This window comes from Trichogramma pretiosum, unplaced genomic scaffold (genome assembly GCF_000599845.2).
Source record: "Trichogramma pretiosum strain Unisexual culture from Peru unplaced genomic scaffold, Tpre_2.0 scaffold31, whole genome shotgun sequence".
Lineage (NCBI taxonomy): Eukaryota > Metazoa > Arthropoda > Insecta > Hymenoptera > Trichogrammatidae > Trichogramma > Trichogramma pretiosum.
The window spans coordinates 1,744,088-1,816,176 of record NW_019641631.1 but is presented as its reverse complement, the minus strand read 5'-3'; the positions used below and the strand labels follow the sequence as shown (position 1 = coordinate 1,816,176).

The window sequence follows — 72,089 nt, the reverse complement described above, 5'->3', positions numbered from 1 at the left end:
AACTTTTTAGAAATTCAATCTAGTTATAAATATTTAAATAAAATTATTCTGACACCTGGTTCAGAAACTGGTTTACGAACCTATCACAGAGCTTCCTCGAGAAAGAAGCGATAGAACCTATCTATATAGTCTGTACCCATTAAAACGCATATTTAAAAACTCGTGCTAGTGCGCAAAGATGCTGAAAGGAGTGTATAGCTACGAGGAACATTGTCATTGCGAGCAAAGTGCTCGTGTTGCGATAAGTTGACAGCGGCTAACTCAAGTCCACCTTAGATCGCAAAGCGGCGCTGCAATTTTTCAATTCACCCGCCTGCACGTAACATATACTCGATAGATAAGGCACTAGCGAGTATTCGCGCTTAGTCTCGGCAGAATTCTCGATGATTTTTAAAAGCGGCCCTCGAGTTTCGCGCATTGCCATAGAGTCTCTAATGAGCATAGCCGAGACGTGCGTTGTGTAAGCTATATCTTGGCAAAATAAAATGCATGGATATAATTTTTTGTTGTTCGTGGACCGCATGACAACGTATAATCTTTCGCGTGGTCGCGAACCTCGAGCTGCAAATGTTTTGCCGTTAAGGAATGATACTTAGTTAGGTTTCTTTATCGCCTATTACTAAGCTTTTCTCCCGAGGTGAAATAATGTACTTCCAGGGCTAAATAGTCCTATCCGGTGCGTATTATGACTGTTTTGTGTGTGGGTGCTGGTAGTCGTTTTCCTATATGATATCCACATGACTTGCGACGACACCACCGCGTGGGTTCGAGTTTAGCTTGTCAGCTATCTTGTTAATTAATGTGGACTATTTCATCTAGATTTACAAAAACTGTTCAGCTAAACATTGCAACTCTCAAAACTTTTTAGAGCACCCGAACTTTTCAGAATGAAAATTTAATTTATTCGCAGATGTTTTAGCTTCCCCTCCCTCTTCCTCTGTATATTAACGTAATAGTCATCGCTCAAGGAAGAAAGTCCACCGTACAAGAGATGGATGGAAGAAAATCACATTCGCTCTGTCTCTCTCTTTCTATCTCTTCTACTGTCGCTTCCTACGCGCATACATTTCTCACGTCGGGATTGGAAGACCAACTGCGGCGTGGTGCGTATCAATGACGCGCCAACCCATCCGTTATTCCAAAAGCTGAAGCCAACGCGTAAACAGGCGCGAGGACACGGACGTTTTTTAGGAGCTCGCAATAGGACACAGCTGTTTATGCATGCGTTGAGTCGTGATTTAAATAGCCCGTCAACGCTCCCCATCTGATTCTCGTGCTTGCGCGTAATAAATGCACAATATTCGTATGACTGTGTCACGAGCTTTTCCAACGTTTCACGAACCCAATAGTTTATCATTTGTTCGTGTCCTTTTGAAAGTAGAGATACTCAATATAAAGTTCTACTAATGAATTTCCTAGATTACTCGATAGGCTATTTCTAACACCGATTAGCCAACGACAAATGCTCGAATCGCTCTATATTCGCATTGGTTGCGTGTGAGTGTGTCTTTAAGCGCAGTTATAAATTATGAATTGTCATTTGTCAAATGACTATAGGTCTCCGTATCCGGGCGGCAAAAATTGTCTCTTTTTTGATTTCCGCTCTATTCCGCTGTCGCGTGTGCGTGTGCGCGTGCTCGCAGCACTTTCAATGAGACTAATCGCCAAGGTGCGCTCGTGACAGTTGCTAACTATCTAACGAGTATTAATCAGAGTGTAGCTGAGCGCTCGGCTTAATGCGCCTTTTCTCCAGAATTCCATGCTTTGGCGCACGCGCGTTTATGAAATTTCCGTCACCGATATACTTACATGTGCGTGCGCGAGTATGTACCCGACCAGCATTTACGCGACGGCATAAAAAACGCCGCGTGACACCTGTTTTACGCTTTGATTAATAAAATAGCGGTGTTGGCGAAATATTCCTGCACGTATGCGTTTATCTTTTTGCGTAGCCTATGCGTGCCAAGATCTGCGAGAAAATGCTCGCGAGGGTGATGATTATCTTTACTTTTGGAGGCATTTATTATTCCGTCTGTACTCTACTTGAAAAACAATCCTGGAAATGCATAAGCACGTATCCAAATGAGGACTCGTTGATATGACACTGCGCACTATGAATTATCTTGACGTCGACACTGTCGACATTTCTCTGCCACATTATAAGATAAGATTTCCACATTTAAACTCAAACGCTATTCATTTTAAACCAAGGAATAATTCAATTAATTAATCATCAATGATGGTATTAATTTGAATCAATGAATAATCTATAACATTTATTTTTATTTATTAAAAAAATTTTTTTTTATAAAAAATTAAACAAATCTTCAACTTAATATAAGTATATAATATAATATAATATACATTATTAAAATTTGACAATTTCTCGAAAATTGTATCAATATTACTGAGCTACAATGATTTGAACTACAATTCTCCAGTCCTTGTACTTGATCGATGGTATGACGTGGTAATAAAGATAAATATTTAATAATTTTCATACCACTGCTTGTTCAACATGAAAAATTTGCATTATTCAGAGACATTTGTTGTTCTTTGCTTTGTCAATGAAGCTATTACAAAATCAGCTTTAGCAGAATAAATGCACGTGCATGACTCAATGCAAGGCACACAATGACGTTTAATGAAATGTTATTTTTAAATTAAGGCAATATTTATATTTATTAAATTCGCTAATGTAATTATACATCTATAAATAAACTTTTAAACAATTGAAAAAAGAATTTATTCAAGTGATAGATTATGAACAAATGTTTGTAAAGTATAGAAAACTATTTCGAAAATATCAATCTTGGAATATTGGATAAAACAGTAGAATAAAGCATAATTTAAAATAGTATTAATCAAATTCCGAAATAATTCAACCTTCGCATGTTGTTCATTGTCAAACAGATATGTTGCCGAATTTTTGCGATATCGCTTGCAATATTAACAAACAAATTAACGCATGTTTAATAAAAGTCATTTGAATCAAATTTATTATATAATCTGATAAATGCGTGTCAGTGGCAAGTAAACTTTTCAAGAGTATAAATATCGTTACATTTACTAGGGTCTTCAGTACAGCAAGCTGTTCTGAAACAATCAACATGATTGGAAAATTTGTTGTTCTGTTGCTATTGAGCGCAACAATCGTTGCAGTAAGTAAAAAAAACTTGAAAAAAAAAAAAAATTAATCTATTTTTCAGAATAATCAACTTGAAATTATAATATTTGATAGGCCGGCGTTCCTCATAATCTGAGAGCCGACAGTGAGAATCAATATGGTATTTTCGAGAGTATCGGCGGACTTTTAGCCGATCTTCAAGGAAAAATCAATCATAGTTTGGATACAGGAAAAGAGGCTTTTTCAAAGTTCTTGGACAATTTCAAAGACAAAAGGGAGCAGTTAGCCGAAGCAGCCAAAAAGACGTTGTCTGATCTACTTGAAAAATATGAACAAGTGAAAGAGCAGGTGAAACAATTTGATAAACGCAAAGATGCCATAGTAGCTTTGATCGAAGAATGGAAAGCAAAAGGAGAACAACTTGTTCAAATGAGCAAGGAACAGATTGCTGAGCTAAGAGAAAAAGTCAAATTTATCCTCGAAAAGCAGCCGGGATCTGCGTCGGTCCAACAGATCTCCGCAGAACTGGATAAACTCGAGTTGGTAGATAGTCTTGAAGATTTACAGGAATTAGTGGAAGAGTCCGTGCAAGGAAATACTGATGTATGACTTAATTTTTTCATATCCTTTACCGCAAAAGTTATAGAATATAAATCTCACGAGTGTACTTTTTTTACAGAATGTACAGTTGAGATCTGCTTTTACCGACAAAGTATCAAGCACAGCTAAAAGTTTGTACGAAAAAGTACTCGACATCATAAAGAACGGTTCGAGTGTAGTGTCCGATTTAATCGCTAAAATCAGAGTACAGAGAGTAAAGGTGGTCGAACTCGCCAAGGAAAAATTAGCTGTGCTGAAGGAACAGTATGAGCTCATTCAAGAGAAATTGGAAAAATTCGTTAGCGGCAATGATGGTATTTTACCATTGGTAACTAAATTCATTGAAAATACTACAGCTTTTGTTAAAGAAAGCCGACACTTGGTCGAAAATCTAAAGGAGAAAGTGCAAGAAGCTCTGAATGATCCTCAACACGCTGAACACGTCGAAGAAGTCAAGGAAGTAGTAGAAGATGTCAAAGATCTTGAAGATATGGGTAACCAACTGGAAGATGTCGTAGAACAATACAAAAGTCAATTTTTAACTCCTAAGGTGCGTATATCTTGTCTGAATACCAAATCATCTAGTATTGACAACAATTTTATAATGTCTATATAATTCTAGGTTGTGAACTACAGAAGACGTTTCTTCTTGGACGTCGGCAGTTTGCTCCAGAATTTCCAAGATAGATTTGCGCAATTACACCAAAAATTGCACAATGGACATAGCTTAGATTCCATCTTTGACGATTTCGATGAACAACAAGAGAAATGGATCGCAGAAACTGACAAACGCTTTGAAGAAGCCATTAAGAAATTGATCGAAGCTTTGAAGAACAAAAGGCAACCTAAAGAAAAACCTCAAGTAGTGGAAGAAGTTAAAGAGCCCGAAGAAGTCAAGGTAGTGGAACAACCAGAAGTAGTAGAAGAAGTCAAGGAACCTGAGGTAGTACAGGAAGTCAAGGAACCCGAAGTAGTAGAAGAAGTCAAGGAACCGGAAGTAGTAGAGGAAGTCAAGGAACCAGAGCCAGTCGAAGAAGTTCAAGAACCTCAATTAGTTGAAGAAGTTCAACCCGAGTCAGTTGAAGAAGTCAAAGAGAGACCAGAAGAGGAGGCTATCAAAGTTAACGAATTACCTGAGGAAGTCAAGGAAGTGCTTCAAATAGAAGAAGAAAGTCAGCAGAAAGAGTCTCGCGAACAGGATCTTGAATGAAGTGCTCGTAGCTAAGCTTTAATTATACTCAATTTTTTACCCGCATTTTTTACGACTGTTTGTAAATTTTTTTATAAAATGTCAAAACATACTTAACTTTCATAGACAGAATTTTTTGCTAATAAAAAAAATTATTAATAAAAATATTCTTGTAAAATATTTATTACCAGTATTGAAAGAAAATCGATAAGTACGAAAATCTCAAAAACTCAACATAATAAGTGAAATTTAGACTTACTCTTGTAATAGCTTTTTCGACAACTATTATTTGATTTCTCGTCTCTATAAATGATTCATCAAGACATGTACGAACAATCAATTAAAAAGTCACGCGCTCGTTAAGATGCACTATACATTGCACGGTATAGGTACTTACACATCTGAAAGTCAAAACTAATGAAGTGCAGCTCTCGAGCTCCAAGAGACCCGATAAAAATCGAACTTTGCGACACATTAACACACGTGCATGTTTCCCTGTTACAAGGACCAGACAGGCACAAGTAACGACGACAACAAACGAGAAGCAATCATAGCGACATCAAAATCGTGCACTGTGCCACGTTTACACAACACATGAGTACTCGCGAGATCGATCTTTTTTTTTTATCATTTTCATGAAACCGATTGACTGCCGCACATGCCGCGACACGAGTTAATTATGCACGTACAATTAAGCTGTACACACATGCACTCACGGTCAGAGCAAGAGAGAAGGCGAAGGGAAAGCATCGATGTCTCAAGGAGGAACACCTACATGCACGCGGAGCTCTATCGTCGATCTCGTATCGCTTAAATCTTTTTTGCTCGTGCATATATTTATTTTTTATAAATATACAGCGTACCCTTTGGCGTATTAAACGCTTCAGACGCTTTTTGCGACATTTTTATACATTCATAACTTTTCTCTGTACATATATGGTTGGCATTTCCGCAATCTTTAGAACTTGATATGTATTATTTATATTTAAACATAAACGGTTTGTATTATCTCAAAAAAGTAATGGCATTTGATTTTGGTTTATCTCAATATGTCGATTAATAAGTACTTAATTAATCGATTATGATGGTACTTAATTGATTGTTGTGCAATTTTATGATGGATTATAATTCCAATAAAGAAAGTAAAAAAAAGTTTGGTACAAACGTACGAACAAGGTGTACCACACGCGATGTCGAGACTAAAATTTGCTGAATCAGTTTACGCATAATTTTTATAGTTTTTGTTGCCGACCGTATTTTCTTGGTCGCTTTAATGAGGACCGCGCGCCGCCACCGGTGCTGTTGCCGCACTCTAAAGCCCATATTACAGCAAACTTCGTGAATCCATAAAGTATATGAGTAACTGTTATATTTATTATATACTTTACCAAAAGTCTACTAATTAAGCTAATTGCAGTTAAAAGCCAAAAAACAATTGCTTACGTAAAAGGAGGAAATGCTTCACGAAAGCCGATTTCCTCGATTTAATGTACCGCAAATTTGTGCGTTGAGACTAAAAATCGATCATTGCCTAATCAAAGAGCACATAAGCAAAGTCGTCGTCAATTATACAATTAAGACAACTTCTGACACATTTTGTTGGGATGATAAGTTTGTATCAGCGACGAAAAGCATTAACAAGATTGGAGTCGAAACGCACGACACTACTGCACGTGTAAAAAATGTATTTTCCCTTTCGAGCGTTACGATATACGTACACATCTGCACATGCATACATATCTGTACATTCTCTGTATCTTGTCAATGGGTACACGCGAGTGTAGCGGGTATATAGATATTCCGCTGGTCTTCTTCTTGAATTACCGTACGGCCGCACAGGATTATCTTCTCGCGGATTCGCGTAAAAACATCTCCATCGGCAAGGCCAGAAGCACGCGCATTATACAGCGACAAACCAAAAGGACCATAGGTATTATACGCGGGGTAATCCGATAAGCGAATTAAGATTAGAGCTCGGGGGCTTTTTGACGAGCCGCTAAGTATGCGGTGTACGAGTGCGGCGCGCGCAGTACCGATTGCGCGATTTGCATATCGCGCACCGACTGGCCCATTGGGAATCTCTCGACTCGTCGGTGACATGCTCCGCATCACTCTTGGAGCTGTGCCTCGCCACTTATAAACAATCTATCGTTCGATCGATTCTCTGCCCCGTGTATAAGCAAGCGTGCGTACCTATACGGGTAAAAATCCGAGTACACCCAATGCGGCAGGTAAGTGCTTTTTTGGCGAGAACAGCAGAGCGATGCTTATCGATAATTAGCCGATCGTTTATATCTTTTTGCAATTGAGTGTATGAGGAAATTCTCTTTTTTAGTTTTTTTTTTTTTTTTTTTTAACAAGCGTGCCCGCAGAATTTAATTTAATACAGTAAAATTTTTGATAAAATATTCATGAGTCTGAAAAAAGATTTTTCCCGAAGCCTGGTTTTACTGCATATTTGCGATTACTGCTTGCTATTTCACGATGACTGTAAACGTAACGAAGGCTGGATATTTAAAGTCGCGACGTATATTTGGGAATGACAAAATAAACAAAAGTATCGTGGCACATGCATTGTGCAATCGAGTGCCAATTAATCGCGAATTAATTGTCACGCTTACTCCGGTAGTAATAAATCCGTATCAGCTCAAACAGCGATTTCCGCGTTGTGCGTTCATGCCAAGCACGCGGCAACGATAAGACTTTCAAGCTCCACGCAGTACCACGAGCTTGACAGATATTGACACCCGAACGAGTAGCGCGTAAAAAAAACACAAAAACGTCAATGGCGTTCAAATAAAAATAACATCAACATAGAAGCCGTTTATCAGTAAGAGCAATTTGCTATGGCGAATCTGCTGGAATACGCTATCGAGCTGCAATTTGGCTGCATATAGCTGGCACGGAGACGTATTAAAGGCCCAACACCGCCGCCGCTGCTGCTGCTGCTGCTGCTGCTTGGGTACATAATAAATCGATTAAAGGCCGTAGTTGCGCGTACAGACTTTGTGTGTGCAATTATGATAGGCCGCCACCGTCGCATGCGTCGCGCGCGTATACGTATACGCAAAAATCTCCTCTCTCCCTCCCTCCCTCCCTCCCTCGCTCTCTTTGAGCAAAGTGCGACCTTCGAATAAATTAGATAAGCCACGCGTATATATCGCCACGGCAGCCGTATAGCAACAGCAGCAGCAGCAGCATTGAGTTCGGGCGCGAAAGTGTCACGTTCCCACGGATAGACTTACTGCGCGAGCTCTCCGCGAGCATAGACACTTTATATATAGGTGCCTGTCTGTGTGTGTATAAGTGCGCCCCGGTGGAGCTTACGTATGCATTGCGGACTTTGGATGTCGTACGTATACGTTTGTAGTTGGTACATGTACGTTACGCGCGAAAGGTGCGCGCGCGGAGTCTCCGCCCGCGTGTCACCCGGTCACCCGCGTGTACTATAACGTGTATAATGCCATAAAACTGTCTCCTCGCATGAGTGTCTCTCTCGTTTCTATCTTTCGACACTGCGCGTCTCGTATATACGTTCGGCGACGTGCATCTATACACCCAATACAACACAACACACATACATACATAGGTACGGCAGATAGACACGTACATACTTTATACATCTGCATGTTAAGCGCTTCGGGTAATATGTTCCCCGAGCGCCAGCAACTTCGACTGTTGTTTACCGATAACCCGAGTTAAATGATCGTAAATTCGTGAGCGGTGACATTGGCTCGAGTCGAGAAGTGTGTATACGATCGTGTTATAGACTTTGGAGATCGCCTCGAGGCACGACTCTTTATATTTTACCAAATGCCATTTGGTGCTTGTTCGATAGTCGAATGGCTCGTACGTAAACGTGCCGTATGTATATAACTTGCATGTACATTATACCAGTGCGCGCATTGGTATTTTTAATAAAGTAATTGTAAGACTATACTTTCCATTCTTATAGGACTCGCCACCGACTATCAAAAATCAACACTATAACGTATAATGGAAAAAATTTTAACTCTCGAACGTAATTTCGTCGGCTGCAACAGCTCAAAATATTTTCACACTATCTTTAGGTATCTAGACACCAAATTTACATGAAATCAAATTTTACTCGCATAAAATACAGCTAAATTATAGAGTCACTATTTCCCTACTTGTAAAGATTAAGACCTTGATATTTGAAAATTAGTTTTGTTTCTATTAATAAACAATGTGCACAAATGTTTTAAGCTAAACAAAAGTGTATTTGGGATAGAGTTTATTGAAATAATCATTAACAAACTCATTTTTCGTTTTCTATTTTGATAAAATAATATAGAAAATACAAACGATTATAAACACATGGTTAAAATACAAAATTCAGTTGAGCAAATTAAAAAAAATGTTCTAAACTTACATTTTTTTAAATCTATTTGTTTTGCTTCCAGACCATTTTCGCCGAGTCAATGAAACATACGAGACGACAATAAAGGACACAAAATAATGTGAACGAAGGGAAAAGGAGATGACTCGTTCGCTTCGAGATCTGACAACGTTAAGGCCAAGGCCGAGTTGACAAGTAATGTCACGCGACAGTCGACACGCGCAGGACGATCGTGGTGCTCCACAGACAAAGAAGAAATAAAGCTTTGACGAGTTTATAAAGGACTTAATACAGTTGATTATTGATCGTCAGCTGCATGCAGTCTATAAAGGCTCCGACTGCAGCATCGGGTCGTCACGCGCGAGACAATTCTTACGTTCGATACGTAGGATGGGGCTGCGCTCCAATGCATTTCGGTCGAATGCACGGCTATTGTCGAGCGTGTCAAGTGTCAGGCACTGTGCACGGAAGCAAACCGATTACCATATAATATATACAAACACACATAGTACACACACAGCAGCCTCGACAACTTCGGTCCAATAATAATAGACTAGCCAGAACAGTAAACCTTTCTCGATTAAACTGCAAAGAAAACGCGAGCTAACTTCTTTCTTCCCTTTTCTTTGCTACCACAGCTAAACACCGTTTTTATGGATAAGTTTACGTCTGTAGAATTTTTCAACAAACTTTGGTTACTATTTAATACTTTATAAACGTAAGAAAGAATCAAAAGCGGCTAACACTTTCACTTTTAAATTACTTTTTATTGTTTGATTATAAGCTGATAATTTGAAAATAAGTGAATGTAGTTTTAGTTTTTTCCATGTTTTTTTACAGATACATGAATAAAATAAATACTTTTAATCGTACACAAGATGTATTACATTAATTAAACATTCATTAGTACAGATTTTTTTTATCGCACATTAATAATTTCATAGCACACTATTTCTTTATTAGTAACAAAAAGAAGTATTACATGATTTCGTTAACCTCCATAAAAAATAGTCCCTCACACAAGAGTGTCCTAATGTTTACAACTTACATTGATTTGAACGTCAAAATATATCAGTTTTGCATGTTGCCATTTATCGAGTTCGAATCGAGTCGGAAAAACTCGAGTACTCGAAAAATCGAGCACTTGACTCGAAGTCGAGGAAAAAACTCGAACTTGACGAGTCGAGTTTTTTCGAGTACTCGCACAGCACTAATCATGGCATTTACACAAAATCTATGACAAATACCATTGCTTATCCATAAGTAAAATTTTTTATTAGCGTTGTGACAAATTTTTGATATCTTTTTGTACAAAAAAGCAGTGCTACAGTAAAATCATATCTATCACGTAGCCATATAATTTATAATTAATTTTTCATTAAAATGATGTAGGAGCGAAAATCTAAAAGGGATGTCTCGTGGAGTCGCGAGAGGTAGTTGCGCCCAGGAGAGCACATAAATGTATGAGATTTGTCAGAAGAGTAAAAACCTCGGTCACGACTAGACACAAAACTGCATGACACGACTATATTACAGTAGAAAAGAGATTCGTCTTGCGAGTGAGTACAAGACCGATCTGATGTTTGGATTAACATCCCCTTTCAGGTAAGCGCCATTACTTTGCAACTCGTTTTCTTACTCGGTTGCGGGCCTTGTAAAAACGATCAAGAGCGAAAGAGAAATCCAACAAAGCTTGATTTGTTATAACTATATATAGTGGTGTCTGCTTCAAGTACGTGTGTGTGCAAGAGCTGTTGTGGTGCAGCAGCGTGACACAGAGCGAGAAAACAATTAACTTGTGCGCATAAGCTTATGATTTGGTGAGCGATGAAAATGTTATTTAATTTTTCGCTAGTCAAGTATACACGTATAATTGAGAGTATTTGCTTAACTTTTCATCCTTGGCAATTGAGCCTTTATGCATGAGCTTATGTAAAAGGCATAAATTTAACTCGCAAGAAAAAGAAAGAAAGGAAAAAGTAGAAGATTGCTGCAGTTTATAAATACATCTGCGCTGCGCGTGATTTATCGTTAATACGAATTAAAACACTTATTTAAGATCTGCTCGAATATTCCATGTACGATGGTGTGCTTTGATTTATAAGCGACGACTCGGCGAATCAGAAGTAAAATACACAACGAAATATTGACTATGAGCTATTAGTGCGACTAATGATATTTAATTTTATGGGTAATTGATAATCTCTGAATAAACGGACGATAAAATTTTAGTCTTATAAAGTTTTTATATTTGTCTATTTACTCGATAAAGATATGATTGCGGGGTATAAGCATGAAGTAATAAACCTTATGGATATGAAAGATAGTTTTAATTAATTTTTGTATATCCTCGAGATTGACAGTACCCTGAAGAGTGTATGAATAACATCATGTTTTTTCAATTGATTTTTATTTCGAACACTTTTATGGCAATTAAATATTTATGAATGCAAAAAACGTTGATTTCAATTTCAAATTATTAAATGGAATAATTAAACTTAAAGTTAACGAATAGTATGTCTTTGTTACTTGTTCTTGGACATCATAAAATGAATCGCTTTTATCATGCATTATAAGTTCGAAAGACAGAAATTCAATTTAATAAAGAAAAACAAAAAAACGGCACCTCATCTCCGGACGCGTGTAACAGGTACGAAAAAAAGGTACAATTCAGTGATAGGTCTACGTGGTGCGTGTCCACCCACGCACAGGTTAATTTACACGCTTGACAGCTGTCACCTCTAGCTCGGCATCTCAACAACTGTGTATACGTGTGTCCATATCAAGCTCTCGACAAAAGTCGACACAAGAAAGAGAAAGATTCGTGATTCATGCCCCGCTGGGATATAGTGCGAGTGTATATAAATATACACGCGCAGTGGAAACGAAGCTCACGGGCCCGTACGTGATATGCGCGTCTCCTGTGCCAACGCAATTTCTCTTGTGCATTTTTCGAGCGCGCTTGCGGCGGCGGTTCACGCGGGTCCGGTTGACAGAGTGTCGCCGAGCAAAGATTCAATCCACACTTGATGGAGCGCGAGGGCTGCAAACGCGAGAGCGACATTTTTAGCTTCCAGAAAAGCAGCGGGGGAAATAACGCGCACTCTCTAGCTGTGCTGGCGTCTAGGAAAACGAAATGTTGCATTTATATATACGAGAGAAACAACGAGCAGACTGCGTGATCGCGTACACGACGCAAGTAAAGCGTGTGAAATTTGTCGCGCATTTAATCTGCAATGAAATTTTTTGACTCTGCAAGCACATGTACAATGCGGTTTTCTTTTTTTTTTTTTTTCGTTCCTGAACGTAGCCTCAATTCATCAACGCAGCTCGCGCGATTCAGAATCTTCCTCGACATCAATCAAGACCCGCGTGTGCAGTGCACAGGCTCAAGAGACATCTCGCTCGCTCCTCGGCGCACTGCTCGGCGCGTTGTACGTATATATAAAACCTATCGTGAATTCTTATCAGCAAGGAAAACAAAGCGAGGACTGGACGTTGACTTGGGCCCCGTGAGTACACGATGCACGGATATGCGCTCTATGTGTATAAGAGAACAAAGAGCAAAAGCTCATCAATCTACTCGTCACTTCCGTAACGACAATGAGGCGGACGTTACGTACCTTGCCTGTATGCGCCGCGATTATGATCTATACGGATGACAGAGACATTGTCCGGCTTAAACGACGACTAAGACGACGAGGACGACGAATATCTGACTCTTGGCTTCTCTCTTTCTCTCTCAAGAGAGAGGGACGGCTAATCTCGAGCTTTGATCTTCCGCTATACGCTGCGGTATCGATCATGAAACTGTACACACTCGGACAACGACGACTCCCCCGATATATATAGACAGTTTGCCAGTACTGCTCATATTCATAGAACACGACAATGCCGAAGGTGCACCACCTCCTCGTGTGGGCTCGTAATCGTGCTCAGGCGAGCTGTGTAACGCGACCTTCTTCTCTCTCGTCATATATCTATAGCAGCAGGTCTCTCTGCAGATCGCAGTGTATATATAACTAATATGCTCGCATTGTATGTGCATGTATACCTGTTTACATGCTCGACACACGTGTGCCGTTTGCTGCAGCATTTGTGCCGAGCAGAGCCACGTGAGCACGACAGGAATGCGACCTTCGCGAAGGATGTGTCGTGCAAGCATCGCATTCTTTTCTTATCCGAACTCGAGCACGCGTATAACTTGACTTAAGTTTCCTAGTCCTCTCGAGACTCTTCATAAATGCTGCTGAAGAAAATTTGACGATTGCGTTTTATCTCTATTTTGGAGAAAACTCGACTCTTCACGAAACTGCAACAAAAAATACGTGCATGAAGCTTGAGACAACGTGTGTTACCGAGATAAATAATAATTATCAATTTTCAAGAAGAAAAAGTAAAATTTCATTATTAACGACGAGCCTGAGCAAAGCCGTAAGTTTGTCACCGCGTATCATAAAAGGGCGCGGGAGCAGTCCTTCCATAAATCTCCCTTGCGCGGCATGTATATCCACGCGTACGCGTGGAGCTCACGTCAAGCCTTTATCCGTTCGAGGCTTCGCCGGCTAATTGCATGCATTTTTAAAAAGCAGAAGCAGCAGCGTCGCCTTCTTGTAATAGCCAAGTATTCGCTGCGAATGAAGAAATTCTTACCCGTTTATATTATATACACGACTCGCTCATGGTGGCTCTCTTGGGATAATGCGGAAGACTACACGCGCGTAGCAAAAAAGGGTTGCTGGGATTAAGCCGTTATGTTTTCAATTGCCTCACTCTCCCTCCCCGCCCTTCGAGCTTGAGCTCGAGCCGAGACTTTATAAATCCTTTTTTCGATATACTTTCGCCGAATGATAATTACTAAAGTGTAAAGTCGTTTGTTTTATTTAAGTCTTGAACTTAATTAAGTTTCCAGACGATGTTTGCCTCACGAAGACCTATCGTTATTAAAGAAATAGTCATAATATAATTATTTATGATTCCACTGTAAATAAATTTATTAGCGAGTAAAATAAATAACAATAGTTTGTAATATAGTTTTAGCAATATTACGTAAATTACACATTACGCTTACCAAGATTACTACTTTCACTGAATGTTTTGACACACTTCACATTTAATTATGATATTATTGTGTAAGCTATTGTAAAGAAACTTTACAATAAATTTAAAGTTTTTAAAGCTTTTCCATCCTACTGAGTGCATTTTGAAAACATCATTATTGTATTTTACTAGCGTAAAATCCCTTCATCGTTGACATTACATTGTCAAATTTGAGGTACTCTTCTGCAACATTTCACAAATTTTAGTATCGCCTCTGAATTAAACAAAGATTGATATAATTTTGAATAAACGCAAATAAAATGAATTTCAAAAAAGCTACTACTACTAGCTACTAGGCAGTAATATATCATTGGAGTAATTGTATAAAAGTCAAAAAAACATCAAAGTTCCCCTTGAAGCAGATTTACACGTAACACCTTCTTCTTCTTCGTAATGCATATAACAACTCCATTTTTAATACGTCTATGTCCGTGTGTATGTGTACGGATGTACGAGCGAAATTCAAGCAGCTTTACGAAGAATCAACGGCGACTCAAAAAAGCCGCTCGGCTCGCATTAATTTGCCTGAACGAATTCACGCGCGACGAAGACGACGACAAGTGGAGCAAATAAAACGCCCGTAAGTTGCTGCTGCTGCTGCTGCCGTTCAACGTGATTTCGCAGAGTCGATAAGCTGCTCCTCTGCTCCTTTTTTTTGCGAAGGAGCTCACGACGAGACACCTAAATCTGCTGTCGTTCTTTTTCATTTTGTCAAAGGTAATATCATCACACGGATGAGCGAACGTCGCGTCGTCGCTCGCGCGCGCGCGCATCCACAGTAGTAGTACGACTATCTCTTTTCGCTGCTTTTGTGCAGATCCGTGTGCCGCTCACGCGAGCGTTTATAACGAAAGTGACATGGAATCGCTTGCGCCACGCTGCTGTGATCGTAATAACGAGGAACCCAAGAGGCCGTTGTCTGCGTCCGCGCGGAACGATTGTGTCAATGGCTTGTCGCCAGTCTTGTATTCGCAAAGGACCAACGACTAGGTATCCACGCGCGTCTCGATATTCCCGCCGAAATATTAAGTCAGCTCAACGGAAATACATGAACTGCGCGTCGGGTAACATTAATACTTTCTTCTGGAAACAAACGGATCAGCGTGACTATACCTGATTCGCTGTTTGGGAAATCCAAGGACACGTGCATCGCGCAACTCGTCGCAAGGGTGGCGAGGTAAAAACGCAGCCACACAGCGTTGACTTTCAATCAAAGCAGTGTGTCACACAAATTGCTTCGAAATAATACTGCAAAAAGCACTTCTGTACATATCATTTATTTTGTTTCTCCTCGTGAGCACCTTACGGCACTGATGTGCACTGTATCAGCGGGAGTCGCACCTGGTCGTCGCCTCAACATACTATCGTACATTATACGGGGGCTTATCTATTTATAGCAGCATGCAATACTCTTTATACGTGTGTGTGTAAGCGATCGTGAGCTACATCAGCCACTGCACCTTGCACTCGACCGACAAGTGAAAAACGAATAAACATCGAGGAATGAATAGTGCGTAATACATTGACTCGCTAGGAATTCTTTTACCTTCTAATGTGCGAAGGATCAGTCCTACCTTGCAGGAATTCTCCTAGCGGAGTAAGATCATGTATTACACTGAATGTTCCGTGTCGAGTTCAAAGAGTGTAAATCACCATAGATAGATCCTTAAATGCTCGCAGGAGGATAATTGACTTGGTTTTTTTTTCTTTACGTTAATATTTCGCCACGATTAGAATTGAAAATTTTCATGTTCTCGCACTGACGTGCGAAGGACAGCTATACGTTTAATAATTTGAAGTGAGTCAGAAGCCCGGCAGGAAAACGTAGCTTTTTCGCGTGCGTGGAAATGTGTTATTTCGACGCTAACTGTATACAAGTGCGCCGAGGATAAATGCTCCCGCTCGAGTTGCCGAAGTCATGCGCGACCTATTCGACAAATTACGCCTTCGCCTTTATAGCAAAGTTTCAACGCTCTGCTACCGTCAAATTTGTTTGACTCGTGAGCTCGTGCGCCAAAGCGTGTTCGCGCGCCTTCTTTAGACCTCGCGCGCGCGCACACACACGTGTATACACCTACGAATTTAGCTCAGAAAGTCACTCGCCGATATGGAAACCAAGTTTTAAGTAGTTACCTCGGCTTTTAACGATTGTTCGCCAACTCTTGGACGTATTGTAGATTATTACTCAACTTACATTGGGGCAAATGCGCCCAATCAATGTTCGATAGTGTCATATTGGTTCGACAATGTTATATTTCGAGAAATATTAACACTTTGCGTATACGGTGATATTTTGTCTTATTTTATATTTACGTCACTCGAGCTTTTCGCCAAGACGAAAATAGCTTTTATAATTACGCGTATCAAATCCCAACAGTCTTGCTCATAATAAACGCGTACATAACGCGATGAGAGAGATGAGCAGTGCTCGTCGCGTGATACCCGTATAATTATGCAAGTGCGCACAGGTAGAAAGGAAGAGAGAGAGAAAGAGAGGAAGAGAGAAAAGAAAAAAGGAAATAGCGAGCCGGGCGGCCTTCTGTTTTCGCCGCGATCGGCCGCGATGTTCGTGCGAGTAAACGTTTTGCGTTTAATATAATATTTGCCGTGTCGTATGCACGTATACATACAAGTATAAACGTGACCGCTGCTGTATGCAACGACTACAAGGCATGGATTTCGTGACGAGCCATGCGATATTTTAGTGCGCGTCTCCTGCTGCGATTTTTGACATTTTCAAGAAGTTTTTGCCGTGTTCGAAAACACGTTAACTATTATGCACGTGTTTAGCGTACGACGAGCAAGTAATAAGTTGTCACGCTCGGTAATTTGAATATACTTTTTGAACAGCTTCGAATCGAAAATCTCTGCTTTACTGAAAAAATCCATCGCCATGAGCGCGTTACATTGGGAAAAAAGATCGCTCCGCATTGACCGGGACATCTATCAGATCGCATGATTGTAGCTCATTACACGTTTCGCATTATGTACGCTCCGCATTATCCCCTTTGAATTCATACGATATTGTGGCAAAAATCTTTGTATCCCGAGCGTATTATATTATGGTATATGATAAATGAAGCGAGGTGCAGCGCACGTGGCTCGGCACGGCTTGGCGCGCGCGTCCGATAGCCGGCGGAAAAATTGTAATCGCGCGCGAACGAAGCAGATGTTGCGCGCGCGTTGTGGCTCTATCAAGCAAGAGCGAAAGAGAGAGAGCCCCAGCCACAGCTCCGCATTCAGCTTGCATAGCTTTCTTTCTGCTATACTTACAAGCCCGCGCGTAGCTATATACAAAACGAGAAAACGAGCGAGTCAGATTGAACTGCTGCTTAAACGCGCAATTTTTTGCAAGATTGATATGCCAATTAAGATGTAGCTTCGGGCTTTAACGAGAGACGTCGCCTCTCTGCGCGCTGCTATATGCGGCCACGCGTCGCTTTGATTCGCCAGCTTCGTTTTAGAATGCCAGCTGTGTCGTGCTTTGTTTTTGTTTTCTTGACTGTATAATACGCGCTCGGAACCTGCTACTCATTTATAATAGTTCACGCAGTTGTTTGCGTCTTACTTTGCTTGCGACTACCTTGTTACTGTCGCATTAATTATTCGATCGATCTCATATTTGAATTTAATCAGGAAACAATTGCTTAGTCAAGCTATAAGCTCCAGCTTCAGTAATTTTCGTACAGAAGAATACGAGCTCTTAAGCGAAATTACAATCATCGCACAGGCGTGGGCCCACTTATTTTCTCGCGCTTCAGTTTGATCATCGTCATCTTCGTCGTCCACTTGGTCATCGGTGCGTTCGTTGCTCCTACTCCCTCTCTCTCTCTTTCTTCTTCTTTCTCACCGGAGTGCAATTTTCATTAAATTAAACGCACGCCGAAATCAATTATCTACATGTGCTCGGGCATGTTTATGCCGCCATAACACCATCACCACCACTACAGCAGTTCGAGTCTTACATATATGAGCAATTCTACGAAAAAAAAAGGAATATCAAAAGAAAAAAATTGGACACTATTCAGGAATCGATTGATAAGCGTACATCGACTATTAGGAGCTGTTTTTGAGGGCTCTAGATGTAATTTCAAAATAAGATGTTTCCAACATTAGATAGATGATGTACTTTGCATCAGGTGAGCTGAATTGTCACTACTTGCAGAGTTCCTTTCAAGACGATTGCAATTATTTAATCTTCCGCGCATACGGAAATCAATTGAAGGAATCAGTGTGCGAATTTTGAAATAATTCTTGATTCAAGAAAAAAAACCGCTGCCAATTTATTGGCAAAGAGCTTCCTCATAAAAAATAATATTAACAAAAGGCATCGGTTATTAACTTGAAAATTCGTAATTTTAAATTTTGATTCACTGTCTAGTGTCCTAAGTACGTTAGATCACGACCATCAGGACCTACATACACATTACATTTCTATGTTAGCCAAAAGGCCGAGAAAACAACAACTCATACAGACATTTGTTGGTAATTCAATGTAGTTTCCAAATATATAAACCAAATTGTCCTACGAGGTCTGGTTCAAAATCTCACTTTCAAGCCTATCACAGAGCTCCCTCTACGAGGAAGCAAAAAAACAACTTTTCATTTCGAGTCGTTAATTTTGAAAATATTCGGTGAATTTCTATTTTTTTGGTCTTAAATTAAAGTTTGACTGCTCTGCTTCCATTCTACCGTAAAAAAATATATAAATTCCATTAATTTATAGATGAAAAAATCGAAAAAAAAATTTTTTTCAAAAAAAACCATTTTTCATCCCGATGCAATGAAGCATAACTCTTTAACTACTCGGTGGATCCTAAAATAAGTTTTTGACGCTTCTTACGACACACAAATCCTTCAAAACGAGCCAAACAACTTCGCGCTGCGTTTTTTTTTTTTTTTTTTTTTTTTTTTATTGGAGCGATGGGCTCAGTTTATTAAATCAAATGTATTGCGATACATTTTTTTTTGTTTCCGTTTTTACATATTTTATGTAGGCGGGTGGAGTTAGAAACAAACTGAGATATGAAACATATAGGTGTTGTGTGGCCCATCCACTTCTCCTTCTGCCCCTGTTTAACCCCCGCGGAACCGCCGTTGGGCACTACTTCGCGGGGAGAGGCTGGGCTGATGCAGCAAGCTCATCACGGTTGCGCTGGTTGTTGTTGCGTCTTATTCATTCCGCATCGTCCGGTCATCCTCTTCTGGCCATCTCTTCGGCCCTCAGACTTGTTATGACTGATTTGGCGAAGGTGGCCACCGCAAGCCAGTTCGGCTCGCTCGCGAGCATGAGCCTGGTGGTGTTTTCCGGCGTCATGACCTCGTGGAGCAGGGAGTGTAGTCTCTCTCTTTCTTCGCCAAACCTCGGGCACTGGTAGAATACGTGCTCTGCGTTTTCGACCGTGTTGGGACAGGCCGGGCAATCCGCGCTGGCGTTGCGGTCGTAGCGCTGGCTGTGATGTTTGAAGCAGCCATGGCCTGTCAGGAGCTGGGTGAGGTGATAGTCTACCTCTCCGTGTCTCCTGTCTATCCACAAACTGATGTTTGGGATCAGCCTGTGCGTCCATCGTCCTTTTGTCGAGCGATCCCATCGGCTCTGCCATCTTCTCAGTGTCTCCTGGCGTTCTTCGGCTCTCGCGTCCTCCTGGCGGCGCTGATAGAGCCGACTACGCTCGTCTACTAGTAAGGCCAGCGGTGGTATGCTGGCAAGGACGTAGGTGGCATCGTACGAGAGATGCGGGCGACCACTGATGACGCGTAGGCAGGCTCGCCGATGGATCGCTTCCGCCCGACGCATGCCGACCAGTGTTCCGGCACCGTGGCTCCAGATTGGGGCACCGTAGAGAAGGATTGAGTCGATGACGTTGACGTAGAGCCGCCTCCGGCTGCTCCTGGGGCCACCAATGATCGGCATGATCTGCGAAAGGGCTCCCGCCACCCTCGAAGCCTTCTCGCTGGCCGCCTTGAGGTGGTCGTTAAATGTCAACCTCGCGTCAAGTTGCAGGCCCAGATAGCGGATGCAGGGAGAGGAGGCAATGAAGCAGTCGCCTACTTCAATGGTGATGGTCTCCAACCTCCTCTTCCTTGATATTAGCTGGGCCTCCGTCTTATGGTCTGCCGTCTCGAGGCCTAGCCCCCACAGCGCTTCGCGTACCCTTGCGATGGCGCAGCTGAGAAGATCCTCGACCTCGTATGTCGTCCCAGCCACGGCGACCGCGGCGATGTCATCCGCAAAGCCGACCACGCGTACCCCTTCATCCAGTCTCAGGCGCAAGATGATGTCGTACATTACGTTCCACAAGATCGGGCCGAGGACCGAGCCCTGCGGAACGCCAGCCGTGATGCTACAGGACTCTGGGCCATCATCAGTCTCATATTCCAGCACTCTGGCCTGGAAGTAGCTGTATATGATCCTCTGCAGGTACTCAGGCGTGCGGATTCGCTCGAGCGCGGCGAGGATGTTGTTCCACCGCGCCGAGTTGAACGCGTTTCGGACATCGAGGGTGACAACGGCGCAGTACTTGCGGCTGCCCCTCGCACCTCCAATCGCCTCACGAGCCGCAGCGGTGACGGACTCAATGGCGCCGGTGGTCGATCTTCCTCTCCGGAATCCGTGCTGGTGATCCGAGAGGCCGTCCGGGGCCTCCGTGAACACCTCCAGACGATTGCATATGATCCTCTCGAGGATCTTGCCCGCCGTGTCGAGCATACACAGCGGACGGTATGATGAGGGAGCATCAGGCGGCTTGCCCGGCTTCGGTAGCAGGACGAGCCTTTGCCTCTTCCATGGGCTCGGGAAGACACCACCGCTCAGACACGCCGAGTACACCTGCAAGAAGTCGTCCGGACGCAGCGCGACGGCAAGCTTGAGTGCCCTATTTGGCACACCATCTGGTCCGGGCGCCGCACCATCCCGAATCCTGCCGCAGGCTCCTCGAAGCTCCTCGTGAGTGACGACGGGGACAACGGCTCCAACCGGACCCGCAGCAGGCCGGATCAGCGCCTCAGTCACCGTCGGGAACAGGGTCGCGACTGTCCGTCGCACCAGTGATGGCTCTCGTGGGGGCGTCGCCCTGGGGCCCCTCAGGCGCGACATTACCGTCCCGTATGGACGGCCCCACACGTCCCGGTCAACCTCATCGCAGAGGGCGCTCCAGCAACGGCGCTTGCTGTCCTCGATGGCGGTGCGTAGTCGGCCTCTCGCGATGGCGAAATCGGCGAGACGAGCGCCCTCCATGGCCCGTCCCCGTGCCCTCTGAGCGAGTCTTCGCGCTCGCAGGCACTGTCGGCGAAGAGCGGCGATCTCCTCCGTCCACCAGTAGACGGGCTCATGGCGGCGACGGTGCCGGCTCCCTACGCCGGACATCGACGCGCTACAGGCTCCGGTGATGGCGGTGATGAGGGCAGCCGCCATGTCCTCCGGGTGCTCAGGCGTCGTGTGCGGGATCGTCACACCGGACAGCCTCTCGGCGAAGGCCTCCTCATCCAGCGTGCGGGCGCTCCATCCGCGTCTCGGGCCCGCCGAGGTCCTGAGAGGTCTGTGCCCGCTCAGACTGAAGGTGATGGCTCGGTGGTCGCTGCCGGTGACGACATCACTCTCCACGCGCCACCGCGCCACTCTAGGAATGAGCGAGTCACTAGCGAAGGAGAGGTCGATGATGGAGCTGCCCTGAGGGCCGGTGAAGGTGGGCGTGCGACCGGTGTTCAGCAGCACGACGTCTAGAGCAGAGAGCGCGTCGAGGAGAATGACACCGCGAGGTTTCGTCTCGCTGCTGCCCCACTCCGTCGACCAGGCGTTGAAATCGCCTGCTATGATGAGGGGCCTCCTGCCCTGGGCCTCCTCCACCACGTTGGACAGCAGAGTAGAAAATTCTACTGTGGAGAGCCTTGGAGGAGCGTATACGCTAAAAATGTATACGTCGCTGACTCGAGCCCACGTGAAGAAGGGGTGGGGTCTCGATGGGCGACCCCGCACCGGCAGGCCTCCACGGACCCAGATGGCGGCTTGCTTGTTGGAGTCGGCTATCCACGTGTAGTGTGGACCAGGGTTTTTGTATTGGTCACACACGATGGCCACGTCGGTGCCGAGCTCTCGCACCGTCTGGCTCAAGAGGTTTTGGGCCGACCTGCAGTGGTTGAGGTTAAGTTGTAGAATCCTCATCGTCGGCTGCTAAGAAACTTCTTGGCCATAGGGCAGCTGGGGCTGATGGTAGCGTGGCCGCTGGCATCTGGACCGTGGCAAAGTAGGCACACCGGAGCGTTTACGCAGGTCTTGGCTCGGTGTCCGTCCTGTCCACACCGATAACAGAGCTTCGATCGGTCCGGGCCCACGCAGCGCGCGGCAAGGTGGTCGAACTCCCAACAACGGAAGCACCGTGAGGCCTCAGCACGCCCACGCACACGGCAGCTGACCCAACCAACTCTCAGGTGGCCAAGCTTGATCGCTTTGGCCGCGAGCTCGTCGGGCAGGTCAATGACGGCAGTCTGCGTACCGGCGTACGCCTTTCGCAGAGATCTCACGGTATCCAGGTCCAGGTTTACCGCGCCTAGCTGTTGGCAGAGTGCCGTGCGGATTTCCTCCCTGGTGGCGCACTCGTCGAGGTCTCTGATCTCAAGCGGGGTCTTATGGCTGAGGGCGCTGGCAGTGGCAGCATCTCCCAGGACGCCATCGAGCTCCGTGCCCAGGGCAGACGCATTTTGCACGCCCTTCCTCAGCTGCAGCACCATGGCGCCTGATGCGCTGCGTCTGATGCTCTGTACGGCCTTGCCCACCGTCTCCTGGATCGCCGACTCCGCGTACAGCCTCCGAAGAATGTCGGCATACGTCGTCGCCCCGGTGGCTTTGACGACTATGGCGCCAGGCCTCAGGCGGACTCTGCGCTGCCGCGGCCTCGGGGGCCGTGGGCCACGTTCGACCTCCTCAGTTTGGAGCGCCTCACGGCGCCGGCCGCGTCGACCTTTCACGACCGTGAAGGTCTCCTCGCTGCGCACGGCGTTGTTGTTGCCGTCGACGTCGTGTTCGTGCGGATAGGGTCCAGTGGCACGCTTCTCCACCGCAGTGACCTCTGGCGGCGATCCTGCGGGTCGCTTGTTCCTCTTCGAGGACGGAGTGGAGGCGGCCACCGCGACCACCTGCGGGGCGGGTGCCTTGGTGCACTCCATGGTCCTCTTCAGAGCCGAGAAGGCCCGGGTGAGGCAGGAAGAGTATCTCTGCAGCTGGATCGCAGGTTTCTTCTTCTCCTTGATGTAGGCGGCAAGGCCCAGGATGAGACCCTCCAGTCTGTCCATTTTCTCGCCTTGACTACCGGTGGAGAACTCCTGCTGCGAGGGGATCGAGGCATCCTTGACCATTCGAGGAGCCTCCACTATCCTTTTTGTGATGGCCGCCAATTTTTCTCCATGTGAGAGCGGCGGCATCACCATTGCCGGGGATGACGGTTGCGATGAGCGCAGCCACGCCGACATCGGGGTGTTCTGCAGCGGCTCACTGCTCTTGGAGAGCGCCTGCAGGTCCAGCAGCCCGGCCGACATGGCTGTCATGCCTGTCGCCGCAGGCCACGCGAGAATCGTGTGAGCGTTACCGGTCAATCTATCGGCGATCGACTCACACACACTAGCGCGCGCCACACACCTATATGCCGAACGCGGGAAAAATCACCTCAGCTGACGCCGCAGCGATCAACGTAAAAAAAGGCGATTCCCGGTTATTTGGTTTCACTGGAACGGCTGGGAGCACTCACAAGCTGGCGCGGCCCACGCTGCACGCGTATGGTGCAGCGGTTTACACCGAAAAACACAAAACTCTGTCACTGACAGTAAAAAGAGCGAGAGGCACAGCTACGCACGTCTGTAGCAGAACGCTTCCGAACTCGGAATCCGTGTAGCAGAACGCTTCCGAACTCGGAATCCCTGTAGCAGAACGCTTCCGAACTCGGAATCCCTGTAGCAGAACGCTTCCGAACTCGGAATCCCTGTAGCAGAACGCTTCCGAACTCGGAATCCCTGTAGCAGAACGCTTCCGAACTCGGAATCCCTGTAGCAGAACGCTTCCGAACTCGGAATCCCTGTAGCAGAACGCTTCCGAACTCGGAATCCCTGTAGCAGAACGCTTCCGAACTCGGAATCCCTGTAGCAGAACGCTTCCGAACTCGGAATCCCTGTAGCAGAACGCTTCCGAACTCGGAATCCCTGTAGCAGAACGCTTCCGAACTCGGAATCCCTGTAGCAGAACGCTTCCGAACTCGGAATCCCTGTAGCAGAACGCTTCCGAACTCGGAATCCCTGTAGCAGAACGCTTCCGAACTCGGAATCCCTGTAGCAGAACGCTTCCGAACTCGGAATCCCTGTAGCAGAACGCTTCCGAACTCGGAATCCCTGTAGCAGAACGCTTCCGAACTCGGAATCCCTGTAGCAGAACGCTTCCGAACTCGGAATCCCTGTAGCAGAACGCTTCCGAACTCGGAATCCCTGTAGCAGAACGCTTCCGAACTCGGNGACCACGCAGACGGCTCTGAAAAAGGGGATACGACAATCGCCGACGGCATCGTGCAGGATCGGAGGTTCACCAAGAAGATAAAGATGAGTCCCTGAACCCCTAATCGTCGCATATCACTATGCGACGGATGGGGGATGTATGGAAAACAACGACTAACAGGAGTAGCAGAAAGCTCAACTAACCCCGGCCTCACCGAAGCAATGCCTAACGGCGGATACCGGTGAGTGTCCGAATGGGGTGGAGTAGGAAAAAAAAAAAAAAAAAAAAAAAAAAAAAAAAAAAAAAAAAAAAAAAAAAAAAAAAAAAAAAAAAAAAAAAAAAAAAAAAAAAAAAAAAAAAAAAAAAAAAAAAAAAAAAAAAAAAAAAAAAAAAAAAAAAAAAAAAAAAAAAAAAAAAAAAAAAAAAAAAAAAAAAAAAAAAAAAAAAAAAAAAAAAAAAAAAAAAAAAAAAAAAAAAAAAAAAAAAAAAAAAAAAAAAAAAAAAAAAAAAAAAAAAAAAAAAAAAAAAAAAAAAAAAAAAAACACACATACATACAGACATTTGTTGGTAATTCAATGTAGTTTCCAAATATATAAACCAAATTGTCCTACGAGGTCTGGTTCAAAATCTCACTTTCAAGCCTATCACAGAGCTCCCTCTACGAGGAAGCAATTTTTCACAAACATATCATTATTTTACAAAGTGTTTTAGTACGGGTAATATTTATAATCTCATTCAATTTTTGCATGATTATAAATAGGCATGTACTTCACATTCTCTGTAATCCAATCTAAAATTCGGAACGAATCCTACATAAACGATATGCACTTGTAACAAAATCGCGCTTAATGGCACACTCGAAGGACATTTTTACACGTCATGCGATAAGTGCGAATACGAACACCTATCCTTGCGGGAAGGAAAAGAGTAGGCAGATTTATAGTCTTGGTGTTACCAGAACACAACCGAAGGACGATGTGCGTTCGTAAACGTACACTCGTATACGTAGCAAAAGATCAGAGCACATTGAGATGGGCCTATAGAAGTAATGCTACGTGGTATATGATCGCGTAGAATTACGTGTGTGGTTTGTCGCACAAATTTCTAGCGTCTTGGACATATGACGCAGCTTTTCCACGAATTAAGTACATTTTTTAAGCTCAGTACGTAGGATGGCGTAACGTACATTAATAAACTTATATTCGGCTGTATATCATACGAAAACCAAGAAAAGTTCTCTGAAAAATTAATCATACGAGACAATATCTGAAACTGAAATCACCTCATAAACCGACACACCTGACTACACTTTCGCAATGAATTGCGAGAGAGAACAAAGCGCGGCGCACGCGCGAATATCATATAATAATACATAAAGATTCATTGGTTTTAATAAAAGCTTCACACGCCGCTTACAGCTCTTCTTTCCTTCTCTCTCTCTCTCGCTGGCACGTCTCGTTTGCCGCGTGTACGTGTGCCTCAGCGCGGTAAAAAGGCAAGTGGACGAATTATTCGGTCAAGTCACCCCATGGCGATTGTTTCCGAGACGAAATTACAATCCCCATTTTGCGTTGGGCAGGTGCAACAACGGCAGCAGCAGCAGCAGCAGCAACAACATCCGACCGAACAAGCGTTAAAACTTTCACCGCTCGCGCGATAGTATATTAGTTGCATGGCTGCTTCTGCTGCTGCTGCACGACGCGAACAATGAGCCGATCTGCACTGTATACGAAGATAATCGATATTCTTCCTTTTCTTTTTACCTTTCGGCTTCTTCTTTTCGTCTTTAATTGAATTTATGGTTCTTTTGCCTTTGCAAAAGCTGAAAAATTATAAGCTATTGTGATTATGTTATAATATAACTGTGTAATTTATCTTGCAAATTTTCCCGTTGCCAGCAGGAAATTGATTATTTTCCCAGATTTTCTTCAGTTACGGGACAATGTTTGAAAACTCATGACACCGACGTGGACATCGTCATCTGTACGTACATCGTTCGTCAGTTAAAATTCTCCTTGAGATCGACTGCGAGTTGACCTGCAGCTCACAAACCGTATTAAAATTTTGCCACGAAGATCGTGCAGTACTATAACAGACTAGTCTGCTGTTACAATGGTTGACAGCTCGTCGACGATTTCACCGCGCGGGCGCGAACGCTCGAATAACAGTTGAGTGTTGAAATCCCATATTCCAAACATTGATTTTCTCCTTTTCCAAACGATTCTGCGAAAGTCTAGGATAAGAGCGCGAAGTGCAGAGCGCGTATAACGGAGCGCCCAGCAATAATATTGACTCGCGATCCGGCCGATCTCATTATAAAAGAGCTATATCACCACTCACTGGAACCACACACACACACACACACACATTTATGCGGACGCAACGATTAAATGGACAGTGACAATGAGTCGAGCTCGGTGTCGAGCGAGATTTATACCTTATACTTAGGGGGAAATGAACGCGCCGCTATCGTGAGTGTGCAAATATATGTACACGCGTAATGTGTAACTCGAGAGAGATAGAGCAGCGAAAAGTGATATAGCCTAGGCGTGCGCGCCCAAGACTGACACCCGCGACTGGAATGAAAAAATCCCTCGTACGAAGTCAGTCATTAGGGACGAAACGATTTACTTCGTGGAAAAGTAATACGGCACTGCACGCGGACACAAAATCGCCGTCTTCGCATGCACGCGCGCACGGACGTCTCTCGGCTTTCTGTATATAAGTACACGCGTTTAGTACCCTCGAGTGTAGGCAGTTTAGGCCAAGCACGTATTTGGGCTAATCGATAACGCGGCATTTTTAAATGGTATTTTCGCTCGCCCACGGCCTCCGAGTGCAACACACTCGAGAATTGCTCGTTGCAGCCCGAGCGATCGACGCTTAAAATATATATTTCAACGTCAACTCTCGATACGAAGCAAGCTCCATTACGCGTTTGTTTTGATTCACGACGACGATTTCCCGACGAGCAGCAGCAGCACGATCCTTTTTAATTTTCCGCAGTTAATGAGCTTGCTAATAAAACGCGCCGCGCCGAGCGAGCTACGTCGAACTTTGACATTTAAAATATTAACGTTGAAGCATTTTCTCGAAAATTCTCACTCGTTTGAGTGCGTGTAATGCGCGTATACGTGCGAGTGCGGCGGTAGTCGAATGATATGTGCCCGACTGTATAATACACTGCCGCATTCACGGCTATGTTAACGAGAAAATATTTAATAATTAACAACCACTCCTAGATTTCTATTATATACTTATTACGTCGATTGTAAAAATCACCCGTAAATACATACGTATTCAATCGTGTTGCTCTTGACACGACAACATATTATATGCACAAAGTAAGAAGCAGCGCTGCGGAAAAAAAGGAAAGCCGATAATTGCTAGATGTAAATCGAGAGAAAAGCTGCACTACAAATTGAATCAACGTATAGAACGCGCCGATCTTTGCGTAATATTTCGATCATTTAATTAATTGTTCGACTCACCTATACGCGGTGCACGTGCGCTTACATAGATTTTAATGCGGCATATTAATAAGACGTCCACGATGGATCAAGCATCAAAAAGCTTCGTACGTTATCACAGCATGTCCAATTATATCGAAAATTGCGACTGCGAACGTACAGTGAAATCCGATTATCGCCCGTTTATATATTATTCGTCTCGAGTCTAACACTTGTACGCATGAATGTAAATCAATTATTTTGCGTATTTAGCCCCGCGTTCGCTCGCGAGCCGTGAAGGATTCTAGGCATTAATTCGGACGCGGTACACGATAGGAAAAAAAAGCTCCTTCGCGCGTAAGGCCAATAAAGTGAAACAGCCGTTACACACTGCGCGAGGATCATCATACACACACGCGCGCGCGCCGTATAGAAGCGATATCTCGTGCTCGATCTTACCATTTCCCTGAACTCAGCGGCAGCAGCAGAACTATTCGTTTATAAGCTGACTCGAGAGCGAGTGCACACCACGCCTTGGCGCGAATGTATGTAAGCGAAAAATAGTATGAGCTAAGAAGCGAGAGAGAAAAAGAGAGAAAAAGAGAGAAAGAGAGATAGCACGTCTCGGATTCTCCAGATACTTATCCAAGGCAGCTCCGCGTCATTAGCGGTCTCGAGACGCGCGTACCGGCTCGCGCTATATCATATCGCTCGCGCGCGCGCGAGGGGGTCGCACCGTCCGCGCATAGCCGCAGCCGAGGCTTCTTGTGTTTTTAACGGGAGCCGGAAGAGAACTTGGCACAAGTTGCCTGAGCATATACGCTGGCCTCCCTTCCGCGTGATTTATCGATATCATACGTAGCTCTCATACACACGACTTTATATACGCATCGGGCCGACGAGCTTTGCCTCGTTATCGTAAAAAGTCGTTCGCTCTATGCTCTTATATGAGCGGAGATTCGTCGTCGCGGCTACGTACATATACCTGTACAAACGATATTAAACTTCAGCCTCTCGTTCGACTGCAATTTTCACCGATGGTATAAATGTGCCCATGATCATCGGGTTACCGACGTAGATTATATAGGCGCAAGCTCGAAACAGCCGCGTTACTGTTTGTACATGTAATTTAAATGTCCTGGGTCTAGGTAAATATGGTCAGAATAAATTTCGAATCATACTGCTAAATATTTATTTACTGTACGAAATATTCTAAACTGTTACTCATGTCGATCATGATGAAAAAGCACAAATCCCTGCTGCACAAGAACTATGGACTAATAAAAATAAAATAGAGCAAGTTATTTTTAACAAGGTGATTTAATTATTCAAGAAACCTTTTTTTGTTTGACGTTACCTAAAAGCTCTAAAATAGTTTATTTTTATCCAAAGTGTTGTATTTTTTGCTATAGGTTTAAATAATTTTAGTGTGGGAACGAGCAAATTCTGATTCAGAAGACTATTTTCAAAATTAGTATAAAAAGTTCAGATTAATCTTAAGCTCGCCAAATTTTTTTTGCAACAAGCGCAATGTTTTTTCTGAAAATAATCACTTTGAAGTGAGCAAAACCGCTGGGTTGATGTTACTGAACCCAATATTCGATTCTAACTCATTGGTGGAACATTATAAAAAAATGGGCAATAATATCAAAATTAATGGCTTCAAATGAGTGAGATTTTTTTTAACCCATTAAGTCCCAAGAGGACGTTTATTCAACACTTTATTCGGCCATTATATTTTTGGTGTAAATGGAGTCAAAAAAATTTGCGAGTAACTAATTCTAATGTAAAATTTAATGCCCTTTCAGAATCTGTGTAACTTTTGACCTGATTACTTTTTCGAAAATCTGAGATCAGATTCTGAATGGGCATTAAATTTTACTTTAGAATTAGTTACTCGCATATTTTTTTGACTCCATTTTTACCAAAAATACAGTGGACGAATAAAGGGTTGAAAAAACGTCCTCTTGGGACTTAATGGGTTAAGATTGGATTAATCTCTTGTATGACTTAAACGCATTTATTGAACTATTTTTCGATGAATCACATAGGTTAAAAACTCAAAATATGATTTAATCATTTTTTTATCGAGTTTTAGAGGAAAAATCGATGAAATGGAGTAAAAAATATTAAAAAATACTATATCCACTTTGAGGAGACAGAAAAAATCATTTATACACGCCTATATTGCGCGTGTTTTTATAGAATCCTTAAAGAAAATTGCTATTAAAAGTCGATTTTTAATCGAGAAAAATCGTTCAAAATCGGCCCACCCTATTATATGTCTCTTATGTATGCCCTCGATACAGTGTCGAAAGAGTCGTTTTCTTCGAATACTATGGAAAATATGCTATCAAAACTTCGTGATAAATATAATTTCTTGGAAAAGTAACGCATACGAGTTTGCAAAAGCACTTTAAATAGAAGGGGAGATGTCTCTGGTCGTATGGCGCGATTGTGAGTAAAAATGCTTAGGACGGCTACTCTCTCTCTTCTTTCTCTTTTCTTCGGTAAAGTTAATAGGCATGCACAGGCTGCCAAACTTACTGCTGTCGGCAGTTCTTTTCTTAAGACTTCAGATGCTCGATCGACCGCAAAGCGGTTTTCTTAAATACGATACATTTTGTGGCATTAGCGCAGGAAAAGAGAGAGAAATAAAGAGAAAGATCGATGTATACACGAGGCGAAGGGGTGAAGGCATAGCCACGAGAAGCCAATTAAGATTAAAGACGAGACCTCAGCTATATAATATGCGCGTGTTGCTATTTACAATATCCAGGTTCAACGAGCTCTAGAAATTCTACGAATTATTTGTTCTCATATTATACATGTACTCCTAGTTGTCCAAGTGTCACCGAGACTTCACCGAGATAAAAATTTTAATTCTTTTTAAATTGCCTTTTGATCCTTCAGATTGATTTCTTGAAATTTCCTACGCACAGTTTAAATGGTTGCAAGAAAAATGATATTACTATTTTTTTAATGTTGTTTTTAATTTCATATTATATTTCATGCAGAAAAAGAATACCTTACAGTTATCACAGTGCAGCATATCATAAACGTCACATTTCAAACGAAAGGTTAATTTTTGCATGCTTTGAAAAATTTTTCGAACGTTATTGGTATCAATTTTATCACTCTCGCACAACACTACGCATCCATCTCCTCTTGCTCGCGACCAATATCATCTGAAATTATAGAATCTATATGCTCAATCCCGCTCACTCAATCGCGTCCTGCCTTCAGTCTTCAACCTATCACTGCCTCCCACATCACCAAACTCATTACCACCATCTCGTCCAAATCCATGGGATTGGACGATATTTCCTCACCCATGCTATCACTCGCTTCATCTACGTTATCAACCCCACTTACCACAATCATTAACACTTCAATAATAACAGCAACCTTTCCTCATACATGGAAGCTCGCTTCCATTATTCCCCTATCAAAAACTTCATCACCCTCCTCCCCCAATGACACTCGCCCCATAGCTCTTTTATCTGAACTGTCCAAAATACTCGAACGCGTCATCCACACCCAACTCATCACCTACCTTATTGATCATGACCTACTCTCTCCTCATCAGCACGGATTCCGGCCGAGTCATTCCACCCAAACAGCCATCCTAGACATCACCGAGCGCGTCAGATCCGCCATCAACGAGCGGATGGTCTCGGTCTTAGTGTCCTTCGATTTTTCGAAGGCCTTTGACACGATCCCACTCCATCAGCTACTCGTGCGGCTACGTGAGATCGGCTGTGATGACTTGACAATCCGTTGCGTTTGCGGACTATTTAAGCCTACGCAGCCTAGCAGTGCGGAAGGCTGATGGTTCGCATTCTCATCTCTACCGCACCACATCTGGCGTCCCACAAGGAAGTGTACTCGGCCCACTCGTCTTTCTCATGTACATAAACTCCCTCCCCTCCATCCTCTCCCAATCACATGCCATCATCTTTGCAGACGATACACAAATCATTTTTCACGCCCCGCCGTCCCAGTTCAGAGATTTGGTGTCTCGCATGACTGCTGATGCCAACGCTGTTCACCAATGGGCCATGGATAATGGCCTTAGCTGAAATGCCCAAAAAACTCGCGTTTTATTGCTGGGGAATCACGTTTTCATCAATGCTCTTGGCAGAGCAAACCCCCCTAAAATTGTACTGGCTGGTACAGCACTCGAGTTCTCACCCACCGTTAAGATCCTTGGTCTGGTGCTCGACTCGAAGCTGAACTGGGATGCACAAATTTCATCCGCCTCATCTAAAATTCATTATGCCCTATACTCCCTACGTCACCATCGCAACTCCCTGTCACGTCATCTGCGCCAGCATCTCGTTCAGGCGCTGATTGTTCCACACCTCGACTACGCAGCGGCTGCGCTGACAAGCCTCACGGCTGAGCAGAAGCTCCGATTACAGCGCCTACAAAATGCCTGCATTAGATTCATCTATGACAACATCCCACGAATGGCACATGTAGTTTAGCGTTTGGTTGGCTCTCTGTTGCACGTAGGGGCGACCAACTCATGATTCTCCTGGCAAGGAAAATCGTGATCAGTGGCACACCATCCTGCCTGGTAGCGCGTTTCACACTCCTCGAGAGCCGTGATCCCAACCGTAGAGTGACCCGACAGCTTCCTCCACGTCTTTACTACCCATCTGCTCGTACATCAACACTCCATAATTCATTCACTCATACGACCACCTAATTGATCAACTCTCTACCTGCATCATTCTCCCTTCTGGCCACCTCTCCCAACCCTCGCACGTTCCTCCGCAACCACTTCCTCTCCCTTGAGAAGTCAGAGTGGCTGCAGCGCTGTGCGACAGAGAATCTCTCACCCGTACCTCTTCCCCTCATTGGCCTACTTTCACTTCGCAACTACAACTAATAGTGCAATCAATTATTACTAAAATTCACCCCGCATGAATGCAGTCCCTGGGCAATTGTTGGTGGGCCTGGAGCCTTTGCTCCGTCTGCCCTGGCCCGGCGATAGAGCTGGCGGGCGGCTCCCGCATTCTGGCTTGTCCCACTTCGGGTCGGCGCTCATTGGGTGACATTGAGCTTTTGTATATATGTAAATATGTAAATAACTGTACTGTACTCTATTTTTATTTTCTTTCTTTTCGCCATTTTAAATTGTCTATCTGTATGCAATCTATTACCCATCTGCGCTAATTGCTCAATGTATCTATGTATTTTTTTATAATTCTTCATTTACTATCTGTAATTTACTTCGGGGCCACATGGGGTTCTACCCCCCGGTCCCATAATAAATAAATAAATCAATCAATTAATCAATCACTCTTTTCATTATCTGTATCCAAATCCTCGTATGACTTCATGATCGGTTCTAAGCACGTATCGCACGTGCAATTTTCTTTGCAAATTTTTGTTTTGTGAAACTTGATGTTATTCAAAACGATTGCAATGAATCAGCGACTCTTTAACCATCAGGAATGTTTGGATTCGGTCAAACGGTGTAAATGTTTTTGGCTACTTCCAATACTTCCGATAGTTGGGTCGGGGTTGTCATGTATCCAATTACGTGTACATAAAAAACTTTTGTGTTGCTTTCATTTTTCAAATACTTCTATTTGCGAGAAATCGAGCTTATCATTGCTCATTAATCTGCTATGACATAAATTCAAATAAAATTTGCCTGAGCACTGATTATAACACATGGAATAGTACTTTACGATACAAGTGCCATAAGTAACACTTTTTGGCACGGCGTAGTTTAGGGCCCGAGCGCAGCGAGGGTCCTAATAGCTGGGCCGAAAAGTGTCCCCATGGCACGAGTATCGTACAACATTTTATAGCATTATGCTAAGTTCACATTTATGCCCCCTTTTCCGAGTCATGAGTCGCACTTTCTGGTACCGCAAAGTGAGGTTAGCGCACGAGCGTATGCGAGTGCGATGCGAACGCAGCGGTGCCAGAATGTGCGACTTATGCCACAGAAAAGCGTGCCATAAATGTGAGCTTATGCCACACAGTGCTAAATAGCATTTTGTAAAGTTTTTGAGCATTCGGTGATAACGTGCTTGATTTTGGGCAAAACGTCTTTATAGATTGATTGTAAGATATTGCTTAAAAAGTTTGCAGATTGATACTCTGATAAAAATTGAAAGATCGGGACGATTTTTCCTCCAACTGAAGCACTTGCTACATATAGAAATATATAAGAAGATAAACAGGTTGAGGAAGTTTGAATTTTTTTAACAAAGCGTCCAGCTGCATCGATAGAAACGGAAAAGTCTTCCTGTTTCGATATGCAGTTCCATAATTGTTTTTGTTTTCTAGAACTAAATAGATATAGGAAATTCTGTAACACTTTCAATTTTATTCGACCATTCTTTTTGCAAGGTCACATCTAATAATTCGTGCTGTAACGGGGAACCAACTTGATAGTAAGGCCGGCTAGGATTCCGGGTCACAAAATGATTGCTCGTCGAGCCGATTTGCTCGACGAGTTACTTACGTACAGTGGTGATGTTTGTGTGTCGTTGTTCGGCGAGTCGTCTACTCGTCGAGATCCTCGGCTGCTGTAATGGGAGGTCGACGAAAGGAAGAACTCGCGTTTAATAGTAAAATAACGATTCTATTCTATTCGGCGTCAAGCCTTCAATCATATATTACAGCGGTCTTTACAATTTCGCGAATAAAACTTCAAAGGGGGCCGATCGCTCGCTCGCAAATACAATAAGTTTTAGCTTACTCGTCGAGGTTTCGCTGCTCAGCGTGTCGAACTCGATCGCTGGATTTAATATGCGGCGCTGTTTCGTCGCCGGCTGGAAGTCGCTTCCAGCACGGTGCAACGGGCTGGGCAGTGTCGTGGCAACCAGGTCGAATACTTGCGTCCTAGCACTAGCTACAAGCTTGGTTGCACTACACGGCACTGCACACGATTTGCAAGAAAATGTGAGCGTAATGAGTCGATCGCGGTGTGACTAGTCACGTCTGTGTACGGTACAAGAGTGTCTCGCTTCTCTTTCGATCAGCGGCCCTTCGGCCTACGCGCGTTCGCCGCTGTCGTCTGCTCGTCGCGCTCTTGGCACGGCGAGCCTCGCGCTGTCGTATTTATTAGCGCCCGCGGTTTTAATTGAATTTTTGAATTCCATTACAGAGCATAACATTTTTTGCTGGTCATACTCCTTGTTCATGGAATTCAGTACTTTGGCGAGCTTAACAAAGGACTTCCTGCGTATGCACTGTGTAGTGGCCCAGAACCTGCACCGAATTTCATCGTGTCCTTGGCCTTTTTTCATTGAAATGCAGTTGGTTTACAGTGGACCGATTCTTTCTGGACTTTTTTCCTTAAAGTGCCGGATAATTGTCATTTTTTAAAATGAGGCATTCTCGATGTGTCGCAAGTTTCTATCACAAACATTTTTATCTTTGGCGAGTCACTAGCACATGAAGATGCTGTTAACTTATTAACGCATTCTGTGCAGTAACCCGAGAATTTTATAGTTCCATCTTTTGCAATTTAATGATTTTCGAACGTAAAGGGGCAACGTACGCAATTTGGAATATATTTTATCAAACATAATATGTGTCCAACCGTCTTTAATTTTAATTCAAATCGATCACTGTCCGCATACAAATATAACGTGAGAGGGTTTTTAAGCATTTTCCCAACTTGTTACTTGCTGTTTTCCATACATTTGCACTTTTTGATAAAAGTTTGCCGTTCTCATCGAACACCATAGCCTTTTTCAGCGCTTCAAATATATCTTCAATACTTTTAACAGCTCATATTATGAGACGCATATTATGAGCATTGGGTATTGTTCTTTGAGGTCCTAGGAAGCTAAAAAAAAGGGTGTACTACCGAAATTTTAATAGGTAATTTTTTTCTAAACATTTATCATCCAAGAAAAGCTAAATAATGCAGGCGATACGTGCGCTGCATTGTCCAGCTATCGAAATTTTTCCAAACCTCTGGCAATACTACTAATGACCTTAACAATATAATTGAAACATATGAATCGACAGATTTTTGCATGTTTTTTGCAATGGTGCCCTTAGTTTTTCGAAAAAAGCATTTGCTGGCCAAAAAATGGCTCTAGAATTACGATTATTTTTCAGCCAATCGTTCCGAAATCTTCTTGACTGAAGATATATCAATCCTAAGTAAGAAAAAAAAAAGAAGAGTTGACATTCTTGGAAAAGCGAGCATATATATTTTATTGTGCTTGAAGGCTCTGGGAAGCTGAAATAATGCGTAGAAAATAGAATCACTCATAATATCACTCATGATCATCATATAGAATGATAAAGATGAAGAAGGTGAAGTTAATGGTAAAGATGAAGAAGATGAAGATCATGAAGAAGATGAAGAAGAGGAAAATGAAGAAGAAGTTAAAAAAAGCGACAATGAGCTTGAGAGCGGTTTTAATGATGAAGACGATGTTAATGAAACTAACGTGATATCCAAAAATAGTAAGAACTCGAACAAAAAAAGTACTAATAATTTTCCAAGGTTATCAAAAAAACGTAGAAAAATAATTGATAATTCAGATGAATCTGAAGAAATTGAAAAAGAGAAGGAAGAAATTGGTAAAAATAAAAAATAAACGAAGAGCAGCAACCATATATTGAACCGTATAATGATGTAGAAATAGAAATTCCTTCTGGAGATACTGAAGATTCTCAAGTAAGTTATTATTTATTCTATCTTATATTTTAAAATTATTTTGGCCCACTTTTCTGTCTCAAAGGTATATGTGACATCGCAGTTTCCCTGTTAAATGTTTTTTGTCTCTAAATATATTTTTTTAGACTTGACTTGTGGTTACACTTGATCTGCTACTCGTAATTCCTTTTCGCTTGGATTAGGGAATTCTAAAATTACGTTATTATACCAAATGTACTGAGATATTGTGATAAGACATTTTTTACGAATATTTCACGATTGTCTTGAGTAATTGAAATCAATTATGTAATTTACTTACAATTTTTTTTTAATTTCTATGTTGTTCTTTCCATTGGCGAATCATTCTTTTATCCAAAGTTCGGTTTTCTTTTCTTAGGGATTTTTAATGAAATTGCAACTAAATTAAAAAAAATATACAGTTCGTGTCTATTAACCGCTTTTTTTGTTTTTGCGTTTATTTTCATACTCCAATTTACTGAGATTTTATTAACAGGTTGCATTTAATAAAAGTCGATTAACCCCTGAGGAAGCACTGGCAGCGGCAGAAAAAATAATTATAGACCAGAAAAAAAAATTAAAAAATTTGGCTGATATGTTCCTTGATGTGAAAAGGCAGAATATAAAATTAAAAAAACAATTGTCCGAAAATAAGAAAGTAAAAAAGTACGAAAATGGTAAGTTATCTTTGAATTTATATTTTTTAAAAATTATTTTCTTCCTTACCTGTTCAAAACGATTACGTGTATTTTCACCTTGGGATCGGAAAATAGAATTATTCATAATTGGTATTTTTTTACAGTGATTAATGGCCGCATTCAAATAAAATCACGCAGGTAATACGTGAGCGGTTTTTGCCAATACCTGTACTATCTTTTATGGATTAAAACCATTCTATGCTGTGGAAAGAAAGTTTCAGATAGAGATACCTGCTTATGCAAAATACAATTAAATTTTAATTTAATTTTCCATAAATTGGTCACTCGGTTAATCGATACCATCCAATCAAAACGCAGTTAAAAAGGAAGGCAAAAAAGACGCTTGCATTTTTGGAATGCGCCAGTGAGATTTGTTGATTCTGCTAGATAATAGTCAGTGTAACCATCTGATCACCCCGTAAAAGCAGCTCCGCTTACAAGACGGTTAGTTTTTGATAACCCAACCAAACACGCTGAATATCCTTGCAGTTTTTTGGTTGATGGAAGTTATTTTTGTAACAGCCGTCATACTCTCAAAGTGTAGTGTTGTGTTGAATAATTTTTTAGATTTGCAGTGATGACTTCAATTATATAAATCGCGTTATTTAAATACTGTCCTTTACTCGACGATGATTATATTAGTTGTCGGCAGAATCAGGATTTTACATTTGTAAACTCTCTGCCAGTTTATTTTCGAGGGAAGCTGCCATTGATGAAGCGATCTGAAACACTGGATCTTAGCCGATGTAAGGTTTAAGATTTAGATCTAGGTTAAATAATCTAGTTTGCTCTATAAAAAATAAAAAATGTATGTTTCGAGAGAACGCTCAATGTTGCGACCGAAATTTATTCAATGATCACCTGAAGTTGTGGGGCCCATGTCTTTGGACCGATTTTCTTTATAAACTAATGGTCATTTTGTGAAACATGAATGGGGTTTCTGAATCGATTCAAAGTTCTACTCGGAAAGTGAAATAATTACATTTCTGATAATACTTCGAATGAAAGATTTAAATTTCTATTTAAATTGTAAATGAATACTTCATTCTTTATCAATAGATTTGGAATAGGTTTGGAACTAAAAATCGTCCTTAATTTAAAAAATTGCGAATAAGTAAATAATTATCTAATGATTAATGAGCTTGTTAGCATTAGTAAATTTATGCTGAGTAATTTTAAAAGTTTCTTTTTTCACAACTCTCGAACCTTTTTAAAGTAACGATATCTTTTAAGCCCCTATCCTACTAATTAAGAATACGATTCACGCGTATCAACGATAAACATAAGTTGAAAATGAAACTTTTCAAGCACATCTCTTCACTCTTCCAATTCACTCTTTACAATTCCAATTGATGATTTTTTTGGAAAACTGAGCGGGGATTTTAAAGAGCTGCTCATCAAATACAAATTATCACAGATGGTTTCAGGATAATTATCAATAGAGCAGTCAATTTTGTGGGGCCCATGTCTTTGGACCGACTTTCTTCATAAACTAATGGCCATTTTGTGAAACATAAATGGGGTTCAAGTTTCTGAATCGATTCAAAGTTCCACTTGGGAAGCAAATTAATTAAATTCTGTTTAATACTTCAAATCAAAGATTCAACAGATCCACATACAATGTAATAGCTGTTCCAATTGAACTTGTACTTATATGCAAATATACTGTTTGCCACTTGCGAGTTTCAATAAATTTATTCATACGCCACCTGTTAGCAATATATAAAACTAAAGACTTACTCTTACGAATCCAGAAAGGGATTGAACGTAGCGATTTCGCATCGCAGTCACTATGCTCGTCCACTAACCTGACTCTATATAATAGTACCAGAAAGAGAAAGAACGACTTAGCACAGTGCTATAAAATTGAGTATGGCATTCGTACTTTAGGGGATACTTTTTGACACGGCTATTAGCCTGTTATTTGTCACGGCAAGTCTGCGAGAAATAGATAGAATTACTTTGAGATGTACATATTATCAAACCCATACAGTACAGTTAAATGCCTTTCCACACTTTCTTCTGCCAATTTCTCATCAAGCAAGCGACCAATACAGTTGCATGCGCGCGAGTGTATACTTGACGCGCTTACACAGAGCGGTGGTAAAAAAAATTTTTGCTTAGCAAGTGTGCGCGAATTTCATTGAACGCAAACATTTTCGATGATATGGGATGGTCAAAACGATTAGGATACATTATAATAACGTTCATATTAATGCGATTGCGTCAGGAATTACGCGCAGTATGCACACGCGTGTGTCTGTACGCGTGCGTGGGAAAGAGCTTTTCTTTCTTTCCATTCAGCAGCAGGTATATTAGTTTTTACGAGGTTGCGAGTTGGCATATTATAAATCTGCTAGCAGCGAATTTCACCGGTTATGTGCGCTCGCGCTGAGCAGCGCGCGTTTGTATCGGTTATTATTATTAAGCGAATGACGCGGTGCCTTTCGCGATGCCCCCAAGATACGTGTGTGTACGTGTATGTGTATGAATGTGGAGAGTACCGAGAGCCGATTTATTCATATAAAATACGAAACAATAGAATTGAGGGATTTTCTTATTGTAAGTATAGGGAAAATCGCGTATAGATCAACGCGTTGAGCGATCTTACACGCTACACTACAACTTTTCGAACGCACAACTTGCGCTAGTTTTAATAAGTCGAATCAAAGACGAATTATTATTTTTGATACTCCGTTTCATTCATTGGACATAATTGCGTAAATTTAGTTCGATATAATTTATTATCTAAATCGAGAATTATTTCCTTGATAAAATTATAAAAACATTCATTCGTAAAAAGGACTATCAAGTGTCAGATTCACCTTGGATTATTCTAATCGAAGATATGCATGAATTATTGTTAAAAAAAGTCGCCTCTCTGTATTGAACATTATATATGGAATGAAGATGATGTTTGAATGCTCATAATCCAGAGCTCACGTATTTTTCTATGCAGTGTACCATGGAATGTTTTTAAAAACAACTAACCGTTTTGTGTGTTGACTAACCGTTCATATATGACAACTTTAAATGGTTTGGATTATCTCGAGTAAAATTTCAAGGGTTCAAAATCATCGGCGTGAAAGGTATCTATCAATTTGCAAAAAAGTCAAAGAAAAACCTGTCGAGCTATAATAGCCTCTCGTTAATCATTACTCTTTGAAATTTTTTTGACCTTTGAAAATCTGACAGTAATATACTCCACGTTGACGACGTGCGCATAAAGAGATACGCTTATAAGTGTTGACCCCCCTGCAAGGGTCGAGTACCTCATCTCGCATCGCGTCATACTGCGTCGCGCAGGAAGAGATCGATAGGTCGTTATAGACACGCGCGTGAACATATTTACGTGTGAGTAGGTAGGCCTGTGTGTGTATCCTACGTGTTCTTGTGCGATATAATCAATTTTGCGCTTCTTGATTAATACGAGGTAAATGAATAATCTCTGGGAATCGCTTGAACGCCCATCACGAGATGTTGTAGATTGTGCAAGGAGACTTACTCGAGAGCGACGTCATATGTTGCAAGAAAATTTGAAGAGGAATGATGGATCGATCTGACCGAACCGAGATGAAATGAAAAAATTCAGCAACGAGCACCAGTGCTAGCGTACACAGACTATAGTTACATTTTCAAGCCAGAGAATATTGTGCGAGGATCGATTATTTTTAATTAAAAATAACGAAATTATCGAGTTCGGCATGATTTTGCCGACGTTGCTGATTAGGCATGTCGGAAGCAATTTGAAACCCCTACAGTAATCTGCTGTAAATGGAATATATAGTTCTGTAAGATACTCGTAACAAGACTGTCGATCGAACGGTGGTTCAAAGGGTAAAGAACATCGATACATATACAGCTTTCAAGTTTGCAAGTATCTGCTGCTGTGTTGATATAATTGCCATACGACAGCCGATTAAAATTGCATTTTGCCCCATCAACTAAGTACTGTTACATCGCTGAAATCGTACGAACATCAATTCTAATTTTAATTTAAAAAATGTTCATGTCTTACCTTTCTTTCGAAAGAAATATTCAACGTCGACGAAAAACATGTCCAAACTTATCGAAAATCTAAATTTTTCAAATCGAATGTGAGAGATATGGAGAATGTTCAATGCCTTCTCCTCGATTGAAAATATGATTGGAATTACACAAAATGATTATGGATTATAAACCTTGCTGATTTTTTTTCTCTTGCACTTGATACTAGAATAAAATAAAAATTCTCCACTTGTATTATGAGCAGCATGTCGCACAAAACAAAAGCTTGTATCACTGAAAACCTAACTGAAAGACGAAGAAGAAGATCTAGTAGGGATACAAGAGTAAAACTGAGGTACATATTTAATTCCAGTAATTAATGCCGTCTTGTAAAACATGCCTCTTGGGGGGGTCTCTGCTCTACATATAGCTCAACCCTCGAATGCTTAGCTGTCTCTCTCTCTTTCTCTTCATCCCTTGGCAGTAATGAGCCCGATAAATCAACTGCTTCTAAACTCGAAACTTCTGAATAAGTTGAAGGCCGTCTCATCGACCAAACAGCAGTAACAGCAGTATAGGAGCCAAGCGCCGAATGCGCTTTTCCAGCTTTTCCGTGGCCACTCGCGCAGAGTACACAGACCCGCACACAAGTAAAAACGAGCTTAAAAGCTCGGATGCCGGAATTTTCTCCCAAACTTCTGTCTGCACGAACCGTAGTATTTATTGCTCGACTATATTTTGCCATGCCGAATTCAAAGAACACCTAAATACCTCGCGAAATGGTCAAAAAAGTCGAACGTCTCAAGCTCCTTTTGAATTTTTTTCGCGAACTGTACTCCGCGCGCTCGCGTATATTTCATTTTTTACTCGCCAACAACACTATTACGACCTGGATTTTTACCAATTAATTCTAGCACAAAAGACCGTGGTGGTGCGTGCCCCGATGGAGAATGAAGAGTGAAAAAAGTATAGGCAGAATTTTTTTCATACTCCTCGTCGAGGATTTAGTCTGCCCACTCCAGCCATTATATGCATAATCCCCTGGACTAATAGGCATTGCCGCTGTGGTACTAGCGGCTAGCGAGCCTGCCACAAGAGGAAAATGACGGAGCGTGACAGGCAGGCTGGGCACGGTACGAAGCTATTACGACTCGGTGGTGTTGCTGGCACGACCCCGCTTTAACTTTAATTAATGAAATTGCTACGCACGCGACACTTTAGGGAAGTACACCACAATCATAGACTATCATTTTGTAAAGATTATCGTGGTTAGCTTAAGTGCCCGAGGTAATAAGTCATCCTCACAATAAAATCTCTTTGTAGCTGATTAAGTCATTTGTTAAAAATTCTGAATCACTTTTGGCTGAAATAATTTTTCAAAAGTTCCGACGACAAAATGCAAAAATGGCTGCGTACGAACATGCGAAAATGTCCGCTGCGCATATTTCGAATAATATGACTTATTAAAATTACAAAGGAGAGGGCTAGACGCGGACGAGCGTATTCTCGCAAGGGTCGCATTCCTCCGACCGCATCCTCCAGAAAACCACGTATACACGCGAGATGAAAAGAGCCCAGTCTAGGCTTCTGGGGCCTCTCGAGGAATAAGCCCCGGACTTTGCATATACACGACTGACCGTTGGGAATTGCGTGACCGCGAACGCGCTTCTGCAGCTCGCATCTTGACGCGTTGTATCCTGGATTAATGTTATTGCTTCGGCAATTCTCAGTAGCCATCCCTCTCTATCTCCGAGCGAGGGTCGTGTACACGCGGACGATGCGGAAATTAACGGTGAACCAATTTTCAAAGGGTCTACGCGGTCTTATGAGCTCCACACATTGACAATTAGGTATTCGAATTTTATAATAATGAATTTTTTATGAATACTTATTGCTTGTACCTAGCTCTCATTTGATTATTTATTTAGTATGAATTTCGTAGAATTTACAAAAAAATTCTAATCAATAGTTTGTAAAATATTAACATTTATTTATTCACATACTAATAATAGATCTAACGAAAATTAAATACTGATGTACACAGGCTCTCCAAGCACATTTCCTGCGGGTCCATAGTTACAAATTAGATAAAAACGGTTCAATCCACTGCTATGAGTTCGCACAGCCCCGCATCCAACTATTTTAGTATCAGCCCAAACCATTTGCGAATAGTGTGCTGTGGCAGGTCTCGAGAAACTGTAATAATTATGTTGGATGATGAATTTTCTTAAAATGAAAACTAATTGATTTTTTTAAAAAAGATCTTACGTAAATTTGTCAACTTCAGAGCAATCGAAAAGTTTGACCTCGTTGTACCACAAGTCAATCATATCGGTTATGCTATAGATACTTATGTCCTCGGAAGTACCCCTATAAGCAGTATTTTGACCCACCCAAAACCTCTCTACAAATTATAGCAAATGTTATAATGTATCAAAAAGTTTTGCAAATGATGAACTTAGTTCGAACTAAAACCTACCAACGTTTCTACAAGAATCGTGATTGACAGTGCACTGATTGGCCCATTTTTGGGCGATATTTGCTAATTCATCGTCCCAAGTCTAAAATTTTTTATCAAATTGCAATACGATTTACTATTAGAAATTCAGGATTAGAATTATTAAAAACAAAGTTACTTACGAGGGGAGGAATTTCTTTAGCTGCCGGTTGAGGCCCAGGATCACCTCGAGTTTCTTCTCCAGCAGCTATTTTTTGTCTTATTTCATTGTGATATTTCAGAATTTCTTCTTTTTCTGCATCGGTCAACCCATCAATTAATATTTTGTTGCATCGAGAGGATTTTTCATTTCCCTAAAAGTCATATTTGATTTTGAAAATTGTTTCATTAAAGAAATATAAAAAGATACATCACTTACAGTAAACCGGCAAGCTGTATGTTGACGTCCTTGACATGATTCTATGTTACAGTAATTTGCCAGTGATAAGCTGAATAATGAAGAGATCAAAAAAAAGAATGGAGTAAATGCTAACGATTTCATTTTTCCTTGACGATACATTAAACGTATGAAATTTGCGTTAATTCATCGATCGAAAATGCCTGAAAAATGTTTGAAAATGCTCGTCTTATATAAGAAACGAAAACTGTCTGTGTTTTGCTTTGAACATCGTTATCATAATCAATCGTACATGTGTATATCTTTTGATGATACAATTTATTTTATCTAGAGTAACAATAAGTATAATTTTTATCAATGAACATGCTTTAAGGAGCTTTAGCATGGTAAGCGAATCGAAATACAAATTAATATCATTAAATTGATTCACATCGGTGCTAATCGACGGAAAACAATGTGAGAACAAGCAAATTTCATCAATGTCAACAGGAAATGTGTAATTTATTGATTGAAAAATCAGTCACCAAAAGATCTGTTGATTCAAAAGGTATTTTTGACAAAAAGTATCTTATTTAAAGTTTAATTTCTAATAATTTACTGATGCGCTATGCACAAATGAATTTTAACAATCATAGCTGTCATTTTGACTTATGCATCAATTTTTTCAACTTACTCTTTCAACTTTTATTTTGCTTACTCCTAGCGTAAGGAATATTTCTTTTATAAAAAGTAAAATGGAAATTTATTTCTACCCTGTTTAATGAACTAGGAAATATACATTTTTCATGTTTTAATATTAAAAATGCAACAAGATTTTGAATTTTCCCAGTACTTTTTTCGGCTTTATAATATTGTCTTTCATAATATCTTATCTTAATATTGTATAAAAGTTCAATACTCTCAATCATAAATTCATATACTCCAAGGAAAGAACATCGGTTATAAAATCGATTTTCTTATTACGTCACGTAGATTGGAAGAAAAAGCAAGAAAATTACTCATCCTGAAAAAATCGTCACGTACAGTAGACTGGTAAATATTTATTAATTAATAACCGAAAGAGTTCATGTTTATAATTTGATTAAAATTGAAATTTGGGGTTTCCCAAGCAAGAATTTTTTTCTCTTACATTTAGTTGAAAAATATCAAAAATCGTGAAAAATTTTAAGAAGAGATGTAGTAGGAAAAAATTGTAATTGAGAATATTTGGGTATAACTTTTTTTGGCTGCACTCAAAATTTATGACGAGGAAGTTGGTTGAAGTAGGTTGCACGTGTTTTCTGTGAGCTGTAGCCATGTAACATATCGCGTCATTTCTGGGCGAAAATTCGTTTAATAAACGAGGCAAGACAAAACTCATCACGTTCACAGCTTCGGTTGATCTATATATGTACGAACAAACGACCTTTGGACCCGAGGAAAAGTCTCCGAGCTCTTGATTTTATTTCGTTCGACGAACCATCAAGAAAGCATCATGTCTACGTGCACAAGCACGAGCATAGAGCAGCGGCAGCCTTTCTTGCTCGTGACGAACGAAAAATAAGACGTAAAAGCTCGAGAAATAAAGAGATGGAAAAGAATGAAAGGGGAGGCCAATAAGACAAAGTCTTGAGTAACCATTAACACCTCTCTGCGTCTCTTTCGCTCTGCCGGACAAATCACTCGATTTTCCCCGAGACGATTCCAGTTGCGGCACGTCCGCGGTAAATAAGGAAACGCTAGAGCCATGTATCACCCCGGGGATACGACACGCAAGAAAATATAACAACTGAAACAAGGAAAAGAGAGCAAGGGGGAGCGGAGTCTAAAGGTGCTTTACTGCTCTCGCCCAGTAATGACGAAATAGATGGTTTTAGTTGCGCGCGCGTATACGGCGTATCTTTAGAGAGCGGTAGGCAGCGAAAAAACGTCGTCGACGTCGTCGTCGTCGCTCCCACAGGAAGTCGGTAGAGAAAGAAATGAGTTAGAAGCGCTGATGAAGTGCGACCATTACCCGATACATATACACACGTACCCAAACGCATACACGTTTACAGAAAAGCTTTTCCCTTCTGCAGCTGCGTGTACGTGTGTCTGTGTATACGCGAGAGCGACTTTATTACCCGTGAGCGACGAGACCAGCGAGGGTATTATATAAAGCAACGGAGTCCTTAAATCGTCTGCAGCATCGTGGGATGTGTCGCTGTATGAGTGTGTAATCGTGCCATAGAACGAAAACAATGGGCGAATGAAAGTCAGTGTACATAGGGGCATGAGCTGCGCGCGGGCCTTTTTCCTTCATAATCCTTATGAAGTTAGTTTAGAAGCTTGTGTGTGTGTGTGTGTGTGTGTATAGAATCTGAGGCAATGCACTTTTGCAGCCGCCTTCATGTTGTGTCGTCGAGTGACATTCGTTATCGCTCCTCATTGTATTACACTGCATGTAGCGTAGCATAGCTGCGGAGCTGTACGCGCGCTAAGCATTGCTCGTTATGATTTTTGAGCTTTATAGAGTCGTGAGGGAGTTTACAGTTATTATTACAGAGCTGGCCACGTTACGGCGTGCTTATACACACTCGCACGCACGCTTATGCTTCTGCTACTGCTGCTGCTGCTGAGCTCTTAATCAATTGATTTTTAGAACTCTCGTATCGTTGTTGCTGTTGTTGTTCTGCCCCTGCTTTCTCAAACTTTATAATGGCTTTCAAAGATGATAATACATTGTTTAGAAAGTCAGAAAAAATTCAACACATTAATTATTGAGTCCATCAATATTTTTTCTTTTATTATCAAAAAAGTTTGACTGCAAGCCGAGCTCATTTTAACACAACCGCTGCGACAATTTCCGAAGAGCGATGTGCGATAAGAAACAACGTAAATATGAATTAATCCATGACTCGCGAAATGCATCCGGCCGATTGATAAACAGTTTGGGAGGAAAATTGATTTAAGCGGCTTTAAATCATTTTCACTGACGACTTACTATCACAACGATTTTTAGACAAAATTAAATATTTTATTGGTTAGGCTACCCTCAATTCACTTACACGATGTAAAATCGATATAGCTACAAAGACGATTTCACTAAGGTGTCTGTACGTTGATGGGAGGGTTTAAAAGGTTTCAACATATATCAGAATCAATGTGATTAAAAAAATTAGGAAACCCCATCGAGGCATTGTGAAGTCGTAACTTGGATCTACATTGCACGTAGCAATTAATAAATCGGGTCTATCGCTTCGACCCGTCCAGGCAAAAGTATAATACACATTCTATACTTCAACTGGATATATTCCATAAAATTTTAAACATATTCAATTCCAGTACGTATGTTGTTTTATTATATATTGTATTTCAAAAAGTTTGGCGAGTCCTATCTAATAGCGGAATCTTTTTGTATTTTTTCAAAAAGTATCTCAACAAGTTTGTTGTCATATCCTTGAATACTTTAAATATTCTGAATAATTCAATAAATTAAATTAAATTAACCAATAAATATTTTCAAAAATCGATCAAAAAACGTAAAGAACTATAAAAAAAATTTTACAAGCGATAAATTACGTGTGAAAATTAAAGACTAATCTTTAACGTGTCGACAAAACTGGGTTTGTAATAAGTATCCTTGGCTTACGCTTGTGGGCTTACTAGTCGCATATTTCCTTTTGTCAATGTGTACGTTAACCTAGAAGAAAGTACACGTAAAATTACTGAGTGGTGGTGCATCTTGATTACGCGCATTCGATTCGTCGACGAATCACGGAAGCCATTTGTCTACTGGATATAAGATCGGGAAAAATTCAGACGAGCTTTATATCGTCAAGGAGTGAGAGAGAGAAAGAGAAAGAGAGAAAGAACATGTGCTACTACACACATACACTTACATCAGAGGAAAAGAGGTGTATTTACCGTAACGAGAGATCGATCTCGATCGAGTTATATGTATGAACGTATTGATATTACTTGTTGCTGGATCGTTGCGTCTGCGAATAAGCTCGTACATAAAGGTTAAAAGTTATACTCTCAAATACATTAGGAGAAGAGAAAGAAAACGAGAAGTTGCAGCTTGATTGATTCGTATACGCGGGTGCTATCGACGTTTCTCGGGCCCTTTCGTCGTCGTTTTTATTCATATTAGCTTTATGTGCTCGTATCTAATTTTTTGTAATCGCTGACAATGATTTTCAAGTTCAGATTGATTTACAACTGCATCGACGAGAGCATTTTTTTACAGAATCGAATCGAACGAATGTATCATTGCGGAAAATAGTCAAGCAAAGAGATAAGGTACAATTTCACGGCAATCGCATTGGCAAATGTATACAAAATACAAGTATATTAGCGAGCATATAATATAACAGAATAAGAAACGTAGGAGGTTCAAAAGTCTATTACATGACTACACTTAAAGCTGCTACATCAAATGGCATTACGTAAAATTAAAATTACTCCCGTGTATAGATTTGGTCTGCTCGAAATGCTATGTATGAGCACAATATGCACGGCCCGTCGCGCTATCAGATTTAATTAACACAAACATTTCTCAAATCTATAATACAAATCGATCTGATATATGAGGCTACACAAAAAGAGTCGTGACTCTATATTACAAGCGGCGAGCTCCAGTCTGCAGTGTGTATGTGTGTGTCTGTGTGTGGTAGCTGAGCTGCAGCAACAGCACGCCACTGAGAGGATGACGAGAGAACAAAACAAATGAAACAATAAGTTGGGCCGACTCGGAGCTTTTTAATTACGTTTTTTCAGATAACTCAACGATACATAAATATATATGTGCAAGAACGCAGATATAATATCCAGCTCGAAACTTATGCAAACGTCGTCGCGCGCTCATGCTGCGGGAGGCTTGCTCGCTCACTCGATTCTGGTGCACGATTGTTAGGCAAAAATTCTTGTAACTTGTTGTAATAGCTGCTGCCTCCGCCGCCGCCACCGTCGCTCTGTGGCTGCTGCCGCTGCTGCTCTATTAAAGCTAAGATAGGGTGACCTGGAGAGAGAAGATTAATGCTTCCTCCCGTATATACGTACTCTGACCAGACTAATAGGAAGCACTTTTCAGTCACGATCCGTCGCTGTGTAATACGACCGAGCGCACCTTAGCTCGAAAGGATAAGAGAAGTCATGTCTTGAAAGCTCAGCGCGACGTGATTTCTTATAGATGGATGGACTAGTCAAAGTCGCAATTTTTTCAAATTCCACCCATTGTGCGATAGGTTGCGGGCCTTTATATTGGTATTTTCTCTCTCTCTCTCTCTCTTTCTCGAGATAATTACTCGGCACGCTTTTGACCTTCGGTATCTTATTGAGGTTAATTAAATATCGTTGATAAACTGCAAGGCACTATAATGCGCTCTAAGCTTTGTGAGAAAAAATGTTCATCGATTGTTTTCCTTGTCCAAAATCCAAAATAAACGACGCACGTGTAGAGAGGCTTTATTTTTAATGCACAAAAAATATTATCATTCGTACGGTTAATTTGGCGTGCGAATAGGTAACGCCAAGTTAGCTGACCTATTTGCGAGGCTAATATATTCTTCGTCGAGGCGCTCGCGCGTATATGTTATGACTATTTGACAAAACGACTCATCCGACAAGAAATATTATCCAAAGCCGAGAGTTAAGCGTCTCTTAGCTTTATTACCTTTGTGTGTTAACACTCCCACTTGTCTTGCTTATTATAAGTATAACAAATAAGTTCGAGAGCCAACAGACTATTGACTGTCTAAGTGAATGACAAAATGTCTCTTACAAAACTTATTGCCTTGTTTTTTCGAGTGACAACCCTATCACTCAATCTTGAGAACTTATGACGTTGAAGTTTTTATATTTTTAAAACGATTGTGGTATTTTAGAAACACGTGAAATAACTGAGAAATCGACGTTTTACATGGCAATATTTATTCAGATTTAATAAGAATGGGAAATTCTATTGTTTATTTTTGAAAAAATATTCCTTTACATAATTTGCCAGTTTGCGGTCATACATTCTTCGTATCACTTTAAGGTGTAAACTTTTGAAAACGAAAAGTTTATTTTTCATTAGAAATAGCTATATAAAGTACTCGTATATTATTGTAATATGATACCTCTCGTGGGTGGCAGCTATACTATACTTGTCAATTTTCCGTCTCTTGATGACGTTATTTATTTTGATAGTGGGTTTAGATTGTAGTAATTTGAACTTACTAATGCATCATTGTTATTTTAAAATAAGTGTCTTGAGAACATCTTCTGAAGAAAGATACTTTTCATAATCGATTTGCTTGTGCAATAATTCGACCTCCAATGATATTTTCAAAAATACCAAATGATCCAAATGAATCTCCCATTGTATTTTTTTCGCAGAAAGCGGAAAAATGAGAAAGAAATTAATTTGCAGAGAATACAACCATTTCCTGTCTAATGGCATAAATGTAGCATACGACAAAAAGTGCGCGAGCGTATACACGCGCAGCCCCTTATAATGCTGCATGTAGTAGGTGACGGGGCGATTTCTGTGCACGCGCGAGCAGCAAGCGACCCTCGTTTTGTAAACTGGGAGCAAGGGAATTCCCGGCTAAAAAGCGAATGATTAATGATTGCACTTTACATTCGCTGTTTACGATTTTTTTCCACAACAAAAAGAATACCAACACGTGCGTGCGCGACCTGCGCTAGTCGAACTTTTTCGAATACGCTTTCCAAGCGTAATTGATTTCTGATTATTATATTGTGGAGCGCGCATCGCGAAAGGGAAAATTTGCTCTTTGGCATAGTATAGTGGCCGCAGTGTGTAGAATCAAAGTTGACCAATATCAATAAATTATAGTTTCAAGGGGTCTAGTTTCGGTCGTTATAAAAAATGGATTTTTCTTTTAATGCATTTTCGAATTTCTATTGCTTTCAATAATTTTCTACTAAATTTTGAAGCAGGAATTCAAATTCGAAATCAGTCGAAATCAGGATTGAGTGCAAGCTTAAACACGGAGCTCAATGGAATTTGAAAACTTTAAACGCGTTTTACTCAAAATAACCTTTTTCGTTACCTTATTGACGAATTGTTGAAAATACCCAACCGATTCCCTCCAAATTTTTACCTTTCACAATTTTGTTTCAAAATTTTGATTTTAAAAATTTTTGCAGACAAAAACGTTGAGAAAAAGCATGTTTTTCTATTTCTAACTTGAAATACACAATGTTGTTGACAAGTTTAGGCTTTAGGAAAAAATAGTATCAACTGGTGCAGATATGGTTTCATAGCAATTATTTTCTGTAGTTCGATAGTGTATTTATTAAGTGTAACACTTTCCATATCAATTTTCATAATTCAAGTACATACAAAAAATGAATGTAATTAACTTTTTTTTCAGTTCCACCCAGAGCGTATAGTGCACCTTTCACAATTAAAATTTATTTACTTATACTTAGATAACCAGATAAGATTTGTAGTTAGTACACGAAAAAAAATACCTATTGTAAAAATTGCTATGTTCGCTGGAAAAGGTGCCTCAAAGTCACATTATGGTATTTTTCTGTTATAGAGTATAGTGATTTTTACCATAGTTATAACAATTGTTGTAATAAAGCATAATGAAAATTACTGTATTATTTTACAGAAAACCACTGTGTGACTCAGAAGCCCCTTTCCCAGTCAACATATAACAATTTTCACTGTAGGCCTCCTCTTCGTGTAAGCAACTTTTTTAGTCACAATAAATCGCGATTGAATTATTATTTTATGAACAATTGTTTCACAATTAACGAATGAGCATCGAAAATATTTTTTATCGTATCACATCCCTTCATTAACACTATCAGCGTAATATTCGCACGTACGTAGAGGTACCGTACTTAAGCAAAAAATAAACAGAAGCGTCAAAAGTCACTCGGCGTAATATTTCAAAGAGCCGAAGGAGCATCAGTTATACACCGTGTTAAGAGTAATTTGAACGAACTCGCGACAACACCTCGTACGTCAGAGCACGCGGGCAATGACACACCGCCGAGTCGTCGTCGAACACGTCTGTTTTTTTGCTTCCATAAATGTGCGTTAGTGCAGGAAACGAGTTATGCGTGCAAGTGACAAGTCTTTTTACGTTCACAACAATTTATGAATATATTACATGCCGCATAATACGATCGGCTACATTTGAAACGCGAAGCGACAGTTGACTTTAAATCGAGAGCGTCGGGATTTATTTAATTGGATCGGAGCAGAAGGGAGAAAAATCCGAAGACAAGTCACGAGGCAGAGAACGAGTGTACTTGCACGTATTACACGTGTAATTTTCTTCTCAAGATCAAGCGAACATATGGACACTAAGTTGTCAAAAAAGACAACAACGACAAAAAATTGTCGGTATCTGACGGGAAATAATATGATTTCAGTTTAATAAAATTTCAGAAAGAATTTGGCGTTCTACGCACGTGCTATGTACGATGAATTTCGACTACAACATATACCTCTATTTTCTGTTTTAGTGGATGTGTATGTATAGCTAATAGCGGCTCATGAGCCGCCTACATGTATATATGTGTGTGTGGGTATACATATACATAGATGCGATACAGCACGATTGTAGTATGTATAAACATCGCAGAGTTGGCTCATCGGTCAGTATATCGTATGTTTGCAAAGAGTAAACCTCGCTAATTAAAATCCTGTGGCCCTTTTCTCGGACCGGTAATCAACGGATGCCTTTAGGCAACGAGGATGGCCAACAGCAGCAGCAGCAGCGGACGTACTTCAACCTTTTCCCCGAGTTAAACCCTTTTTCGTCCTATCGTCGGCGCGCTGAGAGAGAGAGAGGAAGAGAGTTCAAACGCGTGCTCGCCGCAATCAGTATTTTAGCGTTTACACAGAGCGACCGAGGCGCGGATCAAACTTTATTTTTATCCTTCATTTTTCTACGCTTCTTCGAAGCTAGTTACACACGCGCACATACACACCCACGAGCGCGCGCGCATACACTGGCTTTTCCTGACTCTGGAGTTCCGTTTTCATTTCATCTCGCTCGACTCTTTGCTCCGACTATTTGGAACGATTTTCGCTTGGCTCGCGGCTTTTTCCTCTTAATACCTGACTTCGTTAACCAGCTCAAAGTTTTATTTTGTCAATGAGCCGTAATCAAGCGATTGGATTGGATAGATATTTTTTTTTTGCTAAAATTGAAGCAGCGCTAAAAAAGCGACGATTATTTTGCGACGATGCTCGAAGCTCTCGAGTCTCATGCCAAGCATTACGCTTAAAAGCATAGCTCTCATGTTCACTTTCAAGTGAGCATATGGGCGCACTAAAATATAACCTCCTTCGCTGATATACTAACTCGTGGTTTAAAAAAGGAATTTCAATGTACTTGCCAAAAACAATCTTCGGGTTTCTAACTTGACAAGCGATAAAATATTAATGCGCGACGCACTCGTTGCAAGCATGACGTTTGTCATTTTTACACAACCAAAAGACTAAAAAATCAATCACTATTTTCTTAAATGAGCTAAAGTTACTGGTCAGAAATTATTTTATACACGCAACATTCACTGCCTTATCTTCAATAACCAAAAATGCACATCAAAAATATGTCAAAAGTGCGAACGTGCACATCGCGAATGATAAATATAAATGCGTATGTTGCACTTATATCATCAAACTGATCATAATATTTTGTTGACGGCATAGTGACAAACGCGTAAAATTAATCATCACGATGTGCTTTTTTCTTCATATCGTAGACGTCACCAACGTTTTCGCAAGTTCAACAAATACTGAAATAATCTCGTTTGCACATGACTTAAGACTCTTGTCAAAAACGTCTCTAATTTATAAGGTATTCAGTCGTTAAAAAAATATAAGTGACAGTCGAATTACGAGTAAAAGAAAATATTGTCAACTCGATCATTTAAAAGTTTTTAGAAAGTTTTTGCAAGGAACGCTCTTGGAAAAAAAACATTCGATATTTATTTACTTTCAAATATCTGAGACGAATAATTGTCTAAATCTCACTTCTTGCTCTAAAATTATTAATAAAAAAGTGAACGTAAAGTTTGAGAAATTAATTATATTACTCGGTAATTGTATTTTAAAATTATCCATCTTAATTAAAGACTTAGAGAAAATCGTTGTCTGTATAAGCTACCAAACGTTACACAGCTGACAGATTCTTACTAGCAGGCTAGATAATTAAGACTGCGAACATAGATTGACGTTCAATGCATACGATTCTCTCGCCATCTCTTGGATAAACAAACGACAGCAAAAGCGTAAATTTTAAAAGGGCAAAATAGCTATGGAAACAAGTTGAAGCTCGAGAAAAAAATGGCAAAAAGCAACAGCTCACTTACTCACACACGCACGAGTGTATACATTTGAGACGCTCTTTCGCGATCAGGCTTATTCCGCCCTGCTGGATGCATAAACAACAATGAAATGATGCGATTAAAACGTTTCGAAGCTTTGCACGTGAGAGACGACTTCGTATGATGTACTCACTCAAGATTCAAAGACGAGCTTACAAGACTACGTAGCAGCACATGCAAGCTTATGTTCGTTTCTACGCATGTTGATTCCATCATGCCAATTTCATAACACAAAACACATGAGATGTTTGCGTTCACATTAACTCAACGTAAAGCTCTTATTTGAAAAAAATGATGTAACAATCCTCGATGTTTATTGTTGAGTAAATTAATTGATTTCGTAAGAATTTAATTTAGGTAATGTAACGATTGGTCAAAAGAAACAATAAAAAACTCATAAGAGTGAAAGATGGATTTCTGAGTTAACACGAGCTAAGGTTGTTAACTAGTAAGTAACAATCCAGCAGCCGTGTCATTATTAAAAAAATTGCTGTTGTTTAGACGCTTTATATATAACTAATTTCCGAATAATGACAATACGTCCATTTAAGGATCTTGAAAATAGATTTACGTTAGAAACTATCAAGTTTCATTACATGTCTTTCAAATTTTGAGTATTCGTTATAATCAAAAGTAATGCTGATAATTTATTAAAAATAAAATTTTAATTCATTAAAAGAGAAAAAATTTACAAGAGCCTTTGTCGAATAAATGCGTAAAGTTAACTTATGCGGCATACACGCTTGGAACACTGGTCTTATTTACCCAATATACACTAATCAATTTCAATATAGTGCGCTGTTTAAAATCCCTCTGGTGCGCCAGTTAAGGACGCTCATTTTGTCAGTAAATTCACACGCGCATAACGCGTACTGTTCAAGCCCTTTCCCGAAACGAGAGTATATAATATGGCAGCGATATAGTCATAAATCACTACTGGTCCGAGCTTTTATACTTGCGAGTCATCTTTCTTCGCAATTATCCACCGAGCGCGCTCATGCGTTTTTTTCTCTATTTCTCTCTCTCTCGCTCTCTCTCTCTCTCTGCTTACCGAGAATATCGAGGCACAAACTGGTCACGTACAGGTGAACGTTTATATACATACATCAAAAAGCTTTGATATCCACTTTGCTAATAGGGCTGTGTATAGAGGCCTTGGTCACATGCAGAGGGCCATTAGACATCTTTCTCACGAGCACAGTGTGTAAGTAATAATATGTGTGCGTACATATATATGGCATTGCTGTGGGCGAAAAATAACGACTGGTCGCGCGCGCACGCGTGTGTTACTTTAATCAGAGAATGCGAAATGCTACAAGGAGACTGATGTACAGGTTCCATTTGTCCTCTACATTTATATACGTTTACGAGAAGTGGATAATGATCGATACGCTTATTACATGTGACCCACGCTTAATATCTTGGACATCACGCACGTAAGATTGGGGCTCTCATTAGAGAATGTTACGGTATTATAACGAGTAAATGATTCATGCGCCAAGTGTCCGAGAGGAAATGAAATTCTAGTTTTTGATACAGCTTGACACCGAAGACATCCTCAAATACGTAATGAGGATTCGCACAGGGTAGAAAATTAATTGATAAAAACGTTTCTTAGAAACTGCATTTGTTTCTTCTAACAAATAGGCTACGCAGCATAATACAAGTCACTAAAGATTGTATATCTTTGTCAACCTTTCATAATATGCTGACTTTCTTCTAACCCTTTTCTTGCGCGCGAGTACAGTGCGCCTTCTTCTGATTTCGAAGAATCACTCAGGCCAAAATAACGATACTATCTAGTTGGATCATTGCTGCGAGCAGCTCCTCGCGTTGCTCCCGTATTGTAGAGCAAGAAAAAAAAACATTGCTTCTCTCGTGCATATCACTCAGGCTGCTATTTTCATTCGAATGATCGGCCTTTGATATCATAACTCCTTGTCGTGTGTGTATGTGTGGGTGTGCGGGTATTTGTGCCAGTATATAAATATAATATACCGTGCTACAATCATAACTCCTAGTCGCAAGTATGTGTGTGTGTGTACATACGTACATGTATAAATATAATATGCCATGCTGGAATCCATCGGGGCTAGACACAGATAATAATACTGATACTCTGGCACGAATAAAAATATAACCTCCGATAGTTGGACGCGGAATCATGTGATGCAGTTTCGAGATCAGCCCTCATTTAAACAGTCATTCAATGGCCACTAATTTTAACATCAATTTATTGTAGCAGTTTGGATTTAAACTGCAAAAATTAGGCAAAATTATCCGACTAATTACAACTTTTCGGCTCAAAACGACTCAAACTATTGATGCAAGGGGCGTAAAATGTTTAGAGAATTTAAACTATAAATTGTTTACAGAAACCCCGGATTTTTTAAAAATATTTTGAGCAATTTTTTTAATTTTGCAAAAATTTAAGAGTTTTTTAGTTCCAGTAACTTTTTCCTAAAGTTGATATTTTTCGAAAAAAATCCATGATGTTATGAAATAAACTTTTTATTCCGGTCACGATTTTCTTAACTCCACGGAAAAAAATTGAAATGAACTTATGTCATTGTAAAGTTCAAATATTTAAGCCACGGTTGGATGCACTTCCAAGGGCATGTCCGGAGCACATTAAAAGTTTGCTTTCAAAAAAGAGAAAACCAATTCACTCCTCCTTGTCATTTTTGGGATACAAACCACATTTTAATGTCAATCTACATTTCCAACATAAAATTGACATCTTTGAGCCCTAAAAATGTGAAAATAGTTGCAGAATAGGCCTTTGCATCTAAAAATAGCTCATTTTTGCTATTTTAGCCTTTCGGCACTGTGCGCAAGGTTCAGATCAGAGTTATTCAGGTGGGAGCTCCTGATTGGTCTCAAAATCTTCAGGAAAGTATTTTTTATGGACTGAGTTCTGTGGAATTTTGATTTAGACCTTCATATCAGTTCTATTATTCTCTGCAAATCCCTAGAAAAGATGTAAACAAATCATCACAATATGTGGTTAGTATCACATTGAATGTGTGTGCCCACAGCAATAACAGACAAAATGCCGAAAGATGCAACATTGCTTAGTGATAATCTTTCGTGGCAAAAGTATAAAAAAAGTAACTATGTAATAAAAATTAATGCTAATTACGATGAATTAGATCATTTACTAAGATTAGCTTTGGATGTCACCGAAACTCTTGAAACAGTCGATTTAATTAAAGTTGTTGGTCTTAACTAACAAAGTTGGTTATTCCAAATCATTAGACAATCTATATTCTGAATTAATTTGTAGAATGACTGACTACGGATTCTTAAATTCAGAAAAAATATATTGTGCAATGAGTAGACTAAAAAACGTAGAAATAATTAAATTATACAAAGAAAAATTGTTGGAAAGAAGTGCAGTTAGTGAAATAAAAGAAACTTCAAAAGCAGTGGTGGCAATGGCCGTGGTAGGATGCGAAGAAAAGAATAATGTTATTCCTTCCACAATTGATAAACAAAAACGTTAACAATATTCAATGATGGTTGAGTTAGAATCATCGTCCGATGAACAACCAGCACCCAAAGTTGATATACGCGATCCGACCTTAAGTCGGATCCGCGCCATTTCTGCGACATCACAGTCGGATCGGCGCCGCTTCCACACTCCTCGAGCGCTTTGTTCGCCGAGTTCGGATCGCGCCTTTCCTCCATTTCCCAACGACAAGACCGCTGCGTGCGCTCCCCACCCCAGTTCCGCTGGCCAATGGCGCGTCGCCGCAGCGTCGCGCCGCCGCTGCGCGATGGTATAAGTACAGCGCGCCTGGCCGGCGGAGCTCACTTGCGGTCGAGCTCTCGACCTCGACGCATCGGCAGCAAGCCCCTTGGCAATCTAAGGAGCTACTGCCTTCCCAGATTCGGTGAAATTCACCGAATATTTTTAAAATTAACGACTCGAAATTAAAAGTTGAAATTCGAGGACAAATTTCGAATTCATGTTCAAGAATTAAGAACCACTTTTTACAAATGGTTAAGATCAAATAATCCTACAGTCTGCAAGGCCGCTACAGTTATAAAAAAACTAAGACTACTACTTTTGAGTAGTCAATTAAATTTGACGACAGATAACCCAGGATTTACCCTTGATCTGCACTATTTTGACATCCAAGAAGCTTTGGAAATGGTCAACAATTTTTTATTACACCAAACAAACAAACACGTAAAATACACATTAGTTACCGGAAAAGGGAACCACAGCCCAAATGGTAAACCACGATTGAAAGAAGCTGTTACCAATCTTCTTAAGAAGATTCTTCTTGTTTTCGACTCTCCTCGTTTTCGACTTCGACTTGACTTATACAATTATATTTACTGTAACACTTGCAGGTTCACAAATATAGCAACTCGCCATCTAGTGGTAGAAGCTTGAAGTGGAATTAACGTATTGAAGTTATTGAAAACTGGTCTATTTCCGAAAAAATAATCGCTAAAAGCGCAAAATATACATTTTTAAACATTTAAATAGTTATTTTTGACTTTTTGCCATGTATCAATGTTAAGCATTTCTGCGTAATGAGAATTATAATAATATTAACTATCATAATTATAATGATAATATCTCTTAAGGTATCTGCTCTCTAAGGGTTACGTTGCTTTTATCATATTAGATCAATTCGACGTGCCAGTGCTAAAAGATGACGCTTCGCAGAGCAGAACATAAAGATGCTACTTCGCGCTCCGGGCAGAAAGATGCCATTTCGCGTTCGAGCTGAAAGATGCCACTTCAGCGCTCGATCCTAAAGGATGGTTTTTTCTGCGTTTGAAGTGGAACCATATTTATGTTTCGTGTTTTACAAGTAAAATTGGTTGCTCTTCCAGAATCTGGCGTTGGAATGAAGATGATAGTTAAAGTTGAAGCTTCAAAAGCAGAAATACCGAGTACTGATATGTCATCTTTCAGCTCTGCGAAGCGTCATCTTTCAGCACTGGCACGTCGAATTGTCATAGATAAAAGATCCAAACTGTGATCGAAAAAGTAGAAATTCTGAGTCTCTTACAAGAAAATTAATGAATATAAGAATAATATGTACTGCATACGTTTTTACAATTTCTTCAGTTTTTTTTTAACTTGAAGAAGCAGATACGTTAGAAATAGACTTTTACAAAAGTTAATGTATTCTTAATATTTTTTTAAAGTGGTTTTTTGAATGGACATGGTTCTTTTTTCACGTCGAATTTTAGTTTTTCTTTTGAGCAAAGATGGTTTATTCTTTTATCATGTTCTCACCTGAAAATCTCTTCCCTCTCAATAATGACTACTATTAAGAAGTAGGTACAAACCATTTATGCTACCATTTGACATGAGTTTTTCTGCATTTATTATTTTAGTTCTCTAGTTCTCTAGTTTGGGACAGTCTTTACGTACTTTTCATTATTTTGACTCTTCGACATTTTCTAACTTTAAAAATGGTTCGTTTTACAATCTCTTGACATTAACCAATTGATTATTACGTTCGGGTCAAACACGCATACTTCATATGAATTATACAAAATTTTGCATCCATTTCTATATGTAGTACTTCGGCATCTTTCTGAGCTGTACATGCATAAGTACAAAGATAATAAACGACAGGATAATGAAGTGAAACGTTGTTGCAGAGAAATCAACCGCATGTCTTACCAGTCTTGAGCGCGTCACCTTTACCAAAGAAAATCTCGCGTCGATATAACAAGCGGCGCTCAAAGCGAATTAATAACAACCCTCGTCTTCTTACATGTAAGATGTATCATAGGTATGTACGCGCCTAACACCTCCTGGCATTTTTGCCAACGATTTTTCCTCCTCATTTTCTCTCGGTAGATGCACTTATACGCGAATGCATTTATACGTGCAACGCACACATATAATGCAGGACAGATCTTGAGAGGCCGATAATTACACGGTACTTTAAAGAGACAAAACTTCTCATGCACGCGAACGTTTTTAATGTTTCTTTCCGTTGCAATTTTTATGTATATAGTTGTGCTGCGAGCTCGCGTGTCGCCGGGGCGCATTTATACATACTGTGTCGCTTGACTCCTCGTTGAACATTAAGTGCTGTTGCGGGAGTTGTCGCACGCGCGCGCGTTTCGAGCACGCTTCGAGTAAAAAAGTATTAAGTGAAGTGTTATTTATACCGCAAACGCGCGTTTACACCGCATAGCCGTAGTTCGCGTGCAAGTCACCACTCGGTCGTTTGTCGCAGCTGCTCTTCGCATCGCGCGAGCTCGCATATTATAAGGCCATCCGTCGCCTGCAGTGACAATACAGAAAAGGAAGGGTGCAGAGAAAGAATCACAAACGAGTCGAATCGCACATATATTTATATCATATGTGCAAACCAAAATCACAACAAAGACCGGGCGAGCTTTTCTCAGTGACGCGGATATCATTCAATTACTCCCGAATGAACATAATAATAACTATGATTGGTGGTGTATACAGCAATCGGAGATTTGCTGCAAGTCAGCGTTGCGTCATCGCTAAAGTTTATGCCGTACTTACCACGCGTATGTATTTTACACCAAGAAGAACTTACTGACACGATATGCCACCACTGTTGCTGCTGCCAAAGACTTGCGCTGCACACGAGAGAATGATTAATCGACGTCAAAGCCAGTGGATTGAGGTGGACTTTTTTTTCTAATTTCTTCTGCTACTGACGTGTTATAGTTGCACAAATATGACTCGCATTTTTGAAGTACGATTTAGGAACAAATATCGCTTTCAGAACCTTTAGCTTTTCTGAATTTGACGATACTGAGCAAGAATGTTGCGCATGTTAACATAATGATAAGAATTTTTTAGAAATAGACATTTTTAGAGTCTATTTGCTGAGATGAAAGTCAATTTTTACGTATAATTGATTTTTTGCAGCACTATAAATGACACAAGAAATGGTTTTGAGTCGATCTAATGTGTAAGCTGAAACAATTAAATAGTACCCACACTCGGATCCCTGTTGAGAATAATACAAAGTTACAAGTACTAAATCAAATTGTGTCCGGTTGTCAATCGCTTACAGGCAAAACAATTTGGCATTGTTGCACCTACGTACTTTGACGACGTGTTGACTGACGACAAAATGAAAAACTATATCCTTCACGGTCGGCTGGCGAATAATTGGTCGCGCAAACGATCATCGCCGCAAGTATTGTAATTGTTCGGAAAGTACGGGGCCGCAAAACATTCGTTACGATACATAATTAAAGTGCGTGGGCAGTTTGAGGGCGTTGGATAATGCACAGTACGCGCGTATGGACAGTATTGTTGGCTGACGTCGAGGTGTCTTTTCCTTCCACTTTCATTTAAGACTGGAGAGTTCATCCTCACTTCTCGATAAAATTAGTTTGAGGACATTGCCTAGCTAACTTTTTATCGAGTATTGCAAGTTAAAAAGTACAAGTAAAAGTTAAAAAGAAACGAATCTTGTGTCATCAGCGTACGACAGAAGATGCCTGCAGGGTATTCTCAAATCATATAAGTGGTTTTAAATTGACTCTCTCAGCGAGGTAGGGTGAAGGGTAAAGAAAAAATGAGAACGAGCGACGCTATGGCACTGCTTAGCGCACAAGTTGGAGCCTTGATGCAAAGACGTCGTCGTCGCCACCGCCAGCGCCGCGCAAGCAGAAAGTAATCAGATAGGTAATCGAGTCGTTCGATCCGCTCGACCGGCACTGAAATGAGAATCGATCCATGACTCTGCAAATTGGATATGACAGTAGTCGATGACGATGATCAAGAGACGCACACATAATACCGTGGATTACAGAATTGTAGAGCGAGTGAGAGGGTATAAATTGTGGTACTGAGGAGGCAGTTTGTGAGCACGTGTATCATTACAGGAGGCAACGGAAATGAGCCTTGCCGCACCGACTCGCTCGATTTTATTGTCATGTAACTGATTGCTTTCATTTTTACCACTGCAGCTTTACCTGTATATGCTACGTGATATATTGCATATTGAGGCTCGGAGTGCGAGGATTGACTATTCTAAATGATTCTTGACGACTGCAGCTCGGAAATTTAATTTCAATTGCTTTTGTAATACACCTTGCAAGTTTGTAACATAATATGCATCTTTCAGACTATTATTACAGTTATTTTAAATCAGATAAGAATTTTGGACGCGGTAAAACAAAAGGCTGAAGATCGTTCGAAGATTGCAATTAAAAAAATCATATTTTATAAATTGTTTTCTTTACATTGAATGTATTCCATTTAAAACATAAATCAATATCAAATATTTGATTAATTTATTGAAATGTACATATTAATCATTTTTTGATTGTACAGATATGAAATTTCAAAATTTTTCTCTTTTTTTTCAATATTTTTCAACATTTTTTTATTCGTGAAACTGAAAAATTTAGCAAATGATCATTTAACCTTTAATGCATTTGAAAAATATAAAAGTGGTGATACCTACATGAATAATAACCTAAAATAAAATGTTATATTTAATGATGTATAACTAATTCAATTTTTTCTTGATATTATTGAATACTTACAATACAATTTTTGCGCTTATCAATAGATATCAGGGTGGATTTTTCTCAGTTGTTGGTAATTAAGTTCAGACTATGATGTATTCAGTATCGTTCACGATTTCTTCCCTTGTTTCTACCTTCCTCTGAATTTGAATCTATAGGTATTTCAATAGGCTGAGAATCCATGTACCGCGGATCGATGGTTACTGGAATGTTTCGAGTTTTTTCATCTATAAACATAAAAAAAAATTATCACTACTCGCGCATTATGAAAAAAGACTCGAGGAATAATAAACAAACTTTTTTGTTGCAAGCCCAGTTTATTTTTCAAATAACCCCACACATTTTCTAAACGTTTCGATTGTACGTATGCGTCTGAAAAATTATTCGTACGTATAATATTGTTGGCAACATATAAAAAATTGTCATGACTTACTTCGAAAAATTGTTTCCGTGTAGGCTCCAGGTATGCATCCGCAATTTGAATAAAGCATACATTTTGCGATGTAATTCATGTCGAATCGATTTGAAATTTTAAATAGAAAGAGCTGAACTTTTAAATTTACACTCGAAGGATTTTTATCAGATTAGTGGAAGTTATAAAAAAAGCCAAAAATTCACACCGTCAGCGCAGCATCACACACAAATAACAACGACTGTCATCGCGGGTTGAATAACCTACAAATTGTTGGTGACGAGACGGTATAATTTTTCGAAGTGAAAATCGCGTTTCATAAATCGTTAAAGTCTCAGTTAACATTGCGTCACCGTCGTGCACGAAAAATCCTATAATAAATGAACAATGAAATAAACGATAACGGCTTATCGTAGAGTTTCTCGTGATACCGTTCATATCATCGGATCGTAAGTCGCAAAAACGACATAGTACGTATAAAAGGCGCCGCGAGAGAAATAGTGGAGTAGAGTCTCATCGTATCTCGATGCGTCGTATACATTCCCGACACGTAACAGTCTCGATAACCGTTAATAAAACTTTAAAAGTCATTGTCGTAAGGATCGGTTCGTTCGACATTAAAAATATGGCACGCGTGCTGTATACGGCTCCTCAGCTTTCATTCGTAATGCATATAGCCCAACATACACGGATGCTCTCCCTCTCTCTCTCTCTCGCTCTCTGATGCAATTTTAAACGAGCCATTTCGAGCCTTATACCGATTTCTCCTAATGCCTTTCTCCTCCCGAGCTGTATAACACTGCGCCCGGCAGTAGTGACACATGTCCACGACGTTGCTTCTGTATATACAGACAGATACACGTACGCGGAATACCAATCGAAGGGATTTTCATTCGCGTGCCGGAGCTCGCTCGAGTATACGGAGCGCAGTATAGGATTAACGCGTCTTATGTGTGCCGCTTGACACATTATAATATCTCACGCGCTGACAAGCTACACGCGTATGCGCTTGACGCGCCACGTTTATCAAGAGCGCGAGCGAATTCGCATAACGTACGTCGATTGACCCTCCTGGGATTTTGCTCGAGGAAATCAACGGTAGATTTTCCCATTGAAAAAACAACCGTGCAATTAATTTCATTTTTTCAAGGAAAACATGTAGTTTGACTATCGATTTTTTAACTGACCGAGCAAGTAGCTCGAGCATCGCCGTTCAGGTCACGAATACGCAATAAACCACGTATTTGCGTTGAGATTAATCATAATGTCCTCCTCGATAAAAACAAAGCCCGAACTCGTTAGTATCGTCATGCGTAGCTGGCAAATTCCAAACGACAACGTTGACAATGTTTCCTCCGAAGGCAGAGTACATATTAATGTCGTAATACAACGAGTCTCGCATAAGTTCTCATTTTGGCGAGAGGAAAGAGAGTCCAGCGGCAGAGCAACAGAGGCATCGGGACACATTGAGTCGTAAATTCGAATCCCCAGTGCCGAATAGTGTGTGGCTCGAAGCTCGCCTTGCGCCACTTGTCCAAATTGCCTATGACAAAGTTATCGGCTCCTAGACACCGCTCGCGCGCGCCCGATCACGTATCTCCCGAGTGCAACATATTTTTATTTCTCACGCACGGCTTGTAAATATCCTGCTTCCTTTGAACTTGCAGAGTGAACACTTTTCAGAAGTATGTGAACTTTATCGAATTCATAATACACTACTCTGGCTTGAACTAATATTCTTATGTATGTCGTTTAAAACCGCGAAGTATCCTAACCACAGAACCCTATTGTACGTAGGATTCATATTTTACATAATGATTGATCCGTGCCAAGCCTGTTTGAATTGTATACAAAAATTCAATACAAAATTTACTCTTTACAGAAACGCACCTAATTATTTAAAAAATTGTTGACAGTACATAACGTAGAGCTACATTTACAATAGTCGTTAGTTTTTAATCAGATAAATGCTTATGCCATATTGCTTTACGTTTTACAATGAATGTTTTAAATGGGTAAAATGAAATGATCAACTTAAATTCCGATAGCCAAACAGAAATAGTGTCTGAATTTCTATAGCACGGTGAAAAAATCCCAAACGAATTCTTATAAAAGTACGAACTTGCACAAGTCCTTCGAATCCAATGCGCAAATTTACCTCGAATGCGTAATCTATTTGAGGCGATGTGCGCGGCTGAACTTTCATCCCAGGATCCCGCAAAAAGTTCCAGTAAAAATCAATTCGACATCGAGGATCGACTTTTATGATCATGCCTGCGATCCTACTACGAAAGAAATGGGTTCGAGCTAATCCGGAAAAAACACGCGCTCGTGTGCGCGCGCCAGGCCAGACTCGGTGTCGATAGATTTAGCCAAACGGCAGCTCGTTCACCTGCGTAACTTGCGCAAAACTAGTGGGTGGGTCGTCCCTGGTCGTCGTTTGAGGCATCGTTCCCTCGAGAGCTTCCAGAGGGGCAGCGCAGGGTGCATACATTCTCTATCTCATTCACCTTCGGACTCACGTAGCGGCGGGGCGCGCGTACGTGTCGTGTACGATTTGTCGCGAGATTCCTTCTCGGGCTTTTTCTTCTTCCACCTCTTGGCTGTCTCGACATACGAAAGCATTTTTGCTTTATGGATTTTGGCACAGTGATTTGTGGGTCTTTTCTTCCGACGACAAATTATGTGCTCATACGCACAAGCCAGTCACGAGCAATATCGCTCAAGCGTCGTAGCCAATTATATGTATTATACGCGACTCTGCCGTACATTGTGCGGCAAATTATGCGCTCGCGGAGATTATTAAATTTTGTAATTCTTAACGAGTTTCGTTATCTCGGCTGCGCGTTGAGCGTGTAAAATATTGCGCTTTCTAGCAATCACTCTGATTTATGCGATCTTGCAATGTACACCTTGAAATATGCACACAGACTGCTCAGTCTGATTGTTGCAACTTAATTGAGAAAGTTATTTGGCGTTGTAATGAAACGAAAGCACTCAGCCAGTAGTACGCTATTTTCAAATGCAATTTTCGAATTACTATCAAAATTTTACCATCAATTCGTAATCGAGAGGGGTGAATAATCGAAGGTATTCGTCAAATGCACGATGAATTGCAGATTGCGAGCGTAAAATTTGAAATCATTCTCAATGTAAACAAAGAAAATTTCAAATGAATCCACTACGGAAACTTTATACAAGCCGCGAGTCAACAGATCCATCAAATATCAAACGTAGAATGGAGCGCGTGGCCGCTGTCACGGGCAGGATTAAAACAGTGGCAGCTTTTAAGCCCGACACTGTGTGGATTGCAAGGCACACAGAGCTCAACACACACCCACACACAGCCCTATGCCACCACAAATACGTGCCTCGCTTTGAAATGAGCACGACGCAGACTAATCGATTTAAACTACGGCCGATTAATTCCAGCCTAGCGCAGTTGTACACACAGCCCCGCGACAATCGGTTAAGTCGAGAAACGATTTACGCCAGCGCTTAGACAGTCTCCCTTTGTAAAGTGAAAATTTTTCGCTATCGGGTTAGGATTCTGCGAGTAAACTTGCTCGGAAAGGGGCTGGTGCCGCTGGAAAACCGCTCGTTTATCAGTAAAACACTCGCGGTTCGTGAAAGCGACACCCAAGCCCTGCGCCACTGCGCGTGTCTCACGAATAACAATTACCAAAGCTTCCTTTTTTTCCAGCCACTTTTTTCAGAGCGAGTGGGTTCGCACGATCACACGTGTAAAAAGTACTAGATGCCGAGGGGTACATTTCAAAACCCTATGAGGCTATATGTATTTGGTCGTACACCGAGACGATCGCACAACCAGAAAAAGTGAATTTTCGCTACCCTAACATTTTTTTTTATTTTCAATCTACTTAGAGGATAAGAAAGCCGAAAAACAATAACTGACTGCAAGTTGTATATCTTATCTGTTCATACAGTACACATCTCAGTCGATATGCAGCACCATATTGGGCAAGAAAAGTTACCTGATATTTTGAAAACTTCAAGGTTTCCGGCATTCGGGAGCAAGCCCTTACGAACTTGCGAGAAAAAAAAATCTTACTTCGTTTGGGTATTTAACTACGTTTGAGATAACAAATGGTTCAAGTACGCGCGTATTATAATAGAGACAAGTGACACAGCATTTCGCAGGTGCATTTCACGTCCATAGTTTCATTTGCAAGTATTTCAAACGCACGTAAACACACACACTCGTGCAACAGACTTCAAAGCCCGAGTAAGCAAACACATAAGACGCAAGTCGTCGTTCCAAAAGCTTCGGACTCGTCTTTCTCTCTCTGTAGCTCGTAGAAGCGGCGAGATGCTGTCGCCCCATTTTGCAAGTGTCATCGGTATGCTCGGCTAATTTGTCAGTTGTCGAGTTAGCGCGCCCTTGGGAATTCATTCATAGACACGCTCGGCAGTGCTCGCTTGTGTGTATATACATGCGAATGTGCGAGAGCGTGTGTATGTTTATTTTGCACGACGAGGGAGAAGGAGACCCTTTCGAGCTGCGCGTAATCAACCGGTGAATATCTGAGAACGGAGCCTTCTCGCGAGCCTCATTTATAAAGAAGGCGTCGGAGCGATTGATCCGTGCCAAGCTTGTTTGCCACTGCCTCGAAAATAGGTACGCTGTTGCTGCTGCTGCTGCTGCGGCAAAGCCTCCCTTCGCACTGCGCGTGTACACTGTAATGCGCGCCAGAGCCAAAGTGACTCGAGTGGCGATGTCTCGACTTAATTGCTTTGCCAAGGCCGCGCGCGCGCGCGGGCAACGGAGAGAAAAAAGATGTTGAAGCGAAGCGACACTTTTATTGCGTCGCAAGGGATTACACTGCAGCACCGTCGTTGTCTCCGTATATTACGTGGAAAACGCGATAAAGGAGAAAAGAAGTAATATTTCATGAGAATTTTTCAACTATTTTAAAAGAGTTATACTTTTTTGTTCATCCGAGTCGTGCAAAATTGATCTCAATTAGCATTGGCTGTCTTTAAAAAAAAATATTCAAAATTTTATGAATTACTTTTGATTATTTTTATACACGCAACCGAATTAATTATTTATTGAAGTGAATCGAACATATATTCAGCTGTAAAAGTTATAAATAGCGTAGATAATATTATACACACGTTTATAAATGTAGGTTAAAAATTATAGTGTCAATTGGCCACTCCCTTACAAGTAGTACATCTGTGAATATCCTAACTGATTTCCAAGTTTCACTCTTGGATCATTCATTTACCGTCGTGCGAGCTCAGCGTCTCCCTTTGCATATTATCATTTGAATAAACAAGCAGCAAAATAATATATAGCTATACACGACATGGCTACGAAGGGGAAGAAGCTTAAGAAGATTAAGCTGCACAATACCTACGTACACACCCGCACATTCATACACATACACACACACACACACACTTTCGATTTGTATTATTATATGAATCTATTCTGCCCAAGGATCAGCGTGCACGAGAATAAAAAACAATTATATGCCTACTCTCTACGATAAACGGAGTGTCGACGACGATTTGATTTGAAATAGTAATACGCGCGGGGTCTCTCTCACTCTCGAAAATTTAGCGACGCTACTGCTGCCGCTGTGTAATGAATTTCAGATTGTCTCCCATTCATAATGCAGACGTGGTGTTGCGCGTAGACATAATTTTCTGAATCGCAGACGCGGAGACGACAGGCTGGAATTGCACCGGGTGTCTTCTTATAAATATCTCATGAATCAGAGATTGTTGCGTAAGAGTGAAAAAATGCCACGCTACTCTTTCCAGCTAGTGCATTAAAACACAGCGAGGGTATTTTGCAAATTGTATTCTCGGATTGGACGATATTTCAACGCGTCCCAAAATAACGCTCTTAAGCGACGCGCGAGGCATAAAAGCCATGTGGTCATCGTCGTCGCGCGAGCATTTGCGGCTGCACAGGACACGGCCGTTGTGCGAAACAGCAGCGCGAGCGTGAAAAAACAAGCGCTCGAAAGCCATCGGACGCTCCGAAGCAGGCGTATACAGACTCGCCGATGCGGCCTCGATAGCCTGGCTCGAGCTTTGATCTTGGGGCTTTTTGGCTCGTGCCGATGCTTGGTACGCGGCGTACATAAATTTGCTGGTACGCGCCGGCGGTGGCGACGACGGAAATAGGAGCTTTCGACGAAGAGCGAACAATCAATACCGCCAACGATTCGACAATTCGATCATGTACTTATTTATAAGCTCTTGAAATGTAGCCCTGGTAGTCGGTCGAGCTAATTCATAAGTTTGACTGACTGATTACTCAATGCCGCAACAACGTTCGGTGGGCAGTCGTCTGTTTTCATAAGGAAGTCGTGACGCGACACAAGTAACCAAATATTATGAAAGGTGGGGGCGGATCGGCATCAATGGATTCAAAATTTATACACATGATTGTAGCGTAGGTCCAATGTTTACTTATGTACAAGCTAAGCACATGTAATCGTGCTTCGGCCCTCGCTTTTAAAGCTCGTGGCCCTCGGTGATTCAAAGTATTCCAGTGGCGTCTAGCTGCCACGCACCCGCGTCTGCCGAATATATATGGCGCTTGGCCGAGGAGCTCGGCCACTGCATTGGCTCAAATCGAGTTGAACTCGCTAAAGATTTGCTCGAATTTAATGTAATGACCATTAGGAGCGATACGCAAGCGGCGGCGCATCCTAGCAGCGATCGGTAATGTTACTGCCTCTGCGATTCCTGCCAGGTATAACATCGTAAGAGTCGAAGCTCCAACGCCTCCGGGCCATCTCCGCGCGTGCAGCAAGTTTTGCAGTCGTTCTTATACACAATTACCGTACATCTCAGAATGTGTATGGCTCGACTACTTACTCGTTTATGTATACCCGTGTATGTGCGTGTGTACATCTTAAACGTCTAGGATAGACGAGTCGAGCTGCTGGACTTGCACGATAATACGCGCGCAGCGCAAAAGCACGTGAAGCAGCTAGCTCTGCGGTGGCAGCATTTTGACTGCTACTCGAATTGCACGGGGCAGATATGTATACTCGGCTCTGCCTAGCGCGCGGACGAGCCCTTCGCAGTCGACGTTGAACTACGCGCGGCTGCATGTCAATTCACGATGTGGAAATATGCTCGGCTGCCGCTGCTGCTGCTGCACGAGAGCCCTGACTGCAGCGTATATGCCCCCGAGCGAGCGAGCGAAGGCCTTTGGCTTAGTTTTACAATTGTATCTGTGTGTGTACTGTGTGTATATATGCCGGGGAAAGAGGGAGAGATAGAGAGTCGCGCAGTTATATATCTATGCTAGATGAACTGCTGCTGTCATCTCGAAATTACCTCCTGGGCTTGTCGGTACAACTATTACTGACGAACATTGTACTACAGTCTGATGTTGCTGCTGCTGCGGCTGCTTCGCCGGTTGTCCGCATCGGCCGTCGAGCTTATTCCTCGACTGGCTGCTGCTGCTGCTCGTTGCACGTTAAAAGCTACAACTGCATTCGAAAGCTATTCAAAATATAACGGTCAAACGTAGCTGCTTGTAAACGCGCGCCTGCACGTTATATATAGCCGTAGTTGTTGCGCTCGAGTTGTCTTTTATTTCCATTGGCAAACTACACGGGAGCTCGACTGAACGAGTTCGAGTCCAACACGTTACAACAACAACAAAAAGTGAATCTCTCTTGAGCTTGAAAATTATCCGAGATGAAACCTCCTACGGAATCTGTCACCCTGACGCATTGCGGCTTCTCCCGCCCCCTCTCTCCATCGGACTCAAAAAGTGTCGAGGGAGGCTCGAGTTTAGCCCAGGCGCGCGCGTCTGTTACAGCGTTGAAGTGAGATTTAAAACAATTACAAGGATCCGCGTGCTAGAAGAAGATGATGGGGACGAGCTAATCTTGAGGGCAATTTAATTAAAAGTTGACATCTGGCCATCGATCAACGCTCTCGGGAACGAGAGAGAGAGAACCGCGGGAAAAGCTCGCACAGCCAACTTTTTGACATATTGCTGCTCACCCACAGCAACGACTAGTATGATTGTCCTATTTAATAAATCTCCACTTGCTCGTCGTTGATTTGCCGAGATTTCCTAATTGTTCGTTTTGCCTCGTGGCTTTTACATTTTTTAGACCTGTGTCTATCTTTCTCTCAAACTTATTTATCTATCTACTAAATCGATGCATTAAAAAAAAATCTCGATAGCCAAGGCAAGTACATAAGAACGTTAGGCACGCGCCGACCTTCGAAGCTCTCTGACGTTTCATTGCGTCAAAGCATGCGCGCGTACACTCGTGTCGAGAATGTGTCCAGCTTACGCGCGTCGGAAGTGCCAAGCTGCTGTTGCTGCT

The 72,089-nt window shown here is 41.1% G+C and overlaps 1 protein-coding gene across 1 annotated transcript; it reads right to left on the bottom strand.

Moving 5' to 3' along the window:
* Positions 1–32,243: 32,243 nt before the first annotated feature.
* Positions 32,244–44,562, bottom strand: LOC106655978 (venom allergen 5-like). Its single transcript, XM_023459261.1, has 7 exons — positions 44,533–44,562; positions 44,290–44,460; positions 44,129–44,210; positions 43,918–44,053; positions 43,682–43,845; positions 35,027–35,206; positions 32,244–32,377 (listed from the first exon to the last, which is right to left on the bottom strand). Exons 1-7 carry the CDS (start codon positions 44,560–44,562, stop codon positions 32,244–32,246), a joined length of 897 nt encoding a protein of 298 aa, XP_023315029.1.
* Between the last annotated feature and the right edge of the window lie 27,527 nt (positions 44,563–72,089).

Excerpts from the sequence above, each read along its gene's own strand:
- LOC106655978 (XM_023459261.1), bottom strand. The coding sequence starts at position 44,562 with ATGTCAAGGACGTCAACATACAGCTTGCCG. Across the intron at positions 44,461-44,532 it reads CGTCAACATACAGCTTGCCG|GGAAATGAAAAATCCTCTCG; the intron begins GTTTACTGTAAG and ends TATGACTTTTAG. Across the intron at positions 32,378-35,026 it reads GAGCAGCGAAACCTCGACGA|CTAAGGCCATTATCCATGGC; the intron begins GTAAGCTAAAAC and ends TGGGCATTTCAG.